This window comes from Schistocerca piceifrons, chromosome 1 (genome assembly GCF_021461385.2).
Source record: "Schistocerca piceifrons isolate TAMUIC-IGC-003096 chromosome 1, iqSchPice1.1, whole genome shotgun sequence".
Taxonomy (NCBI): domain Eukaryota; kingdom Metazoa; phylum Arthropoda; class Insecta; order Orthoptera; family Acrididae; genus Schistocerca; species Schistocerca piceifrons.
In genome coordinates, this window is record NC_060138.1 from 713,820,415 (window position 1) to 713,892,503 (window position 72,089).

Here is a 72,089-nt window from a genome sequence, read left to right on the forward strand (position 1 = left end):
AGTTTCTAACACTTGGGCTGCCCATTTCTCCCAGCTTGTATACTCTCTGCACACATTTAATTTTCATGTAAGCACAGATTCTTAACCAGCAAATTCTTTACGGTGTATAGTGGACCACTCAGAGTGAGGCGGATGGTCCATGAAAATGCTGTACTGATTGAGACGATCAAGGGAAAACAATCTTGTGGGCTTCATCACATTTCTAACATCAGATTATGGAAAAGTTAAGGATAGATCGAAAGTAGGCAATTTATGGTAGATAGTCAGTGTATTTATTTGTGGTGTGTAACGTTTTGCAGGGTCAAATCGAACATAACAATTTTCAGGCGGGATGTCAGGAAGAAGGACGGAATAGACTGGTCGAATGAGTCATGAACAGGAGTCGACAGAGTGGTGTATGTACGTATTTTTTGTCATATGAATAAGGATCAAGCAGAAACGACGTGATGATTAATGAGTGGATAAAGATGGTAGATAGAGAAGCGACGTGATAAATAGTAGTGGATAAAAGTGATATTTAAGGAGAGAAGCGACGTGAAGCAGTGTGATTAATAAAGAGAGATTCGTCGTGATGAAACAGTGGTAAATAAAGGTGAGTAGAACTAATAATGTGGAGATGTCTTAGAGGTATGTTACAGAGAGGCCTGTGTATGCTGCAATCGAGATTGATGCGAATGGCGAAGGAAGACCAGGAAATGATGGAGTAATCGACGGACGGAGAGCCGAAATACGAATGAAGAGATGAGGACAACTGCACAACGTGAAGGGACATAAAGGAAGTATGAGATCCAGATGGTGAATGTTGTGGAATACTGACGTAAGATGTAATATAAGTGTAAATCTAATTATTACCATAACATTTGCAATATGAAAAAAATAACTTTTGTTGTTGTTGATGCCTGGTACCAGTGTAACTAATCAAAACGGTACCAAGCATGTGTACAGTTATTTTGCAGGATGAATAATTTATGTATTTTATGTTCTTAGATGAAATGTCGCAATTCTAAGTTGATATTTAGCAGGATGAATAATCGGTAAAGTGAATGCAGAGGTAAGCCAATGGAGAGAGATGCCAGAGTGAAAGGACGAATTCGAAGACTGGAATGCTATCTCCAAAACAACTTCATGTGTTATGTGGTTGAGTGTAAGGGGGCAAAGGTATGGTATGTTGTCGTGAGTGTGGTGGTGTTATGAGTATAAGGGAGCAAAGGTATGGTACATTGTCGTGAGTGTGGTGGTGTTAAGGTTAGCTGACTTCTAGACCTATTCTGTTAGTGTATTATGGATTGAATGAGAAGGAAAATGTGATGTCTGGTGAGTGAGAGTCGTAGAGTAGTGTGATCAATGCGCACACTCCTGTAAAGGGGATGCTACCGATCCATAACTAAAACATTATTGTGCTTTATCGTTTGATTTGGATGAACCTCGATGGCAGGTCAGGATATGACGTCATGTGGATGGTACATACATGTCCTAGAAATGTTGTTATATATAATAAAAGGTAAAATATGTAAAGAGATACTAATTTCAGTCTGTCACAAGCACAAAGGTGCATTGTATGTTGTAGATTTAGAGTCATCGGTTTCTAAAATGTTTATTGTATTAGGATGTTATAGTAGTTTACTATTTAATAACATGTGGTAGGTAATTGTGAGCTGTGTAGATTATTTCTTTTTTTTTGTTACAACACTTTCAAGGGGTATTAATTTCAGTCTGTTACAAGCACAAAGGTTCACTGTATATTGTAGTTTTAGAATCAACAGTTTCTAATATTTTCACTGTGATAGGATGTTAAAGTAGTCTACTATTTGATATTGTAATTATGAGCTGTATAGATTGTTTCTTATTCCTTTTTTTTTATTTACACTTTCATGTTTAGTATGAGGGACGACAGGTACAATCAGTAGCACAAGTGTGGACTGTATATAGAAAAGGCATAAATGTTGATGTTGTATGTGTAGAAAACTAGGGTGTATGATTTTATGTTTTTTAGAACAAAGATTATTTTATTACCAATGTATCTAATAGATCATACATGTAATCAATGAGTATTTAAATACTGTAAGAATATCCTTTTGTCTGTAATGTTGCGAGATGCACGGAAGGGTCTGACTGATTGGGTGTCGTAGCGCTGAGAGGCTACACAGAACGCGCCCGTACCACATAAGCCAAGCTGACGTCGGCATGGGAGAGGCAACAGAGCCGGTGCGCTCCCCACTCCACTGCCGGTCGGGGTACACTCCACGCACCCGCTACAGCAGGTCAACGGCCTGGGGCGACACGCACGTACCACTGGCCATTCATAAGTTCCGCCACCCTTACGACTGGGGAAAGTATCCCGTGGAGGCAACAGGGGGTGGTTTCTTCTGCTCAATGTCTCGCGCGGCGGCGCCACGGCAGAATGAACGATGCGTGGCAGAGTCCGGTGGGTATTTTTTACCAGCAACTATTAACTAGTACTGGACTGTGGAGCTGTGAAACAAGATGACTGCTTGTATGTCTCCATAAGGTGGAAAGTGAAGGACTGGTGTTCTCACGTTGTGAGTGGTGGAAAAGATTTTGTCTTTAGCAGACTGGACGATTGTTTTGTTTTGTCTTGACCACTGAACGGTGGGATCCATAAACTTTTGGCAGTGACTCGTTAAGTGTGCTTTGTGAATTGCCTGTGGGACGCTTGGTATACTTAAAGAGGACAGTTGTCGTTTGGTGACTAATTATTGTATGAATGCAAGAAACTAGAGTGGGACATTGACATTTGCATTTGTAGTAGGAGACATTTCTTGAATTGGTGCGGGAATAAGTGCTGTTTGTTGGAACTTACGACTTTTAATTACACCATGAACTGAAAGGACAGAACCGTGGGTAATAGTAGTTGTAGGGCCATTTCTGGACGACCAGATTCGTGTGGATGGTACTCTGAGAGTGACTATGACATTTGTGTTTAATGTGAGATACAGTTTACTGTTCAGTGCATATTCAAAACGCCGATTTGAGTGACCTAACAACTTTCGTCCGGGTAACCATGGGAGAGCTTTGACACCAAGACAGTGTTTCTAGGGAACCTGTCAGCAACTTTTTTGACCCCAAGAAAATCACAGGATGAAATGATTCTGTGTGACTCGCGAGATAGGGAATAATGTATTTGTACTTGTAATTGTGTAAATTTTTTTATATGTTTCATTCCAGAAGGGACAGCAAGTGTATTTGTATTTCATTAACATTTGTGTTAAGAATAGTTAGTGTTTTTTTGTTTGTTCTGGGTTATCAAGTTCACGTAGCACCTTTATTAGAATATTTGGTACAATTATGCTTTAATTATTAGCCAGTGGCGTAATACTAACGTAGCGGCTCTTGTTGCATTGGTCAGTAAGGTTGTCACAGGGGACAAGAGTTTGCATTGCACAACGAATATCGGAATTAACTGATGCATTTTAATGTCGTGGATAGTAATGATCTTGTTGGTGTGTTGACTGAAGCCACTTATTTGCATTATCACAGTGGTGATATTTCACATTAACGTGTAATGAAGGCTAGTCGAAATGCAAGTTCTTGTCGTCTAAATGTGTAACAACAGAGAAATGAGCAGTAGAGTAAGATACGAGAGCTACTGGTGGATTCAAGCACTTATTGCTACTCTATTTACTGCATGTATTGATCAAAGTTGATGGACTGACTGGCTCAGCAGCAGGTATTTGTACTGGTGGACAAGGAGAAGGTTAAACTCACAGTCGAGTAGTGGTGGCAATTGCTTAAGGGATGATAGTTAATGAGGTATGTCATGATGTCTTAGGTTGACTATATTACGTAACCAGTATGTAACTTGTGGTATATTTCATTGTTTTTCTTCTCAGTTTTATTGCTCTGTAGGTTTGATGTATAATTTAGAGTACTGATATGGAGCCTGACATTATACATGGAACTAGTGTATGCAATTTTTTCTTTTGTTGATTTTGTTTTTTATTTTGACATTACCGTGTGAAAGATTATTACAACGCAATTTATGAATCTCGGATTACTTGTTCTGTGTTTGGACGGTGAGCTATTTAAAATTTCATGAGTACAATTAGTATTTTTTTTATTTGTCATACAATTAGTGAAGTTTGGATTAGTCATAAAAATAACGAAGATCCCAGTAACTAAGCAAATTTTTATCTCAACAATATTTTTATTTGTATGATGTAATGTTTTATTTGTCATGTGGATTGTTGTAAATTTGTATGTGTACGTTACTGCGGATTGTGGAGAGTACAATAATGCAACAACTGTGTCAATAATTTGGTAAAGTAACAGCATTTGATCGTCTATTGGAGGTCACCAGGGGCTAAGGTCTCCTCCTGGTTATATTGATGACTTGCTACGTTTGTTCTAATACAGCTTTCTTAAAAAACATGTTCGGAACTACCCTTGCATTGCTAGGATAGTATCGTGCCATTTTTTTTCTGCATGGGTAGCCGGTGGTGAAAGGGTACAGTACCGCCCAACATTGAAAATAGGTACAACATACTTCATTATTTTTGTCAGAACAACACATTTTTTTGTAAAATAACTCAATTTCAATTAATACAGCAAAGCCGGATACCAGTGTGGGAAAGAATGACAATTTATTTATTTAATTGACCACATGTGCACTCCCACAAAATAAATCCCTACATCCAGTTTGGTGAGATCTGTGAAGTGAATGAATGTATGGTTGTCTGCTAACCGCAGATAGTGAATGTGAATATATGATCATCTTTGAGACGATACTTTGGCCACCTTTGGTGGGACCAAAGAGATGAAATTTACCTGAGCTTTGAGCGCCTGAAATGTGGCTGACCAATACGGTAGCAAGGTGCTCCCCCACTTCGACGGAGGTGCGAGAGAACCTGAAGAACGGCCATGTTTCAGCACTCTGCCGCTGGATCTTGTGCTGTTAAGACCTGTCTTAGGTGTGCTCCGTAAAGACAAAAGAGTGGAGACATGGTATGCATGTGGAATACTTAAGAGTAGTTTGAAATAATAATTTCTCTATTTCAGGAACTTTTGTGGGGAGAATTAAATGTCAGGCAGGTAATATTAATGGGATCGTAGTAATCTTCGGAAGTGACCAATGGTCACAATGAAACCACGTGTAGTAATAAGTTGAAATACTTCCGTGTGCTTAAGTTAAGCTGAATTACTAGCGTGTGTACAATAAGTTGAAATATTTAAGAAATAGCGTGTGCAGGACTTGAAATTAGAGGCGAGTACTTCCACGTGGTGAGTACTGTGTGAGTCTCAATCTGTGTATGAGACAAAGGATAAAGAGAAGTACTCGTCCATGGTATCAGTTGAGGACTTGTGTGTGTGATGAATATGTTCTTAATATTACTTTGCGTGATATGTTTCCGTGTGACGCTTGATTCAAACTATAATACTATGACAGAGAAGCAAGGTGAGTCAGCCGTCTATCCGGCAACGCCACTTGGCTTGCATTGCACAGGAAGACGTGCATATATCTCCAGAGTTCATAGTAGGAAAGTAGAATTACGAAGTGGGGCAGTGTCATGTGAAACTGGGATAAATATTAATTGAAGTGGGAAAGCTGAAAGTGATAACGTTGTGACTATTCCCTGTGTTGTATTTCATGTTGTAGTGTTGTGTATGTCATGTAATTTAAGTATGTGTGGTTTGCATGGGAGAGTAGCAAGGTAGTTTCAGAGGTAGTGGGTTATGCGTGTTCCTTTTGTACCGCTCGGTCTGGAGAAAAGTTTCGTGATGATGATTGTGAGAGTCGAAGTGTGAGATATAATAAAAGATCCACCATCCTATCCAGAAAGTGCACTGTAGCGTTAAATAATTACGAGACCATAAGGTAGAGAATCAACAATGTAAAGACATGCCCACTGGGTGGAATTTCTCATGTGTTATTGTTGTAGGTTACAGAATTTGTGTGTTTAGGTTATAGAATTTATCGGAATAAATAAGATAGTGAAATGAAAAAGATTGGTGGCCTTTTCCTTCGAATTGTATGTTGTCATGATATCCAGAATTTATAATGTGTGCGCCACTCATATTCAGTGCGATGGGCACGTGTTGATAAAAGCCGTAAAATAAAAAAAAAAAGGAAAATGTGGTATTGCCAGTGCGTAGTGAACAGTCAGAGTTCTGTAAATTACTGATAGTCAGATGTACATTTCCGTTGCGTATTATTCATATAGGAGGATAATTTGTAACTTAATTGTGAGTACGAGAGTTCATGTTACTCGATAAATAAGAATGAATCCACTCGCTTGGCAGATCACTCATCTTGCAGGCCTGACTGCTTGATGCCACAGTATTAGCAAGGCATGTGGGTGCCTCTCAGTGCGACAGACAGCCACTGACATGAAACTACTGAAATTTTCCCTAATTACTCTTTATTTTACATATATCTATTATAAAAATTGCTAAATAGTTTATGGAGATCCCAAAAACCAAACTTCAAACTCGCTAGAGTGCTGAAATATCGAAAAAAGCTAAAACTAGACAAGCAGTTAGTGAAATAACTGTACGTGATGGATTTTTTTACTATTTTGCCCGAAATCAGCGTTGAAAACACTAAAAATCACTTAATAAATTTGAAACAATTTTTATGTGCAGACCTGTGTTAGTGTCTTTGAATAAAAGGAACATTTCGTTTGTCTCACTACGTGTTTCTTCCAGTTACCTTCTCTACCTTACTTTACTATACTGTATCAGTATGTATGGCTCCAGTTCCATCGAACTACGTTACTTGGCAGCGCCACATCCTGTGAAAGTTTTGCACGCCAGTCTTGACGTCAGTCATTATATCTGATCAGCTACTATTTTACATCATAGTGTCTAGGCAGTGAACTTTACATGTTCATAACGGAAGTGTGTGGAAAAAAAAAAGGCTCTGAGCACTATGGGACTTAATTCTAAGGTCATCAGTCCCCTAGAACTTAGAATACTTAAACCCAACTAATGCCAGTCGGAGTGTCCGTGCGGTTCTAGGCGCTACAGTCTGGAGCCGAGCGACCGCTATGGTCGCAGGTTCGAATCCTGTCTCGGGCATGGATGTGTGTGATGTCCTTAGGTTAGTTAGGTTTAATTAGTTCTAAGTTCTAGGCAACTGATGACCTCAGCAGTTAAGTCGCATAGTGCTCAGAGCTATTTGAACCATATTTGAACCTGTCTAACCTAAGGACATCACACACATCCACGCCCGAGGCAGGATTCGAACCTGCGACCATAGCGGTTGCGCGGTTCCAGACTGTAGCGCCTAGAACCGCTTGGCCACCCCGGCCGGCTGTGAATCACGGGCATTGATATTAGTGAGAACGCTCCGGGAGGCGAACTTTGTTATGTTCAAAATGGCGTGCAAATTGTTGAAAACTGATTGTCACTGAATTTCACGTTTTCCACTGTTACCATGATTGTCGTCAGTCAGTCTTCGAGTACCAAGGCCTACACTTCTCTTGAGATTCTCGGTTCTACACAGTGAGATGGTCCGCCACTTCGTTCATCGTCATTCAGTGTTGTTTGACCATCCTGGAAGGGCCTACGCTTGCTAACCACTGTCCAGTATAATGATGTGGTGTTGCTGTGCACTTCCACGGTTTCAGCAGGAACTGCTGCAGCTTTGTCCCCCTTCAAATTCAGAAAACGAATTACCGCATGCTACTCCGATTTATCAACGGGATGAGCCGTTTTGTCTTGGCACCTCTAGCGGCGCGCTACTATACTGTGGCGTAAGAAGCTCAGTGTGTACGGAAACTGTAAACATGTACCTCTAAGTAGACTTTCTTAGTTTAAATTTATGACTACTCCTCGTTTGATGACAATATTCCATTGAAATTAACCAACTGTACAGCGCACCTAAAAATGATTATAGTTCGATTAAACAGTTAATTATACGTGTTTGACCACTGTTGTCAATGGTTATTTATTTTTGAAAATGTAAGCACTGAATAATTTTGTGACGCAGTACTGTATTTAAAAAAAATGGTTCAAATGGCTCTGAGCACTATGGGACTTAACATCTTGGGTCATCAGTCCCCTAGAACTTAGAACTACTTAAACCTAACTAACCTAAGGACATCACACACAACCATGCCCGAGGCAGGATTCGAACCTGCGATCGTAGCAGTCTCGCGGTTCCGAACTGCAGCGCCTAGAACCGCACGGCCACCGAGGCCGGCTACTGTATTTCAGATTATAATTAATACGAGGGCAGTTCAATAAGTAATGCAACACATTTTTTTCTGAAACAGGAGTTGGTTTATTCAGCATTGAAATACACCAGGTTATTCCCCAATCTTTTAGCTACACAACACTATTTTTCAACGTAATCTCCATTCAATGCTACGGCCTTACGCCACCTTGAAATGAGGGCCTGTATGCCTGCACGGTACCATTCCACTGGTCGATGTCGGAGCCAACGTCGTACTGCATCAATAACTTCTTCATCATCCGCGTAGTGCCTCCCAGGGATTGCGTCCTTCATTGGGCCAAACATATGGAAATCCGACGGTGCGAGATCGGGGCTGTAGGGTGCATGAGGAAGAACAGTCCACTGAAGTTTTGTGAGCTCCTCTCGGGTGCGAAGACTTGTGTGAGGTCTTGCGTTGTCATGAAGAAGGAGAAGTTCGTTCAGATTTTTGAGCCTAGGAACACGCTGAAGTCGTTTCTTCAATTTCTGAAGAGTAGCACAACACACTTCAGAGTTGATCGTTTGACCATGGGGAAGGACATCGAACAGAATAACCCCTTCAGCGTCCCAGAAGACTGTAACCATGACTTTACCGGCTGAGGGTATGGCTTTAAACTTTTTCTTGGTAGGGGAGTGGGTGTGGCGCCACTCCATTGATTGCCGTTTTGTTTCAGGTTCGAAGTGATGAACCCATGTTTCATCGCCTGTAACAATCTTTGACAAGAAATTGTCACCCTCAGCCACATGACGAGCAAGCAATTCCGCACAGATGGTTCTCCTTTGCTCTTTATGGTGTTCGGTTAGACAACGAGGGACCCAGCGGGAACAAACCTTTGAATATCCCAACTGGTGAACAATTGTGACAGCACTACCAACAGAGATGTCAAGTTGAGCACTGAGTTGTTTGATGGTGATCCGTCGATCATCTCGAACGAGTGTGTTCGCACGCTCCGCCATTGCAGGAGTCACAGCTGTGCACGGCCCGCCCGCACGCGGGAGATCAGACAGTCTTGCTTGACCTTGCGGCGATGATGACACACGCTTTGCCCAACGACTCACCGTGCTTTTGTCCACTGCCAGATCACCGTAGACATTCTGCAACCGCCTATGAATATCTGAGATGCCCTGGTTTTCCGCCAAAAGAAAATCGATCACTGCCCGTTGTTTGCAACGCACATCCCTTACAGATGCCATTTTAACAGCTCCGTACAGCGCTGCCACCTGTCGGAAGTCAATGAAGCTATACGAGACGAAGCGGGAATGTTTGAAAATATTCCACAAGAAATTTCCGGTTTTTTCAACCAAAATTGGCCGAGAAAAAAAATGTGTTGCATTACTTATTGAACTGCCCTCGTAATGCAGGTGAAGTGCCAGTTAACTAGTCTCTACACCAGAGGCACAATTCAGACAGGCAATGTTACTGAAGTGTCACAATAATATCGTTACTTACGTGCTTCACATGATCACTTCAGGTGACAGCACTTTTCAGTTTTTACTAAATCTAACATCGGTGTATAAACTACACTGACAGAAAAAAATACCAAGAAGGAGATACGCAACATAAACGAAAATTGGTAGCCGTGTTTATACGTCTGAAATTATGGTCTGTTAAAATTTTGCGCCAGTCTCATAACAGTGGTTCTAGTAGCGGCCAGTATAAGGATACAAATCTGGTTTGGTTTATACACACGCTGTCACGGTCGTTAGCATTAGTTACCATTGAGATTGAACGTCGTGAGTTGACGTTACTGAAGAATGCCTAAATGGAGACAAAGGCACCTTCATCAACACCACACTGAGTTTGAAGGAGGGCTACGGGGGCTACGAGAAGCTGAATGTTCCCTCTGTGATAGCGCAGAAAGGCTTGGCAGGAATGTAGCCACTGCACATGAATGTTGGCAGCAATGGTCACGAAAATGTACGGTCGCAAGAAAACCGGGCTCCGGAAGACCATGTGTTACTACCAACAGGAAACACAATCGTGTTTGGCGTATGGCTGTCGCGCATCGTACTGTATCTGCAGCAGCCATTTTAGCCGCAGTTAGCATCACAGTAACACAACGAACTGGTTATTGCAAGGGTAGCTCCGAGTGAGGCGGCCTTTAGGTGCATTCCACTGACGCTAAACCACCCCATTTGGGAGTTCAGTGGTGTCAAGTGAGAGCTGATTGGAGGGCAAGGGTGCAGGTCTCTTCTGTTTTCTGACGAAAGCTCGTTCACCCTCCTCGTGCCAGTGATAGCCGTGTGTTGGTTAGAAGGAGGCTAGCTGAGGACCTGCAACCAACCTGTTCGCGTGTTAGACGCACTGAATCTGCCCCTTGAGTTACGGTCTGGGGTGCAATTTCGTATGACAGCAGGAGCACTTTCGTCGCTATCCCATGCACCCTGACTGAAAATTTCTACAATAATCTGGAGATACGACCTGTTGATTTGCCATTCATCAACAGCTTTCCAAAGCGTGTGTTCCAACAGGATAACGCTCGGCTCACTTACCGCTGTTGTAACATAACGTGCTCTACAGAGTGTCTACATGATGCCTTGTCCTCCTCGGTCACTAGACCTGTCTCCAAAAGAGTACACGTGGGACATCATTGGACGACATCTCCAGCATCATCCACAAACAGCATTAACGGTTCATGTACTGACAGACTAAAAGCATCAGAAACTCCATCCCACAAACTGACATCTGACACCTATAGAACACAATGCATGTACCTTTATTGCTTGCACTTAACATACCTGTGGTTATACCGGTAATTACTGTACCACCATTTCACATTTGCAATGGCTTATCTCGTGCTTACTTAACCATTGTTCATGCAATCTTAATCACTTACATATATTACCGAGACAAATGTATTCCCGAAATTGCATTAGTCTACATTAATTTTTCTTTTTGGTGTTGTGATTTGTCCCGTCAGTGTACTTTCACACGATTCTTCACAGAGCTTAATGCATACAGAAATAAAAATTATAATATAAGCAGAGGGATTACGATATTTTCATGATGTGTTCGATTGGGCACTGTATCGATAGAGGTGCTGGCTGCAACCGACTGATCAACAACTTTGCAAAGAAGACCAGATTGGGCAACAACGCTTCAGTGATGATTACTAGTCCCAGTGCGCTACATTATAAGTTGCAACACTAAGTAAAAATGAATGATATACACAATAGTCTTACCACCAATTAATTAATGACTTATGGTATTATATCACGCTGATTAATGTGAGTGGCCCTCTGATTTTCTTCACTAGAAGATTGCTAAGTATCCATTCCAAGACTGCTACGAGAAGCACAGGAAATAACTTAGCTATCAACTTTTCATTAAACTAGACATACAGACACAAAAGGATAAAATAACTGCAAAAAATTACGCATGGAAATATCTCCTTTCTACGTTCCATTGATTACAACGTAACTCACCCCACACCCCCACTCCTGTTTCGTATCGCTGTTTGTCAGAGCTAAGGCCACATTTATCTTCGCTACCACTGTACTAAAAACGCATTTCCTTCGCTGCTCGCAAATTTCTAGACTGATGCCAAGTACAATAGATTTTCAATTTCTGATACTTATTTCCATTAGAAAATTCTGCAATCAACTAAACTCTTTCCAGTCTGCTTGGCCGGCTGTTCCAGATCACTCGTGTCGCTCTCCACTCAGAGTCCACGTCGTCATCTCGTTCCCATTCCCGCTTCGCAGACTTATCACATGTCCCAAGATTCCCCATTTGTTGCTTCGAAATTTTACTGACGATCCCCAGGTCTACTGCAACTATAGCCACCAACGTAGGTGGCACCGTGCTAAGACAACGGACAAACACGGAGGTGACAAAAGTCACGTAATACCGATGTCGTCACGAGTCCATGAGAGGTGCTGCAGACGCTGTCGTGTTGTTAGCAAACGCACTCGCCTCAGTCGTCTGCTGTCATAGCCCATTAACTCAAAATTTCGCTGCGCTGTCCTAACGGATAACCAAAGGCCTTGCCGCAGTGGTAACACCGGTCCCCGTCAGGTCACCGAAGTTAGGAGCTGTCGGGCTTCGCTAGCATTTGGATGGGTGACCGTCCGATCTGCCAAGCCCTGTTGTCAAGTGGGGTGGACTCAGCCCTTGTGAGGCCAACTGAGGAGCTACTTGATAGGGAAGTAGCGGCTTCGGTAAAGAAAACTGACAACGACCGGCAGAGCCCCTTCAAATCCTCACCCAGTGATGCCTGTGGGCTGTGGATGACACGGCGGTCGGTCAGTGCCGTTGAGCCTTGAAGTCCTGTTCGGACGCAGTTCGTCGTACGTCCCATATTGATTTCTGCGGTTATTTCAAGCAATGTATCTTGTATCATAACACTGCCAACTCTCTTACTCGCTACTGCTCTCGGTCCTTATGTGAAGGCCGTCGGTCACTGGGTTGTCCATGGTGACGGTAATGCCTGAAATTTGGTATTCTTGGCATATGTTGACACTGTGGATCTCGGAATATTAAATTCCCAAACGATTTCCGAAGTGGAATGTTCCATGCGTCTTGCTCCAGCTACCATTCCGCTTTCAAAGTTTGTTAATTCCCACTTTGCGGCCATAATGACGTCGGAAATCTTTTCACATGAGCCACCTGAATACAAGTGACAGCTGCACCAACGCACTGGCTGTTTACACCGTTGTGTATACAGTCGCCTTAATGTCTATCCTGGAGGACAGCCTTTAAAATCTGTTCAGAATTTGCTTTGCGGATGTCGAAATGCCGAGGAGGTACAGTCAGTTCCCTATCCTTCCCCAACTCCAGTCTGTTCTCCACTACAAATAATCTGGTCGAGGACAGCACGTTAAGTCCTAATCGCATTCTTCTTGATTGTAATCCTGCCTACATTATGGCATTAAGTGATAATCTCCTTCTTTGTCCTTACAACTACACCTACATTGTGCCTCGTCTTGGGCTCTATCGTGGAGGTACGCTGCTGGCCAACTAACTGTTTCTTTCGGCCGGATTTTGAGTTCAATCCTCGCCATCTGGTTACCCATCTGCGCTCTTCTCCAGATGTATTTTCTGTATGAGGTCAAGCTTGCTATATGAGTGTCCCCTAAATCACGCGGCTCAGGTAGGTGACACACAAAAGACGGTCTGAGCACCACCAATCGCTGTGGCTGAACATAAGTCCCTGTACACGAGGGCACACACGTTAGTATAGACTCACTATCGGCGTGGTACCTGCAGCTTTTGCTGACTCCTTCAGCTATCGTGTGCCCGTTAATTTCCGGGGCATCAATCGATTTAGCTCGCCTATCGCTCCATTTAATGAGACTTTAAAGAGAATGTCACCATCGACCTGAGCCGTGCCCGTAGTTCTGATGCACTCGCACAGTCCCAACATTTAACACCACTCATCCGGTAGGATAAGTGCACCCCTCTGTCCTCTAACCTTCGATTAGGAATTTACTTAAATGGGGCGGTAACTCATTTATTTCATTATAGAAGATGGCCCTAAATCGTAAGGCTTCTCATATGTTGTTGGAGTTTTTCGCAGCAAGAAAGTTGTCTGTAACTTGCTGCACTGTAGCCAGTCTATTCATTTCTACAGACTGATTTAACAAATGGCAGTCCTTGTCATTCACTTGTTGTTAACAGTAATAACTGATACCCGTGGTGACATTTTCAGATGAACTCTCTCTGTAGAACCTTGAAATATCGGTAAACTTGCGCTAGACGAACACTGTGTGGAAGCACATAACATTTCGATAACACGACGGAGCTTCCTGTGATTTCCGTCCTATCTTTAGCGGGACTGCCACTTATATGGCAAGTAAGGGATATGACGATATTAACATTACCTGTCACGCCCATTAAATTACCTGCCACACTGATTTATTCCACTTTCTAAGCCAGAAGATAACTAGGCTATTTTCTCCACATCTCAGCAGTCGCTAGTCTAATCTGTTATGCATAATGGGATAAGATTGGACTTTTTAACCTTGTGTCGTATCCCGTTAGTGTTGTAACTTTATTCCTCGGACGCCCCCAAAGGATTGAGTAAAATACATGAAGCTGGAATCTCCAAAGCTAAGAGGTAGTTCGCAATTAACATCTAGTGACTCTTATGACTATGAATATGAGAGATATTAGAATGAATATGCCATCTCCTCTGTATTATAGATCCAATTTATTGTGCACCAAATTGATGATAATGTAAGTTACAAGAGGCAAGGTCGAAATTTCCTGTCATTAGCGCACTATGGAAAGCTGCCTCTTACAAATGGAGTACACGCACATTTATAGAGGTAATCCCATAGACTGGCATCCAGAGGCGTCGTCTCCTGTTAAGCAACCACCAGCTGATATGGCAGTCACTACAGCACCTGTTTGTCACAAACTAAAACATTTCGTCCAACTGAAAGCATATTCATGTCAAGTCAGCTGTGTATTGTACGGAAATAATGTATAAACTGACATTAAAGAAGATGGTAAGCACCATGGTTGGGTTTATACGCCTCCATTTACAGTGAGAGATGAAGAAAATTCAAATAAATAGCAATGGAGCAATCTTGTCCCCAAATTTGCCGTAAAGGTGATCCTTCACACAGTCCCCAAGAAACTGTTACCGGCAGTGCGCTCCACTGAGCTAGTGACTGATTCTAAAATGTAGTACACAAAGGAGTCCTTCTGCTAAAGTCTTCCCATATTATGCAAAATGTAATGTAACCCACCCCGTATTTGAGTCCAGGAGCAAGGAAGCTCAGTTCTGTTGGCTGTGCAACAGTTGTTCCCAGAGTGCTGTACTGCGACTCCCTAGCGCCTCAGTTTACCATCTGTTCCCTTATGTTGGAATTCCATTCTAAGGTGCGCTGACGCAACTTCATTGTACACGTTCAATACTTGTGAGCAGTGTGCAATGAGGAACCTTTCAAATTAATAATCAGCGTACAGTTGCAGAATGATGGCTAGGAACGGTATCGTTTCACTTTCGGCTAACGCTGTGGTTCCCAGAGTTTTTGATAACAGTAACCCTGAAGGAGATCCGATGTCATCCAATACCTTGAACAAAGTTTGAGAGAACTAAACATTAGTTTGCAAAAAGTTATCATTACTATATTTAAAGTGATAATTCGTTTACAGTAGTCAACGTTGAAACAACTAAAACTCGCTCGTTTTTCACTACACGAGGCATAATAAATCAATGAGGTTTTAGGCCCTGGTTATTTCTAAAAATCTTTTTTTGTATTTTGGTTTAATGTCCTCGAATGCACGTCGTAAGCCATGTTCCATGTTCACTTTTGTTTCCATTGCTATCATAGTCGAACATCTACCAGTGAGTTGTGGCGAATGGAAACGATATTCTTAAGAGGTCTTCAAATAACTATCGCTATTTTCACTAAATTAATTCGTTCTGTTTCATGAAAATTTACTTATGGTGTGTTGCTTTTCCGGGGGGGGGGGGGGGGGGGAGGGGGGGGTCCAAGGAAACAGGCTTCCACTTTAATTTCACTGCATAAAAATAATTCCTTTATCCACAGAAACTGGTCTTGAAACCCACGTGTTTACTTGGTAGTTTTTCCAATCAGGAAACGAATTACTAATTTATTAGCAATGACCTGCGATAACTACCATCATTGGATGAACAGCAAAAAAAAAGAAAGAATAAAATGGCCTGTAGTATTCTTAGTAAACTACATAAGTTTTCAAAGTGAAGTGAAGCTTTCATTTTGTGTGAAACTGAAAGGCTACAAATAGGTCGCATGACCAGACCTTACACGTGAAGTTTCTACTCACGAAGAGCATGTAAAATTTGAATGTGGTTCACTGACCAACGGAGAGATACATGTTGCAAATTACTGGGGAGAGAGGAACGCAAATAAATTGTTTATGGGACACACTTTAACTATGATAGTAATGAAGAAAGTAATGGAGGTGGGCTGAACAATAGCCAGGAAGATGGATGGTAGGTGCCCAAAGGAAATTATTTTCTGAATTCAAAGAAACAAGAAAAGGGTGAGAAGACAAACTAACTGAAGGTAGGTAAATAAAATCAGGAAATATGCAGGAGGTACAGGAATTTTTATTGCTGAAGGTCACAACGCACGGAAATATCTGGAGGAGGCTTTTTGTCCAACAGAGCTTGTCAAATAGCTGATGATGATTATCTACTGTATGTTACTGGGTGCTGTAAGAGTGATTATTTTCTAAACATGTAAATGAGAGTGCTTACCAAGTCTTCATTGAAAGTATGTTGTTTTTTCCCCTCACAAAGTTTCGTTATACCCCACAGAGACTGAGAACCACAAGGGTATGTTAACTTAGTCATTGTGTTCCACGCGAAATCTTTTAATTTACATACTTTCCTCTTCATGACAATTCAAACTTTTGCGTCATCGTTAACTAACGATGAGATTATTCTCGAATCGGCTGATCACAGGTCGTTTCGTCTTTCTATGTCATGCTGCTACGATGACGTGTTGGAAAGAAATGGCCGGCCATGGTGGCCGAGCGGTTCTAGGCGCTACAGTCTGGAACCGCGCGACCGTTACGGTCGCAGGTTCGAATCCTGCCTCGAGCATGGATGTGTGTGATGTCCTTAGGTTAGTTAGGTTTAAGTAGTTCTAAGTTCTAGGGGACTGATGACCTCAGAAGTTAAGTCCCATAGTGCTCAGAGCCATTTGAACCATTTTGGAAAGTAATGTCTCCGAATTTTTTATGTGATAATTAATAAGGTACTTTCTACGAAACAAACGTAATAAACGTTCTACATTTTTATTCTTTATGTATACATATTTACAGCCTTCAGCCGATAGAGAGCCCCGAATTGTAACTTGTAACATGGTAGTGTGCAACGTAACTATGTCGGTACGTGAGAGACAGTGTGCTGTAATCGAGTTTCGAATTCGAAGAATTCGTCCACACATGGGACACACTCTGCTTCAGCGTGACGTCAGACGACGCAGGAGCGCTGCAACATCTGGAATAACCCGACTCCTTGGGTTCATCGTCACCGATCATCCTCCGTACAGTACCCTCTTCGCCCCATCCGACTTGCATCTGTTTCCAGAACCTGAAGAACACCTTCGAAGGCTTCAATTTGATAGTGATGAAGCGCTGCCAGAAGAGGTGAGGATGTGGCTCTGTCAACAAAGTGAAACATTCTACAGCGACGGTATCAACAAAATGGTCTCTCAAATGGTTCAAAAATGGCTCTGAGCTCTACGGGACTTAACATCTGAGGTCATCAGTCCCCTAGAACTTAGAACTACTTAAACCTAACTAACCTAAGGACATCACACACAGCCACGCCTAAGGTAGGATTCGAACCTGCGACAGTAGCCGTAGCGCGTTTCCAGACTGTAGCGCCTAGAACCGCTCGGTCACCCCGGCCAGCTCTCAAATGGTTCAAATGGCTCTAAGCACCGTGGGACTTAACATCTGAGGTCACCACTCCCCTAGACTTAGAACTTCTTAAACCTAACTAACCTAAGGACATCACACTCATCCATGCCCAAGGCAGGATTCGAACTTGCGACCGTAGCAGCAACGCGGTTCCGGACTGAAGCGCCTAGAACCGCTCGGCCACAGCGGCTGGCAAAATGGTCTCTCGTTGGGAGAAACATGTTCGTCGCTGGGGTGACTATGTTGAGAAATTAATATGTAGGCATGAAGAACAGAGATGTGGAATGTTATTCAAATTTTTCGTATTTAAAAAGCTTCAAGAATTTTCACATAAAATATTCGGAGGCCTAACATTTCAGAACGCCCTTGTAAATAAGTTCACGTCTATTGGACCCTCTCTTAAGATTTCTGTATTTCCCCGTAACATTCAAGCTTGGGACGTTCCGCTCTCCCATCCACAGGTGACAGCTTTTCTGCTTAAGCGTATGGCATCTTAGGTTCATTTTTTCACTGTTATGAGTCCAAGTTTACACACCATCCTTCATATTCCTACTTCTTGCTGCCGAAGAATACAACTATATTTTTGTCCTTTTTAATGTCAGGAAAAAAAGACACTGAAAGTGACGTATGACACACAAAAGACGGAAATACAAATATTGTTTAAGTTTACCCATCTGGAAACAAGCCATACTTGTTTAAACCATTTATGGAACGCCAAACAAAAATAATAACGGCAATGTGACTGGTGCGGTTTTATTCATATAGTAAAAAAAAAAAATGGTTCAAATGGCTCTGAGCACTATGGGACTCAACTTCTGAGGTCATCAGTCCCCTAGAACTTAGAACTACTTATACCTAACTAACCTAAGGACATCACACACATCCATGCCCGAGGCAGTATTCGAACCTGCGACTGTAGCTGTCTCGCGGTTCCAGACTGTAGCGCCTAGAACCGCACGGCCACTCCGGCCGGCTCATATAGTTCACATTAAAATAATAGGCACGACGTTTCATTACGGAAACTGTGAATTTATAGTGTCGTAGGGAATGAGAGCATGAAACAGTGCTGATGGTGACCCGCGAGTCGTATAGAAATATTAAGCTTGGCAGCCATATTGGTACTGCAGGACACGAGCAGACAATGTTCCAGCACCGCGATTCTCACTCTACCTTCCTACAGTTTCTATAATTATCCGTAATGACGCAACCACAACACTACATCTAACAAGCTCTTACCAGTTTCTCAGACGACATAGATAAACACTTAACTAAATCGCAGAGGATCCCCTGTTGAGTATTCCTGTATCACTCCGAAAGATACAGTGAAACTGTCCTCAAGGATTCGACCCAGTGATTACAAATGTACTTCGCCCTTGGGTCATATTTTTCGCACTGCGCTCCCTTCCATCCTCATACCACCCAACTGCGCTACAAAGTAATTTGTTAAGTCCTAGCCCCCTCCTTCCCAAACAGCTCTTCTCCTTCAGTCACCTTCTCTTCATTTTGTATTTAATTCCTTTTGACGCACAGTTCATTAACAGGTCAACGCCTCTGTGTTTGAGTGTTTCACTTTCGTAGCTTCTCACACGGAACTATAGAGTTCCATGCTGTGTAAGCTGTAGTAATTAATAATAATAATAATAATAATAATAATAATAATAAACAATTGAAGAGCGTATCTCATTTAACTTTAAAATCACAAGAATCTATCACCATAATAGTGATTAATCTACAATGAAACAATATTAGAGAAGGAAAGTTGCTACTCACCATATAACGGAGATGCTGACTCGTGATAGGCACAACAAAAAGATTTACACAATTATAGCTTTCAGCCTCAGTTGGTTTCAGTTGTCTGAGACTGCAGACGTGTGTGCAAGTTGCGTTTGCGTGAGTGTGCGTGTGTGTATGTGTGTCTATTGCTGACAAAGGCCTTAATGGCTGAAACCTATAATTGTGTGAATCTTTTTGTTGTGCCTATCACAACTCCAACTTTCCTTGTCTAATATTGTTACATTCCATCCTGATTTTACCATTGTTTGATGTAATCTACAATGAAAATTTTTGCTGCAACAACAAACTGAATTTTGAACTTTACTGCAAAAGAAATTGGTTGTAGTCAAGATAGTGCGAAGAAATAAGAAAGATATACGAGTATATTGTTTCTGACTTTGGTTGCTGCTCCATCGAGGGAAGTTCTTCAAATTTTTCTCGTTTTATTATTTTCTTCAACGAAGGAACCAACATTTGCAGTTGCAAGAATATACAGTTTTACAGAAAATTATTACATTTCACTTTAACTACAAGTTACACCTGATCCTGACATCTGAGAGATGGTATATTAGGTTTTCAAATTTTCTTTTTACGTTACGTGTGGTTGCTGATTTATCGTGTGATGTACAATGCAATTCTGCTTGTCGAATTGACGCTTAGCAGAGAGAATAATTTTTAACGATGTAAACTGCAATTCTATATTCGTTGAAAATTGATTTCGAAGAGTGCCGTGCCAAGTAGTCAACCGTCATTTTTCATACCACACAATCATAATTAAATCTCCACATAGAAGAAAAAACATGGGTATTAAATATTCACTCTGCACTACTTCATGAAGACAAGTTGTTGTTTAACGTTGTTACTGAAAATCTCGGATAATATTTGACCGATTTACTACAAATTTTTCCATGATACTCCAATCAAAGTTCGAAACGATGCGGGCTATATATCTTTTAATGTGTATGGTGTGCGAGGGTGGTTTCAAAAGCTCTCGGAACCACCAAGAGAGATCAGCGCTAGGGCAACGAGTTGTTCACGTGATGTTAATTACACTGTTGCCTGTAAACACGTGCCACGTCAGTGCTCTTGGAAGAGAGCTGTGGCGTTGACGTGGGTTTGTCGTTGAACCCCCGTAGTGATTTGCGAAGATGGGGAAAAAAATCGATATTCGAGCAGTTATTAAATACTTCGTAAAAAAAGGTATGAAAGCAAAGGACATTCACGCCGATTTCCAGAATTCGCCGGGGTACTCTGCTCCTTCATATTCAACTGTTACCAAGAGGATGATGATCCGCGCAGTGGTCGGCGAAGATGTATCACAACTTCAGGAATCATTGGAAAAGTGCATAAAATGGTCGTGGAGTATCGCCGATTGAAAATGCGTGAAATTGCTCACGCTTGCCAGATGTCATCTGAAAGGTTATATCACATTTTAACTATAGAATTGGAAATGAAAACGTTTTCCGCCACCAAGATAATTGGGAAAATATTTCTAGTAGATTTCCCCACCATGATATAGTTCTGGGTGGAGATTTTAATTTGCCGGATATAGACTGGGAGACTGAAACGTTCATAACGGGTGGCAGGGACAAAGAATCCAGTGAAATTTTTTTAAGTGCTTTATCTGAAAACTACCTTGAGCAGTTAAACAGAGAACCGACTCGTGGCGATAACATATTAGACCTTCTGGTGACAAACAGACCCGAACTATTTGAAACAGTTAACGCAGAACAGGGAATCAGCGATCATAAAGCGGTTACGGCATCGATGATTTCAGCCGTAAATAGAAATATTAAAAAAGGTAGGAAGATTTTTCTGTTTAGCAAAAGTGACAAAAAGCACATTACAGAGTACCTGACGGCTCAACACAAAAGTTTTGTCTCAAGTACAGATAGTGTTGAGGATCAGTCGACAAAGTTCAACACCATCGTACAATATGCGTTGGATGAGTATGTGCCAAGCAAGATCGTAAGAGATGGAAAAGAGCCACCGTGGTACAACAACCGAGTTAGAAAAATGCTGCGGAAGCAAAGGGAACTTCACAGCAAACATAAACATAGCCAAAGCCTTGCAGACAAACAAGAATTACGCGAAGCGAAATGTAGTGTGAGGAGGGCTATGCGAAAGGCGTTCAATGAATTCGAAAGTAAAGTTCTATGTACTGGCTTGGCAGAAAATCCTAAGAAATTTTGGTCTTATGTCAAAGTAGGTGGATCAAAACAAAATGACCAGACACTCTGTGACCAAAATGGTACTGAAACAGAGGATGACAGACTAAAGGCCGAAATACTAAATGTCTTTTTCGAAAGCTGTTTCACAGAGAAAGACTGCACTGTAGTGCCTTCTCTAGATTGTCGCACAGATGACAAAATGGTAGATATCGAAATAGACGATAGAGGGATAGAATAACAATTAAAATCGCTCAAAAGAGGAAAGGCCGCTGGACCTGATGGGATACCAGTTCGATTTTACACAGAGTACGCGAAGGAACTAGCCCCCCTTCTTGCAGCGGTGTACCGTAGGTCTCTAGAAGAGCGTAGCGTTCCAAAGGATTGGAAAAGGGCACAGGTTATCCCCGTTTTCAAGAAGGCACGTCGAACAGATGTGCAGAACGATAGACCTATATCTCTAACGTCGATCAGTTGTAGAATTTTGGAACACGTATTATGTTAGAGTATAATGACTTTTCTGGAGACTAGAAATCTACTCTGTAGGAATCAGCATGGGTTTCGAAAAAGACCGTTGTGTGAAACCCAGCTCGCGCTATTCGTCCACGACACTCAGAGGGCCATAGACACAAGTTCACAGGTAGATGCCGTGTTTCTTGACTTCCGCAAGGCGTTCGATACAGTTCCCTACAGTCATTTAATGAACAAAGTAAGAGCATATGGACTATCAGACCAATTGTGTGATTGGATTGAGGAGTTCCTAGATAACAGAACGCAGCATGTCATTCTCAATGGAGAGAAGTAAGAGTGATTTCAGGTGTGCTGCAGGGGAGTGTCATAGGACCGTTGCTATTCACAATATACATAAATGACCTTGTGGATGACATCGGAAGTTCACTGAGGCTTTTTGCAGATGATGCTGTGGTATATCGAGAGGTTGTAACAATGGAAAATTGTACTGAAATGCAGGAGGATCTGCCGCGAATTGACGCATGGTGCAGGGAATGGCAATTGAATCTCAGTGTAGACAAGTGTAATGTGCTGCGAATACATAGAAAGATAGTTCCCTTATCATTTATCTACAAAATAGCAAGTCAGCAACTGGAAGCAGTTAATTCCATAAATTATGTGGGAGTACGCATTAGGAGTGATTTAAAATGGAATGATCATATAAAGTTGATCGTCGGTAAAGCAGATGCCAGACTGAGATTCACTGGAAGAATCCTAAGGAAATGCAATCCGAAAACAAAGGAAGTAGGTTACAGTACGCTTGTTCGCCCACTGCTTGAATACTGGTCAGCAGTGTGGGATCCGTACCAGATAGGGTTGATAGAAGAGATAGATAAGATCCAACGGAGAGCAGCGCGCTTCTTTACAGGAAAGCGTTACGGAGATGATAGATAAACCCCAGTGGAAGACTCTGCAGGAGAGACGCTCAGTAGCTCGGTACGGGCTTTTGTTAAAGTTTCGAGAACATACCTTCACCGAAGAGTCAAGCAGTATATTGCTCCCTCCTACGTACATCTCGCGAAGAGACCATGAGGATAAAATCAGAGAGATTAGAGCCCACACAGAAGCATACCGACAATCCTTCTTTCCACGAACAATACGAGACTGGAATAGAAGGGAGAACCGATAGAGGTACTCAGGGTACCCTCCGCCACACACCGTCAGGTGGCTTGCGGAGTATGGATGTAGATGTAGATGAATATTTATTATAGTATCGTGATAAAATTTGAAGTAGATCGATAAATACCTTTTCGAGATTTTTGGTAACAACGTGAACATCGTCCTCCTTTGGTAGCACTAAAGATTTTAATATATATTTATGTACCAAATATATATAAATATTTGTAGGCTATTTTCGTCTGAGTGTTTACTAGTGCATTGTGTAAAAATCTGAAGTAAATTGGTCGAGAACTTTCCGAGATTTTTGCTGAAAACGTTGCCCCTTTATATAGTATATATATATACTTATACGAGGGTGGTTTCAAAAGTTCTCGGAAAGGAATAGAAGAAAGTACTTACATCTCTCAAACTTTTTTCATTTTTCAATGTAGTCTCCTTTTAGATTAATGAACTGGTCCAACGATGTTCCAGTGCCTTGACCCCATCTCAAAAATGAGATTCCTCTCGGCCTGCAAAATAGTTGTCAAGTCTGGTTATCAATTCTTCTTTTGAAGTTGTAACGTCCCTTTAGAAGAATTAATGAATTACTGTGCTGATAAATCCCGTTCGTTATTTGTTTTTCAAACAGCTGAGCAGAACTGAACGTACTCAGACATTTCTCTCTTTACTTATTCTGATCATCGCTAAACTGACACACAATATTTTTAGCGCAACACAGTCTGACTTTCAATAATCCCTGCAAAATAATGGCCCTGACTAACAATAACCTATACCTTTCATGAATCACTTACCTCACAAAAATCTTCGTTACTCGAACTACTGCAATACAGCGAGCGCTAATACGATCTTGCTTGGCACATACTCATCCAACGCATATTGTACGATGGTGTTGAACTTTGTAAACTGATCCTCAACACTATCTGTACTTGAGACAAAACTTCTGTGTTGAGCCGTCAGGTACTCTGCAATGTACTTTTTGTCACTTTTGCTAAACAGAAAAATCTTCCTACCTTTTTTAATATTTCTATTTACGGCTGAAATCATCGATGCCGTAACCACTTTATGATCGCTGATTCCCTGTTCTGCGTTAACTGTTTCAAATAGTTCGGGTATGTTTGTCACCAGAAGGTCTAATATGTTATCGCCACGAGTCGGTTCTCTGTTTAACTGCTCAAATTAGTTTTCAGATAAAGCACTTAAAAAAATTTCATTGGATTCTTTGTCCCTGCCACCCGTTATGAACGTTTCAGTCTCCCAGTCTATATCCGGCAAATTAAAATCTCCACCCAGAACTATAACATGGTGGGGAAATCTACTCGAAATATTTTCCACATTATCCTTCAGGTGCTCAGCCACAACAGCTGCTGAGCCCGGGGGCCTATAGAGACATCCAACTACCATGTCTGAGCCTGCTTTAACCGTGACCTTCACCCAAATCACATTTCGGATCTCCGATTTTTCGGATGGACATGAGCTGTAAATTTTTCAGTGTGTCTGGTGTATAAAAATATACAACTACATAAAGACAAGTCGATGTTTAAGGTTTTACAGAAAACCCCGAAACGTTATTGAGCATTTTGTTTCAGATTTTTACTCGATTCTCTGATGAAGATTCGGTCGGACAAAGGCTACACGATTTTTTTAATACATATAATACAGAAATATATACGTGATGTACAAAGGGGAAAGATGTTACTAGAAGTCTCGAATAGTACGTCACCAATGCACTCGTACTTCAAATTTTTACATGATACTCGAATGAACGTTTAGTCGGACATGGGAGATATATTTTTAATATATATATAATGTTTATATGTACACCAATATATAACATAGAAACTTTATTCCTGATGAACATTCGAACAGACGTAAGCTACATTTTTCGGGATGTTCTTGATAGATTTAGTTTCAGTTTTTGCGTAACACTCCACTACCATTCGGAATGGCATAGGCTACATATTTCTTTTAAACGAAAACATATAGGTTTTCTGTTAAATCAGACTACGAGGAAGAAAATGATGCGCGGTGTGGTGAAAATGTGCGGTTTCAATTTCTTTCTCGCAGTCAGTTTCAGTTACATTAGGAAGAGACAAACTGATTCTCACATATTATTCTGTCTCCTTATATGTGTATGTTCGAACAAAAATTGTATACGCAACAAATGTTGTTTTCTTCCTCGCCATCAGTTATACAGAAAATAGGAAAGTTATATTTATGGCTTATCGGCTTATGATTAGAATACTGCTGTCGAATCTGAATCGTTCGTAACTTTGTAATCCACCCCGTTCGAAGATTAAAACTACGTAAAATACGGTCGTTGAAAGTCCTATCCCCAACAGATATTCCGTATACCTATGATCGCAACTGTTTTACCCACTCCTTTTAAACATGGGGGCGGGGGAGGGAGGGGGGGGGGAGAGGAGTTTAGGATGTTTGTCCAATTCCCATACATACATAGTAATCGCGAAGTATTGCCGTACTCGCTAGTACAGAATAAAACAAGGTAAGTATTTGCTTTTCTCATCAATTCTTTTCGCGTTTTATTTAGTTTAGACACATATATGTAACGATGTCTGATGCGAATGTTCCTACAAAATTTCGATATAGTAAATTGCCAATTTAGTACTGGAGGGCAGCGTGGAGGGTACAAATCGTAGAGGGAGACCAAGAGATGAATACACTAAGCAGATTCAGAAGGATGTAGGTTGCAGTAGGTACTGGGAGATAAAAAAGCTTGCACAGGATAGAGTAGCATGGAGAGCTGCATCAAACCAGTCTCAGGACTGAAGACCGCAACAACAACAAATTGCTCAAGATGGCTGACTCAGCCGCGTTAGATCAACTTCGTCCAATCTACATCAGCTTCCTAACGATAATGACTATGGATTTTTACAAAAACGCCGGCCGGAGTGGCCGTGCGGTTCTGGGCGCTACAGTCCGGAGCCGCGTGACCGCTACGGTCGCAGGTTCGAATCCTGCTTCGGGCATGGATGTGTGTGATGTCCTTAGGTTAGTTAGGTTTAAGTAGTTCTAAGTTCTAGGGGACTTATGACCTCAGCAGTTGAGTCCCATAGTGCTCAGAGCCATTTGAACCTAGAACCGCCTAGAACCGCTCGGCCACCCCGGCCGGCGCATTTTTACAGATAAATCATTCACGAAAAGGAAGCCGCCAAACAATGAAGGGCGGCAGCGATTATAATTGTGTGCGTTAGCTTCTTTGAATGGACACGTCTAAATTACCAAGACTCGCTACTCGGCGATCAAAGTACGAGTTATTACGACTCGAAGACTACCTCAGATTCTCCTGTGATGGTGGCGGAATCTCGCGTGACCAACGGCGAAACCGTTTTAATAAATAAACCGTTGCATTCGCACGCAAGCCTTAGGAGTGGTGTCAAAGACCGGACCTTCCGTATTTGACGGATAAATTGCCCAATCCTTTGACGTGGTGAGTCGACAGCGAGAATGGGAATGTCCGGCGACTGCGGTGCGTGAGGTGGTCAGTGAGGTGGTCAGTGAGGTGAGGTGAGGAGGGAGGGCCGCCCTTGGGGCTGACCTCGGCGGCGGCGCGCCACGCGCACAGGGCATGGCCCTCCCTGGCGCTGCTCCCTGCTGACCGCTGCTGGTGGCCGGCAGGCCTTCAGCGCCACGTGTGGCCATCCTCATACGCATGCCACGCAGCACCGCCCTCGGCAGCAGATACGCCCAGACATCCCGCAGAACCAGGGGCAGAGGTCGCAGTACCCGCACGCGTCTGCTCGAGAAAGTACCCACTGAATCTTCTACAGCAGTTCACACATCTGGTAGAGTATTTGGGGTAGGCAATGTTACATTAATGAAGGAGGCGATCGATAGCTTTTGATATAAACTGATGGAAAAAAAATAGCAACACCAACAAATGATTAATCTAGAATAACGAAATTTCTGGAGCGCTTTCGTCTAGGTAACATATTAATGCGATTATCATTGCAAGATCACAATGTATGGGCGAGATAAGCCACTGCAAATGTGAGATGTTGGTCCACTAATAAGCGCTGTAACCGCCAGAATGTTGTCCACCCTCGGCAGCTGAGTGGTCAGCCGGCACGAAAGGTCAGCGTGTTCGGCCAGAGAGCTGTTTGGCCTCCGTAGCAAAGAAACTGAGTGGAAGAATCAACGCCGCGCGGGATTAGCCAAGCGGTCTATGGCGATGCAGTCATGGACTGTGCGGCTGGTCCCGGCGAAGGTTCGAGTCCTCCCTCGGGCATGGGTGTGTGTGTTTGTCCTTAGGATAATTTAGGTTAAGTAGTGTGTAAGCTTAGGGACTGATGACCTTAGCAGTTAAGTCCCACAAGATTTCACACACATTTGAACATTTTTTTTTTTTGAAGAATCAACAAACGAACTTTAACGGATGCCATGTGACGTCCACAATGACCAAACACAACGATCAACAATGAACAAAATGAAAAAAAAAGAAAGTTGTCAGCGCGACAGTATGTCAATCCTGAGGGCCCGGGTTCGATACCCGGCTTGGTCGGACACTTTCTCCGCTCAGGAACTGCGTGTTGTGTTGTCCTTATCATCATCATTTCATCCCCATCGACGCGCAAGTCACCGAAATGGTGTCAAATCGAAAGACTTGCACCCGGCGAACGGTCTACCCGACGGGAAGCCCTAGTTCAAATGCCTGTGAAATCTTATGGGACTTAACTACTAAGGTCATCAGTCCCTAAGCTTACACACTACTTAACCTAAATTCTTCTAAGGACAAACGAACACACCCATGCCCGAGGGAGGACTCGAACCTCCGCCGGGATCAGCCGCTAAGTCCATGAATGCAGCGTCCCAGACCGCACGGCTAATCACGCGCTGCGAGGCCCTAGTTACAAGACATTTACATTTTACCAGAATAGTGAATGAAAGCACGCAAACGTGCATTCCTTATGTTGTGCAGGTGCCGGATGTCAGTTTGTGGGGTAGAGTTCCAGGCCTGATGCACTTAGTCGGTCAGTACAGGGACGGTTAATGCTGTTTGTGGATGACGCTGGAATTGTCGTCCGATGATGTCACATATGTGCTCGACTGGAGACAGATCTGGTGGTCGAGCAGACCAAAGTAACATGTTGACGCTCTCTACAGCACGTTAGGTTACATCAGTGGTATGTAGGCGAGCGTTAACCTGTTGGAAAACCCCTCGGAATGCTGTTCATGAATGGCAGCACAACAGGTCGAATTAGCAGATTGACGTATACATTTGCATTCAGACTGCATGGGATAACCACGAGAGTGCTCTTGCAGTAATACGAAATCGCACACCAGACCATAGCACCAGGTGTAGGTTCAGTGTGTTTAGCACGCAGACAGAATGGTTGCAGACCATCAAATGGCCTCTTCCTAACCAACACACGGCCATCACTGGCAGAAGAGGCAGAACGAGCTTTCATCAGGAAACACAACAGACCTCCACCCTGTTCTGCAGTGAGCTCCCGCTTGATGCCACTAGAGTCGTAAATGGTGGTGGTTTGGGGTCGGTGGAATGCTGACTCGGAGCTGTCCTTGAAGTAACCGATTTTTAACAGAGTCATACGCCGATTATGAAAGTCTTCCCTCTCGCTGGTGTCACGTGACCGTCCGGATCCCGGTCTTCTTGCGACTGTTCTTTCTGCAATATCACAGAAGGAACGTCCAGATTCTCTTAGCACTATTAAACGACCTCGTTCAAAAACATTGAGGTGTTGATGATGGCGTCGTTATAGCCTTAAAGGTATGTCTACTAACATCAACTCACCACGTCCAATCTCAAAGATAACGCTCATGACAGTGACAGCATGTATTTAAAGCAAACCTGATTTGCATCCTCAGTGTGGCGTTACTGGCGCCACTCTTACGCGATTGGAGCGAAATATGAAGGGACACACCTACCAGATTTCGTTTATGTCACTTAACTCCTTCTCGGCGTTGCAATTTTTTCCGTCAGTATATCTCACGATACAGTTTGTAGTGATATGCTTATAGTGACTGTATTAATTTACTTTACTAACCGGTCCATCGGTCTATTTGTCTTTGGATGTTTAACGTAGAGGCAGACGAGAAGACAACCACGGCCCATTATAGGAGTAATCTCTATGTCTAATCGAAGTAAAATAACAAAAAGAAAAAAATTAAAAGCTGCAGAAAGAGTGGGGAAAGGTCCTAAGAAGGCCCATCTCATAGCGCTAAACTTCAACACGCGTTACACGCCATACGGTTGGTCTGACGAACAAATTCACTGAGATCCGTTTTGCGGGAAATTTTATCCTTATTTTTTATTATTTATTTCATAGCTAGACAGCTTCGTCGAAAATTGCGTTGTTTCCTAGTTATAAGAGAAAATCCCACCAAAAAGTTCCACTTCTTCATTTTTTTCTCTTTTTGACCCATTTCTGGGCATAAATTTGGTGGGACTTTGAAAATTCGGATTAGCAGCGTCAAAAACATATAGAAAGCTTATCGAAAAGACTTCTACAAAACTTTCCTCCGTCATTTGGCTGGACTAGTTAGAGAAGTGTTTAGGTGAATTGATGGGACGAGTTCTTGCTTGTGTGAAGGCAGAACTGGTCTGGGATATTTTTAATAGGGCATTGAAAGCCTTCTTCTTTACGTGAAAATGACAAACGTTTATTCCATGGAAGACTGTTATTAGGTGGTTTTGTCAACTTTTGACAATAGCGACTATAGAACAACAACAGCCACTATCGTCCTACGAACCCGAGTACGTAATTAAATTTTAATAAATTCTGGACTTAATTTGCTGTTATTAGGTGCACGTTATGCAAGGGGATTTGCCCAGACACTTTGTAGTGTGGTATTTCCCTAGGCTGTAACTCGTACCCAGTGCGTCTAGGTCCTGATTTCCAACAAGCGTTCGCCACCCTACCACTTATTGTGGAATAAGGAAAGCAGTTTCAAACACAAGTACGAGATATTCATTCAATTAAAACCTGCATTTTTCTTTTATACATTCTGTTACATATGTAACTGTGAACCTGCAAATTTCTGAAATTATGAATTTTTTTAAATATTAGGGCCATTCAAAAAGAAATGAGGCACAGACTATAAAATGAAAACCGCTGAAGAGATCGTAATGCCATTGCCTACGGAAAAAGATGTGGACCCTGAAAGGCCGCCGAGCCCCAGACTCGCCGCTAGAGGGACGTCTGCTCGCTTTCACGTGACGACAGAGCGAGCACGTGCTCGCGCCGATCATCCAGTGCACCCAGTCGTGGTGAAAGTCGAGAAATGAGGGATTAAAAAGAAAGGCAAAAGTGCGTAGTGCGTTTCCTGACAGCGGAAGGAATGCGGCGAACGGCAATCCATCAAAGAATCGCTCAGGCGTGCGAAGAGCACTGTACAGTAGGAGCCAAACGAATCAGGCAGTGGAGTTGTTAAGGCACTTACTTCATATTCGGGAGAATGGAGTCTGCTTGTTCCATATATCCTGATCAAGGTTTCGTAAATCGTTTCACGCAAATGCCTGGATGGTTCCTTCAGAAATGCCACGACCGATCGAATGTCATACCCTCACATACATACTTACATATTATATATATACATATACATATATATATATATATATATATATATATATATATATATATATATATATATATATATATTGAGGCTATTTATTTTCATTTTACTATGATGATCAGTCTTATTGTGAAATGACTCCTCGATGAATGAATAAATAAATGAATTTGCCAGGAACCTGTAACTATAAATTCTCATGATGTTGTTGTTGCTGTGGTCTTCACTCCAGAGACTGGTTTGATGCAGTTCTCTACGCTACTCTGTCCTGTGCAAGCTTCTTCATCTCCCAGTACCTACTGCAAACTACATCCTTCTGAATCTGTTTAGTGTATTCATCTCTTGGTCTCCATCTACGATTTTTACCCTTCACCCTGCCCTTCAATACTAAATTGGTGATCCCTTGACGCCTCAGAATATGCCCTACCAACCAATCCCTTCTTCTAGTCAAATTGTGCCACAAATTACTCTCCAATTCTATTCAATACCTCCTCATTAGTTATGTGACCTGCCCATCTAATCTTCAGAATTCTTCTATAGCACCACATTTCGAAAGCTTCTATTCTCTTCTTGTCTAAACTGTTTATCGTCCACGTTTCACTTCCATACATGGCTACACTCCATACAAATACTTTCAGAAACGACTTCCTGACACTTAAATCTATACTCGGTGTTAATAAATTTCTCTTCTTCAGAAACGCTTTCCTTGCCATTGCCAGTCTACATTTTATATCCTCTCTACTTCGACCATCATCAGTTATTTTCCTCCCCAAACAGCAAAACTCATTTACTCGTTTAAGCGTCTGATTTCCTAATCTAATTCCCGCAGCATCACCCGATTTAATTCTACTACGTTCCATTATCCTCGTTTTGATTTTGTTGATATTCATCTTGTATCCTCCTTTCAAGACACTGTCCATTCCGTTCACCTGCTTTTCCAGGTCCTTTGCTGTCTCTGACAGAATTACAATGTCATCGGCGAACCTCAAAGTTTTTGTTTCTTCTCCATGGATTTTAATTCCTACTCCGAATTTTTCTTTTGTTTCCTTTACTGCTTGCTCAATATACAGATTGAATAACATCTGGGATACGCTACAACCCTGTCTCACCCCCTTCTCAACCACTGCTTCCCTTTCATACCCCTCGACTCTGGTTTCTGTACAAATTGTAAATAGCCTTTCGCTCCCTGTATTTTACCCCTGCCAACTTTAGAATTTGAAAGAGAGTATTCCAGTCAACATTGTCAAAAGCTTTCTCTAAATCTACAAATGCTAGAAACGTAGGTTTGCCTTTCCTTAATCTATTTTCTAAGATACGTGCAGGGTCGGTATTGCCTCACGTGTTCCAACATTTCTACGGAATCCAAACTGATCTTCCTCGAGGTCGGATTCTACCAGTTTTTCCATTCGTCTGTAAAGAATTTGCGTTTGTAATTTGCAGCCGTGGCTTATTAAACTGATAGTTTGGTAATTTTCACATCTGTCAGCACCTGCTTTCTTTGGGATTGGAATTATTATATTCTTCTTGAAATCTGAGGGTATTTCGACTGTCGCATACACGTTGCTCAGTAGATGGTAGAGTTTTGTTAGGCCTGGCTCTCCCAAGGCTATCAGTAGTTCTAATGGAATGTTGTCTACTCTCGGGGCCTTGTTTTGATTTAGGTCTTTCAGTGCCCTGTCAAACTCTTCACGCAGTATCATATCTCCTATTTCATCTTCATCTACATTCTCTTCCATTTCTATAATATTGTCCTCAAGAACATCGCCCTTGTTTAGACCGTCTATATACTCCTTCCATATTTCTGCTTCCCTTCTTTGCTTAGAATTGTGGTTCCATCTGAGCTCTTGATATTCAAGCAAGTGGTTCTCTTTTCTCCAAAGGTCTCTTTAATCTTCCTGTAGGCTGTATCTATCTTACTCCTAGTGATATGAGCCTCTACATCATTGCATTTGTCCTCTAGGCATCTTTGCTCAGCCATTTTGCACTTCCTGTCTATCTTATTTTTGAGACGTTTGTATTCCTTTTTCCCTGCTTCATTTAATGCATTTTTATATTTTCTCCTTTCATCAGTTAAATTTAATATCTCTTCTGTTACCCAAAGATTTCTATTAGCCCTCGTCTTTTTACCTACTTGGTCCTCTGCCACCTTCATTATTTCATCTCTAAAAGCTACCAATTCTTCTTCTACTGTATTTCTTTCCCCCATTATTGTCAACCGTTCCCTAATGCTCTCCGTGAAGCTCTCTACAACCTCTGATTCTTTCAGTTTATCCAGGTCCCATCTCCTCAAATTCTCACCTTTTTGCAGTTTCTTCAGTTTTAATCTACAGTTCATAACCAATAGATTGTGGTCATAGTCCACATCTGCCCCTGGAAATGTCTTACAATTTTAAACCCGGTTCCTGAATCTCTGCCTTACCATTATATAACACAGCTCTACAAAATAATTTTTTTTTTTTCGTTGCCAGGGAAGTTTGAACGAAAATGGGATATTGTTATGATACTCATTCCGAGTATATTTGTACTTTTTCCAAATTGGCTCTGGTTTTTGAGATATAGGTTATTTGTGGAAATGAGAGTTTCATGTGGATAATATCGACTGCAGGGTCCATATATGGTGTAATGTATTTGCTACCTGTTTTTTAATTAGTGATATTGTACTATCTTTATTAAACAATTGTGCTCAGGGAGTGCATCTGTGTGGTTGAGGATTACATCATGCAAACATCACACTGTCAGCATGTGTTCAGTCCTGTTGTGCGGTGCGTGTGTTGAAGATATTGAGGGTTGTGCAGATTTGAATTCGGCGGTACTCGACATTCATTTGTTGGCCGAGGTAATCCCCGCAACAGCCGATAGGTAGCGTTCAGTGTAAACAAGAAAAATGGCGATGGTCGAAAGTCACACACATGTGCAGTGCAGCTTCAAGGGGATAGAACCTTTTCATCGTGACGTAGCAAATAAGAGGTGAGTATTCATTTCACACAAAACAATTAATGATGTTTGTTGGATGTGATTGACATGCAAATACAAGAAAGTTCTGCATAATATGTAGTATTTGTGCAATTTTGTTTTAGGAAAACATGAGTTCTTCACGCCGTCTTTGCGTGAACCATCCAGATGAGTTCTGCTACATTTGTGGTGAATACGTTCTTCAAAAGAACAGGAAGAATATCACTCCTTTTGTGAAGGAAGCGTATCTGGCATATTTCGGAATTAAACTTGGAGATCAAGACAAGGCGTGGGCACCCCATAAAGTTTGTAAATGCTGTGTGGAGTGCTTACGGCAGTGGACAAAACGAAAAAGGAAAAGCTTAAACTTCGGAGTGCCTATGGTATGGCGAGAGCAGAAGAACCATACAGATGATTGCTATTTTTGCATTGTTAATGTGAAAGGTTTTAATAGGTTCAAAAAACGAAAGTGGGAATATCCCGAGTTGGAGTCAGCAAGAAGACCAGTGGTGCACAGCAACGATGTTCCTGTACCAACCTTCACAACATTACCCATGCTAACATCATCAGATGACGATGTGCACGGCGAGGAATGTACAAGTAGTGGTTCGGAATACGAAGGACGTGAGACACAACCCCAGCAGTTCGACCAGAAGGAGCTCAGTGACTTGATACGAGAACTCAATCTTTCAAAGCAAGCATCAGAACTCTTAGCATCCAGGCTTAAGGAAAAGAACTGTCTTCATCCAAGTGTTAAGATAACAGCTTACCGGACGAGAGAAGAAAACCTTCTTCCATACTTCAACCAAGAAGAGGTTATAGTGTATTGCAGCAATATACCTGGACTTTTACTTGAATTGGGGCTGCCGGAATATAGACCAGAGGACTGGCGTCTCTTCATAGACAGTTCCACTAGAAGTTTAAAATGTGTTCTCCTACACAATGGCAATCGTTACGCATCTATTCCAATTGCCCACTCAACAAAACTTTGTGAAGCATATGCTAACATCAAGGTGGTTCTGCAGAAAATTCAGTATATGCAGCACCAGTGGTTGATTTGTGTTGATTTGAAAATGGTGAACTTCTTGCTTGGACAACAAAGTGGATACACAAAGCACCCATGTGGGATAGTAGGGCAAAGCACGAACATTGGAAGCAGAAAACATGGCCTCCAAGGGAACATATGGCTGTTGGTGAAGCAAACATCATTAATGAACCTCTGGTTAGTAGGGACAAGATTGTTCTTCCACCATTACATATTAAGTTAGGACTAATGAAGCAATTCACCAAAGCTTTAGATAGAAATGGTAATTGCTTCACATACATCTGCAATACGTTCACTGGACTCAGTAGTGAAAAACTTAAGGCAGGAATATTTGATGGTCCTCAAATTCGCAGGCTCATCAATGATACCAATTTTACAAGTGTCATGACTGTCACTGAAGCATCGGCCTGGAACAGTTTTGTCGCTGTTGTAAAATGTTTTTTGGGCAATCATAAAGCTCCCAATTACGAGGAACTGGTCAAAAACATGCTCACTAACTTTCAAAACTTAGGAGCTAACATGAGCATAAAATTGCACTTCCTTCACAGCCACTTGGATCGATTTCCTCGTAATCTAGGTGATTTCAGTGAGGAACAAGGAGAGCGGTTCCATCAAGATATGAAAGGAATAGAGGAAAGATATAAAGGAAGATGGGACAGGCATATGATGGCAGATTATTGCTGGAATCTGCAACGTGACTGTTCTGAAGAGACCTATAAAAGGAAAGCGTGCAGGAAGCGGTTCGTCATGGACGGAAAATGATATACTTATAGAGAAACTTTTCAATTATGTTTTATACGTGGACAAATGCCTATCAGGTTTTCATAGAAGCTGTTTATAAAGATTATTTTCTTTTTTCATTGTAGTTTGTAGCGCTCGAGTTCAGTATTAGCAATTTTTTCTAATTTTTTGAATAAATCATGCATTATCTCAAAAACTAGAGCCAAACTGCATAAATGGTTGCTATATTCGTCCTCAGCACCACTAACCCATCCTAATGCCACTCAAATATCCTTGGCAAGAAAATGAGTGTTGACCAGTGTAATCTATCTGAGACCTTCCACTATCTCCAGGCCTCTTCCATGTACACAACCTTCTTTTATGAGTCATGAATCAAGTGTTATCTATGATTAAGTCATGCGTTTTGCAAAATTCTACCACGCGGCTTCCTCTTTCATTCCTTACTCCCATTCCTTTTTCACCTACTACTTTTACTTCTCTTCCTTTTCCTACTTTCGAGTTCCAGTCACCCATGACTATTAAATTTTCGTCTCCCTTCACTATCTGAATAATTTATTTTATCTCATCATACATTTCTTCAATCTCTTCGTCATCTGCGGAGCTAGTTGGCATATAAACTTGTACTACTGTGGTAGGCGTGGGCTTCGTATCTATCTTGGCCACAATAATGCGTTCACTACGCTGTTTGTAGTAGCTTACCCGCATTCCTATTTTCCTATTCATTATTAAACCTACTCCTGCATTACCCCTATTCAGGTCCGAAGAGGGTCATGAAGCCATTACAATCTCTCTAGAGCCAATCTGCCCCGAACTATTGTAAATTATCCTTGATATCCGGGATCCTGGCAATAGGACGAAGTTAACATCCGTGGTGGACCCATAGATGTTCTGTTAGGGTAAGACCTGAGGATCTTGCTGAGCATGGGAGTACTTCAGCACCACACAGATAGTTCATAGAGAAATGTGTCAAGTGTGGACGAGCATTGTCCTGTAGAAAAATGGCACCAGAATACTCTCACATGAAAGGTAACCAATGAGGATGTAGGATGACTGTGACGTACGCTTGTGCCATAAGAATTCCTTCAATCACAACCAGCCAAGACCTGAAGTAATAACGCTCCCTACACCATGACGCCAAGAGTAACACGGCTGTTCCTCTCCAGAAGACTTGAGGAATGGGATGTCTCCCAAGATCGCTGTCTTAGTCCATGCTTCCCATCATGGCAACACTAGAACTTTGTGATGTATAATCCACTCTGCTGGCTGTTCTACCTGTCACAGAAAACGTTTGTGCTTCTCCATTGAATTTAATGAAAAACAACAACCATGATACGAGTAAGTGCGCCTTAGATATTCATGCCAGTGCAGTACGAGTTCATCAAGAGAATAAGCTTACGTTTGAGCTTCAACATTTGCGTTCTACCTCTGCAAGGCGCCAGAGAGCAGAAACGCCTGTTTGAGGTCAGGATGGCTGCTGGGAACCTGTGAAGCGTCTTCGGCGGTAGTACAGCATTATTAAAGTTCGGTCATTTACTCATTGTGTTTACAATTCGTTGTCCCCCTTGTAGCAGCATTGGCTGATGCTTCATTCAGATGTGTGTTGGAATCTAGCTGACACCTGTTTAGACAGAGGCTGAGGCCGGCACTAAATTTTGGCCTTGTGCTGGTTTTTTGAATGTCCCTGGTTCTACTCTGATTTCTAGTATGACTTTTGATGAGCCGTCAGCATTCAGTCAGGTGTCGGCTGATTACCTCCTCCCCTAACGTCATGGTAGTTTTCAGCACCTGGGGATGCCTGGATATTGACAGGAACGTGGACCCCAAGAAGCACCTTTGTTGGCTTCCACGTTGATGTTCCATACTGGCAGCGCTCTGCGATGTGGTGTTCTCGGAAGACAGTCAATTTCTCCATCAGTAGATGGTAGGCGGCGAGCAGTGTGAAGTTCGTAAGGTGAAGACCATCATCTCCAGTACATCTTCGGCTAATTCATAGAATGTGCTGCCGGCAAATGTGGCCGAGCGGTTCTAGGCGCTTCAATCTGGAACCGCGCGACCGCTACGGCAGCAGGTTCGAATCCTGCCTCGGGCATGGATGTGTGCGATATTCTTAGGTTAGTTAGGTTTAAGTAGTTCTAAGTCTAGGGGACTGATGGCCTCATATTTTAAGTCCCATAGTGCTTGGAGCTATTTGAACCGTAGAATGTGCTGGAGCATCTAGGACATAGGTTCAGTACAGTATCGTAATCACAGAATCAAGTGCTATTACTGTGACTGCCCAATGATCAACTGACGAGAGATGGAAAACGGTAGTATTTAAAGGGAGCTAGACTGAGGGTGTGCTGTGAACCTCGGTTTGTTATGACCGCATGTGTCCTCCTTATGCTGCTGTATTCACTTAACCGGCTGTTAACTGCTACATCAGGTCCTTACTATGTGTTCTTGTGTAAAATATAAAGTTTCTTGCATCATATCTTACGAGCTAACAAATAAGCACGTCGCCCTTTCCTTAATTTTCTGTCGCAGACTTCCTACTGCTCAATCTGTATTTCTCACTGGACTCATCTGCCTGCAACATACTGCTTTATGCTTCAGTTTCTGTATCTGGCTTACCTTGATATTGCCTGTGGCAATGTGAACCGGTTGTAATAAAGTTTCTAATTTCCTATGTTTTATGATTCTGTGTCGTAACATCTCTAAAGGTTCCTACTTTTGAGGAACGATACTGAAAAATTTTGTCATCTATCCACTCTGGAGCTCTCGGCAAACATACTCAGGCATATGCTACATGTGCATGCTTCAGCAGTTCTGGTACTATCGTTGAGAGACTTTTGAAACCTATTACTTTCGAATTCTGGAATACAGTTAGATAGGGTAGGCTGGAAAGTAATGCACACATGCTTGTAGAACACGAACAAAAACAATTAGGTAGATAGAGCGAAACGTACTTTAAAGCAGATTTCTTAAGTTTCAAAATCACTTGTTTATTTTTCAACGCAGTCACTGTTAAGATCAAAGCATTTCTCCCAACGTGTTACAAGTTTCATTCTGTCAGCGAAACGTTCTTCGGACTTCTCTCGAATTCAGGACTTGACAGCTGCCTTCACCTCATGGGTCGAGCTGTAATCTTGGGTAGAGGAAAAAATAAAAACCTTAAAGTGAAATGAAATGAGCGTTTGGCATCATTGGCCGGGAGGCCCCTTACGGAGCAGGTCCGGCCGCCCTGGTGCAGGTCTCACTACATTCGACGCCACATTGGACGACCTGCGCGCCGGATGGGGATGAAATGTGAAATGATGACGAAGACAACACAACACGCGGTCCCTGAGCGGAGAAAATCGTCGGCCCAGCCGGGAATCGAATCCGGGCCCCTTAGGATGGCAGTTCGTCATGCCGACCTTTTTTTTTGCATTTTGTTCGTTGTTGATCGTTGTGTTTGGTCGTTGCGGACGTCACATGACATCCGTTCAAGGTAGCTGTTGATCCTTACACTCAGTTTTTTATTACAGAGGCCAACGAGCTCTCTGACCGAACACGCTGAGCTACCGTACCGGCGTTTTTTTTTTTTCAGTATTGTTAGTTGCGTTTGGTCTGGGCGGACGTCACAAGACATTCGTTCAAGTTGATCGTTGATTTCTTTACTCAGTTTTTTTTTTAATTACGAGTAGCCCTCTGACCGAACCCGCTGAGCTAAACCATTCAGCTATCGGGGCGCACATCTTAAAGTGAAAGATCGGGGGAGTAACGAGGGTGTCGAATCAGTTCAAACTTGAGGTTTCGCAGAACTTCTCTTGTGAGGTATGTGGACTAACGTTCTCATGTTGCATGATTATTGCTGTCTGACTGCCTCTAACGCAACAAACTTGACGTGTTTTAGGTTGTCTGTATACTGAGAAGAATTTACCATTGCCCATCGTACCAGATAATCGCTCACATAAACTCGGCGAGCATTCCAAAAGACAGCGAAAAGAACTATTTTGCGGATGGTAGTATTTTGAACTTCTTTGCCTGAAGAGAAGAGAGATGCCGATGTTCTGCGCTCCGTCCTTTCTCTTCTGGGTCATAATGATGGCCCATAACTCGTCCCGCGGCCTAATAATCAAAAGAAAGTTGTCTTCTTCGTCACGGTAGCGCTGGAAAAGTTGCTCGCAGCATTCGTTAGTGAGACGGCGTGGTAACCATCATGCACAGATTTTACGGTAATCTAATTGTTCAGTAATGAAGCCGACACGTTCTTTCGATATTCCAATATGTTTTCCAATTTGGCTTTGAATGAATCGCCAATCATTTTGGATCAAATTGTCGACGAGTTTGAGATGTTTATCGTCTGTCGCAGTGATCGGACGTCCGCTGCATTTTTCATCAACGGCTATGGCTTTTCCAGGCTCGCAAAAACGAAATTTTGCTACCCATCTATTTACAGTCACCATAAACAGCCTATAAACGACGATGAATTTCATTAGGAGTCATTTTATTTAACAGCTAAAAATTCTATAATAGCACGCTGTTTAACTTGCGTGACATAGCACTAGAACACGTCTCCATACACTACTTGAAATGCACTGTATTAAAGCAACGTATTCAAACTGCGCAAACGTATGGAGGGGGAAGTTACCTTCCATATGCCACATGGCGCGTTGCTCAATGTCAATTGAGCCGCGTTCTAGAAACATTATTTCTCAGGCTAACCCCGTGTTTGTTATTTTGACTTTCTAGATGCGGCGACCAAAGGGCACTGAATTTCGGTGTTAGGTGTTAGTGATTACTTTGCAACATGAAACATCCCCTTAGAAAAATTTATGAATGACTGTGCCGCCCGCATCTCGTGGTCGTGCGGTAGCGTTCTCGCTTCCCACGCCCGGGTTCCCGGGTTCGATTCCCGGCGGGGTCAGGGATTTTCTCTGCCTCGTGATGGCTGGGTGTTGTGTGCTGTCCTTAGGTTAGTTAGGTTTAAGTAGTTCTAAGTTCTAGGGGACTGATGACCATAGATGTTAAGTCCCATAGTGCTCAGAGCCATTTGAACCATTTGACTGTGCTGATAAACCTCTTACGTCATTTGATTTTCAAACAGCTGAGCAGAACTGAATGTACTCAGACATTTCGCTCTTTACTTATTCTGATCAACAGTAAACTGACACACAATATTTTTAGCGCAACGCAATCTGACTTTCAATAATCCCTACAAAAGAATGGCTCTGACTAACAATAACCTATACCTTTCATGAATCACTTACCTCACAAAAATCTTCGTTACTCGAACTACTGCAATACAGCGAGCGCCAGTACTGCCAGCTAAATAAAAGATTCTAACTACTGAAGGCACTAACTACTGAAAGGCATAGTTAGCAAATGAAAGATTTTGATAGAGAACAAACAGCGTATTTACCTTAATAATGTTCAGAAGTTATCATATGTATATCAGTTCATGATATCCAGTATTAAAAATTTACTCTTTCTGTTGGACACACGTCCAGATCGTCCGCTCTCAAAATTCTGCCATCTCTCTCCCCACATCCAGCGCTGCTGGCGGCTCACCCCCAACTGCGCAACGCTACGCGCTGTTCACATTCAACTTCCCAACACTACAATAGCGAATATTCCAACAATGCCAACCAGCCACAGACAGGACACAGCACAGCCAGTGATTTTCATACAGAGCGCTACGTGGCGTTACCAATATAAAAACCTAAACAGCCTACTTACAAAAAACATACAAGAACAAACTCAGTTTAAATGTTGTTTGAAACCTTAACTTACAAGTAACAAAAATTGCAAACTTTTCAACTATGTACTGCAAAATGAATGTATAAATGAAGGCCGTGTAATATAGATTTCGTTCTAAATACAACCTAATCGTAAGGCTTGTAGTGCACCGAAAACAGACATAATGTTGTATAGAAACTCATCTGCGGAAACGTTTAGTCCTTTCTGATTTCAGCATAACGTGAGTGGTAATGACTACATTTGTAATCAACTAACTGATTTGGTTACAGTCCTCTGTATCAGTCACTCATATAGTAGTGAAACAGCATGTTCTTCTTCATCGGAGTAAGACACGCTGTGTGTTACATCAGTGCAGTACATACAGTTTGTCCCTAAGGAGTGGGGAGTGATACTCCGTTAGTCAGTCTGTTAGAAGTGTAGTACTAGCTAGAGTGAATTACTGATGCTCTTTCGCTCAACCGACGTGATACTATTTGAAGCGATACCGTATTGGCCCCAACAAGGAGTAGCAAGGAATAAAATTGGTAAGTCAGTCCACCGCACCTCAGTCTGTAGGTCCTCTGCTTGCTTCGTGGGCGTTACCAAGGACGTCGTGAAGAAATCTGGAAACTTCGTCCCTTTCAGTTTAGAATGCAGCGTTTGTCTGCACACTTTTCTCCTATTCTCTGGCTGCAGAGGGAAATCATCTGCTTCTAGGGTGCGTTGCCATGCTCAGTGTTGATTTTTGCTGCGTGCCTACCCGCTGCAGCCCCGTCTCTCCGATTCCTTGGTTGCCCATACGTGTATTTCAGCGGCGAAGCTGCTCCAGTCGCCGATGGGGAGTGTGTTGGTTCACAATAACGATGTGGTTCCCACGCTCATTTAGACATTGCACAGGCAGTGTTGTCGAGGATCTGCCAGGTTGACCCATCGTGCAGGATCTCATTCACATTTCGTATGCCTCACTGACGTGAGCCAGTTGCTGCCACTACCCACGTCTGCACACAGAGCGCATCCGCAGATAGGGTACTCTGGAGTGCCTTCTTCTCTGCGGTCACATTCGTTTGTTTCCTTCCTTCTTATGGTGTTCAAGTAGGTGGCAGATGGACAGGTCCCGCTAGAAAGTGGGTCACCCATCTTCAGGGGTCCAGGCGTTGAAATCTGAATCTTTGTTTGACGTTTGGGAAGAAGTTGTATTTTCACTTTTCTTTCTCTGGGCCATTCCTGACAAGAAGATCAAGTTTCTTTCCCATATTCAGTCTGAGGCCTGCACTCCTATGAGATTCTAAATTTGGTGGTAGTCATTCGTCTTCAACCAGTACGTAGCTGCGCTCTTTCGTATTTGTGGGTACACATATTATTTGTGGGTCAGGTGCACGTACGCCGAATATGACATGATGTGCCACCACATATATATATATATAGTACCGGAGGCTCCTCACAGCTTGAGCTGAAGATCTCGTTGCAGGCTATTTATAGCTCATGTTGGTGCTACCAGTAGCAGCCTGCGAACACAGACACTTGCACAATAAAACAGAATAACAATTAAAATTGTTTGGTGATACAGTCGTATTGTTTGTTTCACACACCACAGGAAACCTAATACGAAATGACCAGAAGGGCTTTTGAACCTCACTCCCTCCGATTGGGAGTCGTGTACCTTAATAATTGCTCTCACTATACTAACAGTTTAGAAAAACCTTGTAATTTGTATTTGTGAGAAAAAGGTTGCCTTTAATTGATGTGGAAGTGAGTTAGTGCACAAGAGCCATTTGTTTGCACACAACGTTCCTTGTTTTTGTGAAAAAAAAAGTACACGTATTATACATTCATAGACTGAAGAGCCAAAGAAACTGGTATAGCTGCCTAATATCGTATAGGGCCCCGCGAGCACGCTGAAGTATCACAACACGACGTGGAACCTACATCTACACCTACATCATACTCCAAAAAAATATTCAGATGTCTGTGAAATCTTAAGGGAATTAACTGCTAAGGTTATCAGTCCCTAAGCGTACACACTGCTTAACCTAAATTATCCTAAGGACAAACACACTCACCCATGCCCGAGGGAGAGCTCGAACCTCCGCCGGGACCAGCCGCACAGTCCATGACTGCAGCGCCCACGACCGCTCGGCTAATCCCGCGCGGCGCATCATACTCCGCAAGCTACCTTTTGGTGCGTGGCGGAGGGTAGATTCGGTAGTACTTTCTGACCCCTCCAGCATGGCTCGACTAACATTTACAGTAGTGCTGGAGAGAATTGGCACCACGAATCCAGCAGGATTGTTCATAACTTCGTTAGAGTATGAGGGGAAAGAGATCTCTTCTGAGCAGCACGTTGCAAGGCATCTCAGATATGCTCAATAATGTTCATGTCTGGGGAGTTTGGTGGCCAGTGGAAGTGTTTAATCTCAGAAGAGAGTTCTGGAACCTCTCTGTAGAAATTCTGAACGTGTGGGATCTCGCATTGTCCTCATAGAATTGCCCAAGTCCGTCGGAATGCACAATGGACATGAATGGATGCAGGTGATCAGACAGGATGCTTACGTACGTGTCACCTGTCAGAGTCGTATCTACATGTATCAGCGGTCCCATATCACTCCAACTGCACGCGCCCCACACAATTACAAAGCCTCCACTGCTGACATGCAGGGTCCATGGATTCATGAGATTGTCTCCATACCCGTACACGTTCATCCGCTCGATACAATTTGCAACGAGACTCGTCCGACCAGTTAACATGTTTCCAGTCACCAACAGTCCAAAGTCGGTGTTGACGGGTCCAGGCGAGGCGTAAAGCTTTGTGTTGTGCAGTCATCAAGGGTAGACGAGTGGGCCTTTGGCTTCGAAAGCCCATATCGATGATATGTCGTTGAATGGTTCGCACGCTGACACCCGTTGACAGCCCGGTATTGAAATCGGCAGCAATTTGCGGAAGGGTTGCCCATCTCTCACGTTGAACGATTCTCTTCAGTCGTCGTTGGTCCCGTTCTTGCAGGATCTTTTTCCGGCCGCAGCGATGTCGGAAATTTTATGTTTTAACGGATTCCTGATATTCACGGCGCACTCGTGAATTGGTCGTACAGGAAAATCCCCACTTCGTCGCTACCTCGGAGACTCTGTGTTCCATCGCTCGTGCTCCGACTGTACCAGTTTCTTGGCGCTTCAGTGTACAACTGATTCGCCTCGATGGGCAATGGATCCACTACCTTCAGTGCGGATGCACTCTTAAGTTCGACCTCCTGTAGGAATCTCAAAATAGCGAGCATGGAGGACATGGATGGGGACTGCAGATAAGTGGCGCTAGGTGGGAATGAGGGTCAGCCGAAAGCCACAAGTGCGATAACCACTCTGTCCGGGTGGCGCAATGATTAACGCCACTGCCTAGTAAACAGGCAATCGCATCTTCGAATCCCGGTCCGGCACACATTTTCAGTTGTCGCTCCTGATTCCATATAAAGTCCCGATGCAGCTGACATCAATAGTTCCTTCCCTTCTCTTTTATTTTCGGGCCCCCTTTGGAAAATTTCAATCACTGAAAACTCTACTGTGAAGCAGAGTGTACGCTGTACAAATTCGACTGCAGGGTTTAACCCGCTAAAAGTGAAGGTCTGGGCTTCAAGTTCTTTTCCAGTAACGTCAACAAGTTCATTGAGCGGAACGATGTGAGGGTATGAGACATTGTCGATGGTGAGCAGTCTGTCTGATGAGAACCTTCAGCTGGGCGGTCCTCTTGGCGCTCCTCGGGTGGAGAAGGCTATGTGCTGGGTCTTACAATCTCCGTTCTCTCATCATCGTGCAGTTCAAGCATGACAACACACTGTACACAAATCCATTACACTGCCCTATACTCAACAGAAAAATGTAAGACAACACGCACCCACTGCCCCAAAATGAGCCCGTGTAAGCGAAGGAAGAAAATTCTTTGCGATTAGTCGCTGAACCTTTCCTGGGGAGTCTTCTATACATTTTCCTGTGGTCAAAAAAGTATTAAGAAAGAAAATTCCGACAAAGAAACACACAGTACCTACGTCCTCTTGTAACATTCCAGGCTTATGTTTACCACCCCTGTATTATGTATTACTAGATCAATACTCTTACATCTCCAGCTATAATTAAATTCAATTACTTTTCGATAATAGGAAAAAGTCTTTTAGAAGAATAATAGCAATACCGAACAATAGTAGTTACAATGCCCTTTGTACCTTAAACAACCAAAACCTGATTCAGGAGATTAATATATGGCAAATGTTTAGATAAAAGAATAATGTATTTCGTCCTCATCATCTGTAAATGTTAGGAACTAAATTTCGAGCCTAATTAACAAAATATAGATAATTGATCGTTTAGCATTGTTAGAATGCTTATTTCTGCAGTTTCAATATTAATGTGATTTTTATGTCTTTAGAAAATGTCTTAAACTTATTCTAGCAAAGTACGGAATATTATAGAGTGTTTGATAATGTTGTTAAACTATTACATATTATAAATTATGTTTTGCATTATTATAACCAGTAGAACATTGTAGGAAGAGTGTAAATACTCGGCCTCGAGTATTGTTACGGCAGATGAGTGTTGGACCCACTAGAGGACAGATCTGTGCATACAGCTGAGATAGGTTCTTGTTGCATCTTCAGGCGGCTGGAGGCCAGCTGCCTATTGCGGGTTCCCTTAGCCGCTCCCTCGGCCGGCCACGGTCAACTCTAAATACTTCCCTGGGGTAAACTAGCGTCCAGTTCAAAAATGGTTCAAATGGCTCTGAGCACTATGGGACTCAACATCTTAGGTCATAAGTCCCCTAGAACTTAGAACTACTTAAACCTAACTAACCTAAGGACATCACACACACCCATGCCCGAGGCAGGATTCGAACCTGCGACCGTATCAGTCCCGCGGTTCCGGACTGCAGTGCCAGAACCGCTAGACCACCGCGGCCGGCCTAGCGTCCAGTAAATCGACTCATCTCCACAAAGTTTTCATGTCGTGCGAATTACTTTAAAACCATCACCCGACATTAATTATTCCACTACGTCCATACTACACCCTCTACAAGATGCATTGTGCCTTGTCAGTCATTTTGTTCAGCCCTACTGTTCGCTCAACGTGAGTTAGGTGATCTTTAATGACTTCATGTAAGGGGCATAGTTCTTGCCATCTTACAATGTGAATCAATTGATGGTATTTGTGTAAGATCAGCTGTACATCTTGGGCTACTACTCGTCTCAGTCCACTGGCATTTGAAGGGCTTGTTTCAATAGTGGTACAAGTCCATTTTTGACCATTGTGAGATACAGAGTCCTAAAGTTAAATGAGCGCTGAAAAACATGCAGTTGAGATACCAGAAATATTCAAGCATATAGCTTCTTGCTAGAGATGAGCCTTTCTTTCTGTTTGTTTAGATCATTAATTTCAGAAGCATTATAGGCAGAAAAGTGGAGGTAACGGACTTGTACCACTATTGAAATAAGCCCTTCATTTGTGCATAGATGAATTTCCGTTTTTTCATTTTCGATGAAAAATACTTGCAGAAATTTATGGTCTTAAAGTTGTGATAGATTCGTCATTGGATGGCCTGTTTGTGTTGATCGACATGACACCGAATTGGAAGCAAGCGTTGTACGCTTTTATATATTGCAGAAGGTGTTTTAATTCTGGAGTTTCCCTGGCCATGGAACTAAAAATTCCTGTAAAGGTGCTGCCGGTGGTGCTCGAGCTTTTCCACTCATGCAACAGAGTCCTGGTGTTTCTTTACTGAATTTTTTCGCGTTGCGAAACTGGCAGATATTATCCATTTTTCCGGTTACGACGTGTTTGTCGGGTCGTTGTGAAATGCTTAATTTGTTAGTTTGTAAGTTTACTTGTCCGCGCTTAGGTTAATATTTTCATGGCTGGCTTGAGTTAACAGTCTTTTATTATAACATTTGTCGCAATTCTTGATTCTTCAGTCCGTTCATTTCGTTGTTCTTCGGTTTCTCTGCTTCTCATGGTGCTCATTGTCGTTCGTTGGGCACTTACACGTCCTTCGCGCTCTTCACCTGTTTCGTTTCTCCGCTTTTTGTTTTCATCGCTTCAGAACTGGCAAGGTCACCTCCTCTTTTACGTTTGGGCATTGTCTAAAATATAAATCAAATCAAATTTATATTAACAAATACACTAAGTACAATTTACACAGATTTCAGACTTTTTTTTCAACGGCTGAAAGCAAGGGGAAACTACAGCTGTAATTTTTCCGAGGGCATGCAGGTTTACTGTATGATTAAATGGTGATAGCGTCCTCTTGGGTAACACATTCCGGAGGTGAAATAGTCCCCCATCTCCGCACAGGGACTACTCAGCAGGACATCGTTATCAGGGAAACAAAACTGGCGTTCTACGGATCGGAGTGTGGAATGTCAGATCTGTTAATCGGGCAGGTAGGTTAGAAAATTTAAAAAGGGAAAAGGATAGGTTAAAGTTAGATATTGTGGGAATTATTGAAGTTCGGTGGCAGGAGGAACTGAACTTCTGGTGAGGTGAGTATAGGGCAATAAATACAAAATCAAATATGGGTAACGCAGGAGTACGTTTAACAATGAGTAAAAAAAATAGGAACTCGGATAAGCTACTACGAACAGCACAGTGAACGCATTATTGTAGCGAAGAGAGAAACGTAGCCTACGCCTACCACAGTAGTAGATGGTTATATGCCGACTAGCTTAGCAGGTGATGAAGAGACTGAAGAAATAAGTGATGCGATAAAAGTTAAGGGAGACGAAAATTTAATAGCCATGGGGGACTGAAAATCGTTAGTAAGAAAAGGAAGACAAGGAAAAAAGATTAATATGGAATGGCGTAAGGAATGAAAGAGGAAGCCGCGTGGTACAATTTTACACATAGCATAACTTAATAATAGCTTGGTTTAAGAATCATGAAAGAAGGCTGCTGTACACATGGAAAAGGCCTAGAGACACCGGAAGGTTTCAGATAGATTATGTAATGGTAAGACAAAGGCTTAGGAGGCGCGTTTTAAGTTGTAAGACATTTCCAGGGACAAATGTAGACTCCGACTACATTTTACTGGTTATGAGCTGTAGAATAAAACTGGAGAAACAGCAAAAAAGGTAGAAATTTGAGAAGATGGAACCAGTATAATCTGAAGGAACCAGAGGTTGTAGAGAGTCTCAGAAGGAGCATTAGGGAACGATTGACAAGAACGAGGAAAAACAATACAACAGAAGGAGAAGAGATGAAATAGTGAGAGCAGCAGACGATCAAGTAGGTAAAAAGACGAGGGCTAGTAGAAATCCTTGGGTAACAGAAGAGATATTGAATTTAACTGATGAAAGGAGGATATATAAAAATACAGTAAATGAAGCCGGTGAAAGGGAATACAAACGACTAAATGAGATCGATAGGAAGTGTAAAACGGCTAAGCAGGAATGGCTAGAAAAAAATGTAAGGCTTAGAAGCATATATCGCCAGGGGTAAGATAGATGCCACCTACAGGAAAGTTAAAGGGAGCTTTGGAGTAAAGAGAACCATCTATATGAATATCAAGAGCTCAGCTAAAGAACAGTCCTAAGCAAGGAAGGGAAAGCAGAAAGGTGGAAGGAGTATATAGAGGGTCTATTCGAGGGGGATGTACTTGAGAGCAATATTATGGAAATGGAAGAGGACGTAGGTGTAGATGATATGAAATATACTGAGTAAAGAATTTGTCAGAGCGCTGGAAGACCTAAGTCGAAGGCTCCGGGAATAGACAACATTCCGTTAGAACTACTGATAGCCTTGGGAGACCCAGCCATGACTAAACTGTTCCAACTGGTGAGCAAGATGTTTGAGACTGGCAAAATACCTCCAGACTTCATGAAAAATATAATAATCCCAATTCCAAAGAAAACAGGTGCTGACAGGTGTAAAAATTATCGAATTACTAGTTTAATAAGTGACGGTTGCAAAATACTAACACGAATTCCTTACAGACGAATGGAAAAATTGAGAGAAGCCGACCTCGAGGAAGATCAATTTTGATTCCGCAGACAATGGTGGAACACGCGAGACGGCACTGACCCTACGACTTCTCGTAGAAGATGGGTTAAGGAAAGGCAAACCTACGTGTCTAGCATTTGTAGGCATAGAGAAACCTTTTGACAATGTTGATTGGAATACTCTCTTTCAGATTCTGAAGATGGCAGGGGTAAAATACAGTGAGCGAAAGGCTCTTTACAATTTGCACAGAAACCAGATGGTAGTTATAAGAGTCGAGGAGAACGAAAGGGAAGCAGTGTTTGAGAAGGGAGTGAGACAGAGTTGTAACCTATCCCCGATGTTATTCAGTCTGTATATTGAGCGAGAAGTAAAGGAAACAAACGAAAAAATTGGAGTAGGGATTAAAATACAGGGATAAGAAATAGAAACCTTGTGGTCTGCCGATGACATTTTAAATACGTCAGAGATATCAAAGGACTTAAGAGCAGTTGAACGGAACGGACAGTGTCTTGAAAGGAAGGCATAAGCTGAACATCAAAAAAAGCAAAACGAGGAAATGGAGTGTAGTCAAATTAAATCAGATGATGCTGAGGGAATTAGATTAGGAAATGAGACACTTAAAGTAGTAGATGAGTTTTGCTATTTGGGCAGCAAAATAACTGATGATGGTCGAAGTAGAGAGGATATAAAATGAAGACTGGCGAAGGCAAGGAAAGCATTTCTGAAGAAGAGAAAATTATTAATATCGATTATAGATTTAAGTGTCGGGAAGTCTTTTATGAAAGTATTTGTGTGGGGTGTAGCTATGTATGGAAGTGAAACATGAACGATAAACAGTTTAGACAAGAGGAGAACAGAAGCTTTTGGAATGTGGTGCTACAGAAGAATGCTGAAGATTAGGTGGGTAGATCACGTACCTAATGAGGAGGTACTGAATAGAATTAGCAAGAAGAGGAATCTGTGGCACACTTGACTAGAAGAAGAGATCGGTTGATTGGACGCGTTCTGAAGCATCAAGGGACCACCAATTTAGTACTGAAGGAAAGTGTGGAGGATAAATGGTTCAAATTGCTCTGAGCACTATGGGACTTAACATCTGATGTCATCAGTCCCCTAGAACTTAGAACTACTTAAACCTAACTAACTTAAGGACATCAGAAATATCCATGCCCGAGGCAGTTTCGAACCTGCGACCGTAGCGGTCGTGCGGTTCCAGGCTGAAGCGCCTAGAACCGCTCGGCCACACCGGCCGGCTGTGGAGGATAAAGATCGGAGACGGAGACCAAGAGATGAATACACTAAGCAGATTCAGAAGGATGATGTTTGCAGTGGATTTTCAGATAAGAAGGGGCTTGCACGGAGAGTGTAGTATGGAGAGCTCCATCAAACCAGTCTTTCGACTGAAGACAACAACATCAACAATCACTCACTGTATCACTTTGTCCGCTCACACTTCACTGTTTGTTTTTATTCCCTCATTGCACTACTTTTTCGCAATTCTTGATTCTTCAATCCATTCATTTCGTCGTTCTCCCGTTTAGTCTGCTTCTGACGGTGCTCATTGTCGTTTGTTGGAAACTTAAACTTGTTTCGTGCTCTTTGTCTGTTTCGGTTTTTCGCTATTACTTTTATTCTCGCCGTGTTGCTTCAGAATTGGCAGGATCTCCTCCTCTTTTACGTCTGGTCACTATCTAAAATATAAATGAAGTCAACGTTTTATTAACAAATGCACTAAGCACACTTTACACACTTTTGACATCTTATTTTGAATTTGTTTTCAGTCACTGTATGATACTGTTTGTGTCTGTTCATTCATTACACTACATTTTCGGTTCCTCCCTTCGTCACTGACAAGAAACTGACGTTCTAGCCCACGGCAGGTTTTTACCAATGGGTCGCCGCACCAATGGCGAATTCCAGAAGAGATAAAGAAGGCTTCGAATGGTCCACAATTCTCCAAAGCATTCCACAATTTTTGAGAGTGTTCTACAGCGTTCCACAATGATCTGGGATGTTCCAGAAAAGTCTGTAATTTTCCCGAATTTTCCACACTATTCCCGAACATAGAATATGCTGGATCATTGTGGAACATGCCGAAACATTCTGGCGTGTTGAGGAATGCTGTAAAATATTCTCCAGTGTTTTGGAGTGTTCTCGAATGTTATGGAATGTTCTAGAAATTTCTAGAGTAATAAACTTCCCAGCCCTTCAATAACACGCCTTTCAGGCAAAAACTGGAACTTTCTTCATGTATGGGGGATACAGGGCAACCACAACATACAAATCCCTTGAACGTACCGGGAGTCGTTTCTGAGTTTTAGCGGCACGCAAATTGTACAATTACTTTTATAACATACATTGATATTGTTATTAAAAAGAATAACAGGCATAAAGAAATCACTATATGTAAGTACATTTCGAGACTTAAAAAGAGAAACCATTTGCATTAGTATTTGTTTATGCCAAAATTTGATGAAGGGAAAATGTTGAGGAAGTGCTGATGGATCTATAACATTCAAAAATGCATAAACATTAACAAAATGATGATATAAAATGTAATCTAGATTATGTTTACATAGTCATACATATATTATTTATGAATGCTAGGTATCTCAGTTAGAAGTAAAGATAAATAGGAGGGGGATGGGGACGGGTGAAATTTTTATTTAGAAAAAAGAGCAAGAGGAGGGGACGACACAGATGGAAAACGGAAAGTAATATAGGGGCAAGACTGAAAGAGGCAGGAGCACTGCATATTGAGGAATGAACCTATGCAAGAAAAATAGTAAACAGGGAATGTATTGCAACCTAGAAATTTTCTATGTGAGGAACAGGCCACCAAAGACATAAAAACCATTGGCGACCTGAACCACTTCGTTCATTAGCCACTTTTGAAGGACTACTAGAAAAAAAAAATGAATTTCAAGCTCCTGAAGAATGTCGAAATCCTGTCTTTAGGCTCGGAGCGCAATATTTGCATGTTGTCATTAATCTAAGACAGAAGATGGCCTTCATTTTTTTAAATGTGAATCGAAGGCACTGACAGATAAATAAAAATACAAAGCACGTGGCGTATACAAAATTAAATATGGTTCGTGTGACAGCGCGCACATAGGGCACACTCGAAGGAATTTTGCCCCATGATTTATGGAAAATACTTATAAAACAACAATGCCCTACCACTGACATAAGGTGTGTGGATTCAGTTCCGAACCCTATTCCGGACCTCTCCTGAGCAGTGGGAGCCCTGCAAGAAACTGACATATGCATACACAAGAACAATGAAATTGGGCTGTGTATGTTTGCAATATTTATTTATTTATTTATTTACACATTTATTTTACCTGACAAGGTTAGGGCCTTCAGGCCCTCTCTTACACCTAACCAGGCATACTCAGATTGAACGAATTTAAGTTTGTACAGAACATTAAGGACATATAACGTGTTATACAGTACTAATGTTAAAGAAAAAAATAGAGATTATAACAGTAGTACATTGATAATTATAAAAATCATAAAAATAATTATAACAATCAAGAATAATAATAATAATAATAATAATAGTAATGACTATGTATATGAAAGTAAACATATTTTTCTTTTATGAATATGTCCTATTGCTAGTTGGGAATTTTCTCGTTATGTTCTTGCAGCTTGTGAGTTATTCTCATTGAGCAGAGACATAAGGCGATAGAATAGGGTGAAAGAGATATAGAAGAGGTAGCTAGGTTAGAGGAAGAGAAATAGAATGGTAAAAGGGGAGATAGAAAGAGATGAGAGGGGCACAACAATGTGGCTATACCGTCCCTAATACGTAAGTTTTGAGTTCCCTCTTGAATGTTGAGTGGTTCTGGATAAGACGCAGATCACAGGGGAGCGCGTTCCATAGTCGTATGGCTGAGATGGAGAATGACACGGAGAAAGATTTTGTGTTATGTAAAGGTACAGCCAAGATGCTAGACGTATCCGATCTGGTATTGCGGTTGTGGAATGATGATAGGTGTTTAATGTGAGAAGATAAGTATTGGGTGCACCAGCGGCTAAGAAATCGATGAAGTAAGCACATCGTGTGGAGATCGCGTGCCCTATGTGGGCGTATCCAACCTAGCTGGGAGTATGAAGGACTGATATGATCGTGATGGCTGGGTGTTGTGTGCTGTCCTTAGGTTAGTTAGGTTTAAGTAGTTCTAAGTTCTAGGGGACTGATGACCATAGATGTTAAGTCCCATAGCGCTCAGAGCCATTGACTGATATGATCATACAACCGTATATTGCACACGTATCTAACGCAAGCATTCATTACTAGCGCCAGGCGTCTCGAATTTTCACTATCTGTGCCGTGTTGAACTACATCACAGTAGTAAAGATTAGGCAAGACTAGTGTCTGGACTAATTTTTGTTTAACATGGGTTAGAAATATTTTTCAAAATTTTTGAATTGCATGTAGGGAGGAGAGCGATTTCCGGCAAGCTGTGACTGTTTGTTCTTCCCAGTTTAGGTGTTCATCCAAGATTATTCCAAGGTCTTTTACTGTTTTTTGGTATGGTAGTTCGGTACCATTGAGGAGTATTTGAGGGGCTGTTTCGCGAAAGTACCGGCTGATTAACTTTGGATGAGATATAAGTATGACCTGGGATTTCTTGGGGTTTAGTTTCAGACCTAGGTTCTGTGCCCATCGACAAACAGAGCAAAGATCTGCGTTCATACTCGCTACTGCGTCAGCAATGTTCTTGGGGCTTGCACTTATGTACAGTTGGATGTCGTCGGCATATAGATGGTAGTTGCAGGAGTGAATCACTGAAGAAATATCATTAATGTACAATGAGAATAGTAATGGACCAAGGACGGAGCCTTGGGGAACTCCAGAGCGCACGTTGTTCCATGACGACTTTTCCGACCCACAAATGACTTTTTGACTTCTGTTTTTGAGGTAGCTGTCGTACCAGCGTATTGCGCTGTTTGAGAAATTCAGCTGTTTCATTTTAATTAGTAATATATCAAAGTCAACTGTATCAAAAGCCTTGCTAAAGTCAAACAGTGTTAGCATGGTAGCTTCATGTCTGTCCATAGCATGTTTAATGTCATCAGTTACTTTGATTAACGCAGTTGCTGTACTATGGTGCTTTCGAAAGCCTGACTGATATTTGTCACGGGTGTTATGAGTTTTGAGGTGATCCGTCAGCTGTTCATGGACGATGTATTCTAGGGCTTTAGATATTGCAGGTAGTATGCTGATTGGCCTGTAGTCACGTGGCAACTTAGGGTTGTCAGTCTTGGGTATAGGTTGAATTAAACTTTGCTTCCACTCAGTAGGATATGTACTACTGACAAGAGACAGGTTTAAGATGTCTGTGAGGGAAATGTCGATGTCTTGAACATTATTATTTCCATTTCTTACGTACATATATCCACATAAGCATGATAGCTGCAGTTGATCAGTATTCCGAACATCATATCCACCTGTTACATACCTCTTGTAGCTTTAGACTAAGAAAAATGCTTTGCCAGCTGTTGTTGGATAATATTCTGTGTTACAAACATACGAGAAAGCACAAATGTTAGTCATCCCAGGCAGGTGGTCATGTTGTGATGTTTTCCAAGAATTAGTAGGCATAAAGCTGTATTTAAGATATTAAAGTCAATACTCCACCTCCAGCATACACCATGTGTTTTAGCGTATGTAAGGGTTGGTTCTGGCAGTTAGCATTCTCTGTTACTAGAAGTTTTTTTCTGGGATGAAATCTGGAAAAAGAAGCGGAACAAATGATCTTGCAGACACTTTTGTAGATTATCTCTGGGCTGGTAGGGGAATCCAAACCACTGTTGGGTGCCAAAGAAACTTGTACAGTAAGCAATAAGAGTACGAACATTCGGGTACAGTTACACAATGAATATAGAAAAATATGTAAGAATATAGAAAAATATGGCAAATATTGAAAACACGAAAAAATATGGTTGACTAGTGAGAAACGAACCATGTTGCTGATAACCACATTGTAGTCTCTTTCCTCTTAAGCTGCTGTGAACAAATAAAACACATCCATAAGAGTTATAAGATGTGCGGAAGTTATAGCTCAGCTAGTACAGTGCTAGGTTATAAAGCAAAAAATACGTTACCTTCTTTACAGTACCACAGCTGATGGTAATAGATTGAAATTAATTCATACAAAAATAGATTACCATCCCCCAAACTAGCTGGACTGTATTGAATGTACACATTTTGTCGTCATTCATCACCATGACATAGATTAACAATTAGTAAGACTACCAGAGATGCGGTACGGCGATTACCAACCATATCATATCACTGTGGTAGTTCAAACTACCTCAGAGAACATTGTCACTCTGAAATGAGTGACTTTGGCGAGTGGGCGAACAGCCAGTAAGAGCTTGTCCATGTCCCGCAGTTTATTGTTTAACAATTAGCATGGTGCAACAAATATTTCACTAATGTTGTTCTGCAGTAATGAGAACACATGAAAGTCCAGACAATCATGACCGAAGAAAGGTTATGAACAATGCTCTGTCCATCTATAGTTTTTGGTTGTTTGTATGTAAACTATGTGAAAATCTATGCTGCGTATCTGATTCCATGCTGTACCACTAGATATTCTTCACACACAAACTGCATCCCAAAATCTGCAGCAAGGGTACATGCAGTAGAAGGCCGTATTATTTTAATGAAACATTTTTGGTAACGGTGGTAGACGCTACCACTCAGAGATATTCTATTAAAAAAGAGGACTGACAGGTGTATTTCAGAGTACCTCTCATGGAAAACTATGTTATGCATCTGATTCAATTCCTCTGCTGCAGTAGAATGCTCTATCAAACAGCAATACTCTACTAAGAAAAGCAAACTGACAGCTGTACGTAACATATTGTAGGATATTCTGCTGAGAAGGAAGCCGAGATCCCTGGTGAAGACCCCAACACAGATGACATAAGCGAACTGTTAAAGCTGAGGGAAACATATTTTTTCTCCTTTGAGGACCCAGTTAATGTGATACATCATGCACTGAAATTCTGTATTTAGGCAGATAATACCTAAAGCAAACAATGTATCGAGCCGACTTAAACCATTCCCCGTTAAAGATCTTGTTCTGCCGTTTATTTACGAGTATTCCCCTCTAAAGATCTTGTTCTGCCGTTTATTTACCAGTGTGGTAATAAGGACACATGAAAGTTGAATGTGCAGAGGCACATCTTTCTGTCAATCAAGACTGAATATACCTCCTCCTCTTGTGATTCTTGAACAAAGTATTCGCTATTACTAGCTGATATTTATTGCAGAACTCAACTGGTCTTTCTCCTCTCTCATTCCTTGGCCCATGGCCATATTCTCCTGAAACCGTTTCCTTTATCCCTTCACCTACAGCTGCGTTCCAGTCCCCCATGACGATTAGATTACGTACTGTATTACCCTTTCAATATCCTCATATACTTTCTCTATCTCTTCATTTCCAGCTTGCGACGTCGGCATGTATACCCGTACCATCGTTACCGGTGGTGGATTTCCGTCGATTCTGATGAGAACAACCCTATCACTGAACTGTTCGCAGTAACACACTCTACCCCTGCCTTCCTATTCATAACGAATCCTACTACAGTTTTACCGTTTTCTGCTGCTGTTGATATACCATAGACTCATCTGACAAGAAATTTATGTCTTCTTTTCTTTTCATTTCACTGACCCCTACTACATCTAGACTCAGCTTCTGCATTTCCCGTTTCAGATTTTGTAGCTTCCCTATGACGTTCAAGCGTCTGACATTCCACGACCCGGCTCGCAGAACGTTATCCTTTCGTTGGGTATTCAATCTTTCTCTCATGGTCACCTCCCCCTTGGCACTCCCCTTCTGGAGGTCCGGACTGGGGACTATTCCGAAATCTTTTTCCAATGGTGAGATCATGATGATACTTTTTCAATTACAGTCCACATGTCCTGTGGATACACGTTATGTGTCTTTAACGCAATGGTTTCTATTGCCGTCTGCATCCTCTGGCCGTTGATCGCTCTTGGTTCTTCCGCCTTTGGGGCAGTTTCTCACCCCAAGGGCAAGAGAGTGCCCTGAACTTCTGTCCGCTCCTCCTCCCTCTTTGTGAAGGCCGTTGGCAGAATGAGGCTGACTTTTTATGCCGGAAGTCTTCGGCCGCCAATGTAGATTATTAACCAAAATTAAAGACGCTACCTTAGACCACGAGTGTGTGTATAAGTTGAAAATTTGAGTCTGACGGGAGGCGTCTGTGTAGTTATGATGGCCATTGTGTCAGTCCGGCACAAATTTTCGACTTTCCTCACTGATTTAAATCAATGCCGTCTGGCATTCCTTTGTGTCTTGTTTCCAGCCATTGTTACGAAGTGCATTGGTTACGAACTGAACAAACGAAATAAATGTTATCAATTGTTACCCTTTTCACATGAAAATGAAGAGCTTTAATATTAGTAAAGAAAAATAAACACTTATAATTTTTTTATAGATCATTCATTTTTCAGTTTCAGTTCTAGACTATTTTCGAGCTCCTGGGATCATCTTGGGATCTGTGTAGTTGCGTCGGCAGCCCATCGTGCCTATATCGGGACTACGCATCGGAATACTGATTCCGATGTGTGGATGCTATACAGACACGACGGGCTGCTGACGCAGCTGCATAGAAATGAAGAAACTAGTAATGACTAGTCATGACATAAAAAATTGTGCTAGTGAGAGCGAAAAACAAACGAAATATAAATGTTTATATCGGCACTGTTGCTGAATTCTTCGAAAATTGTGGTAAGTTTCTATGGGCCCAAACTGCTGAGGTCATCGGTCCCTAGGCTTACACACTACTTAATCTAACTCAAACTAACTTACACTAAGGACAACAGGACTCGAGCCTCCGCCGGGGCTGAATTCTTTCATGACGAATATGTCGGCTATAGTATAAAGAGACACGTTTTCGTTTTAGGCAACATGATCATATTTGGTACGTTTTGTGTTCTCTCTGGTAACCTTCCCTTAAAAATTCTCATCGTCACAGAGTCAGTTAAAAGTCAGTGAAATATAGCGGGAGATTAAACAGACACCATTGTACTGAAGCGTCAGTTCAGAATGCAATGAGGCTTACGGGACCTCATGCCGTCATTATTTATTGGGGAATACTATTGCTACAATGTATTGCGCGGAAGTGCGCCGGTGCGCGCTCAAGAACGACACAATATTTTTGCGCAGTATTTATCCCCGGGAGGCGTCAGTTGGAACTCTGCCTTCACAGCAAACATGTCGGCGCTTGATGACGTAGGACTCGCGTGTGTTGCGACTGCAATCGCAACGTGCTGTAAAAAGAAAAACAAACGGAAGCGCTGATGGGTGTGCGTTCAACACACGGCCACACCGCGACGACGTACTGGAAACCAGTTCCTCAGAATTTTTTACGTCAAAACTCTTAAAGCTTTTTAAACAAAACAAACGTTATTACCATTCTACGTCTCTGTTCTGCATGCTTGCATATTTCTTTCTACATAGTCACACTCGCGGCGAATACATTTCTCTCAACGAAAGACAGGTTTATTGATACCATCGCTGCAGAATGTTGGATACTGTTGACAGAGCCACAGCCTCACCTCTGCTTGCACCGTAACGTCACTCTAAAAGTGAAGGCCTCGGAGTTCTTTAAGTTTTGGAAACGGGCGAACATTGGACGGAGCCAGATCCGAACTGTATGGAGGATGACCGTGAACCCAAGGCGTCTGATTGTTGCAGATGTCTGTGTGGTCTGGCATCGTCCGTCGTCATGCTGAAGAAGGGGATGCTCCATGTGTGGATGAACTCTTCGAATTCCTGATTTCAGTTTTCTGAAGGTCTCGCAGTACCTTGCAGAGTTTATGGTGGTGTCCATAGCGTAGTTGACCAATGATGGCCTGTATACTCTCTCGTGATATGCCACACTTACTGAGAACTGTGTATTTCTTAGCCTACGATTTTCTCTGATGAGTTCATCAACCCGATTCCGATGAGTCTCATGGGTTGCCGTACAAGGTTGTCCACCCTCAGGTCTGCCACATACGTACCACCGTTTTCTTCATCACGAGGACGAACAACCCAATGTCGCATGTACTGATGTCTATACAATCATCACCGTAGAGAGCTTCCATTCTTCTACAGATTTAAATTGGATGCACGTTTATAGTGGTTAAAAACTCGACTGCAGCACGCTGTTTCTCGTATAACGACATAGTTGCGTTACACTTCGCCATGATACACTCCACAATTCGGAGCCCACTAGGGGCATAGGGTTACATGCGTCAGCGAAGCGTATATGTCGACCGAGTAATATCCGTCACATGTGATATCTCAACTTACACTGAGAACAGAATAAAAAATTCAGAGGCATTAATTTTCAATACGCCCTTGTAACATGCTAAGAGAACTTACAGCAGAGTCAGATGACTATTGGAATTTGTTAGGGATGAACAAGAAATCTTCTTACGAACTGGTGAATCGAGTTACATCTTATGTACACAGAAAGATATACTGTTCATTTTCACTTGCCACAATGCTGGAAGTGATCTATAAACGTGAAAATGGTAAGATACATTGTTGTAGACGATTGATATGTAATGCTGTGATGTATTATTCTAGTTTTTGAAACGAACAAATGAGCAGTTGCAGTGTTATTGGCCGGAACGTAAACACTTGTTTCTATAGTTAATTACTAAATAAGTATCATGTGTCTCATTAGACTACCACCTCAATGTACATCGGTAGATGATTCATTTCATCTGTCTTTTCTGACGTATTCATATACATATGGCGTCGCTGTATCAGTTGTTTACAGGTCTGTAAATCATAAAGTCTAGCCATGAACTGTCACATATCTCACAACATCTTCCTTACACGGTGCAATATATTATCCAATAAATTGAGCGAGCGTCATTATTTTTAAAGCTCTGCAGTCTCCATAAACGTATTGCGCAAATCGTCAATGCCGTTCTCAACACTCAGTGTTGCGCAATAAATAATGAGCGTATGAGGGCCCCTTGAATCCAAATGTCACCAAGTGACTGTACACTAGTTTTACCACATAACTTCTTCAGTATCATTCACTCATTGCCTTTTGATCATAGTGATTCAGTCTGTGTTTGTCAATCGTAGGCCAACTTTTCAGCGTAATGCATCTATTTTCACAGTAAGGAGTGGTGGGTGCCTTTTGCATGACACTTGTAAATGTACTGTATAAATTAAATAATTGTACTTGGTATGTCTGTTTCTATTCTATTGTTCGTGTGTTACTGCTGTACTAACTGTAGCGAATAAAACAATTAAATTGTTATGCTGCTTTTGCCATTTGTTTACTATATTTTATCGACAAGGACATCATGTATCACTAAAACGTCATAGTATATTTTGTACCAGCTGTCAAGCAGTTACACTAATCATGTGCCTAAATTCATAATAATGTCAGATTATATGCATGGCATAGTCAGTGTAACAGGGAAAAACTTACCAACATTTTGCGAACCTTGTTCTTGTGACAGCCTCACAGCAACAAGCTAGTTATGACGGCTCCAAATTTAGGAAATCAAGAAACAGGCCCTGATAGCGTAACCACCCAAATGTTACTTATCATAGATCAAGAAACAACTTATTCAGGTTTTAGTTTATTTTTGATTACGTACATGTTCTGTAGACCATTTGAACTATTTCTGTACTGAAATGATGTGCGACAAGTAAGTTTACAGGATGTGTATATATGAGTAGTGTTAACATTAATGAACACATTATTTCTTTATTCCTCCTCATGTAACTATACTTAGACACAATCTTTTTTACTGGCTATCATTTTTAAATAAAAATTCGTCAATCGACTAGAAGGAACTGTCCAAGAGAAATGATTTTAAGTTACATTTACAAATTGCTTTGCTACCTATCAGACATTTTATGGTGTTGAGCAAATGGTGAAAACCTTTTGTTTTTACATATTCAACACCTTTCTGAGCCACTGACAGAATTAATAATGGAGACAAAATGTCATTTTCCATCTGATGTTTTACATATGGACATCATGTTCTTCTCAAATTGTGATGGAATATTTATCACGATTCCTTTACCGAGTATATATATTGTGACGATGTGGTTAAAATGCCTAGCTCCTTCAAGAGGTACCTATATGACGTCCGTGGATGAACATCACATATTCTTACTGCTCACTTTTGTGCCATCAGTACTTTCTTTCTAAGTGATGAGATACCCCAGAAAATTATTCCATCAGATATTACTGAGTGACAATATGCAAAATATGTCAGGAAATTAATTCATTTATTCCCAAGATAAGCAATTGTAAGAAGAGCAAAAGCTACTGAACTTAGTTGTCTGAGAAGCTCAGTAGTGTACATTTTCCGGGACAAGTTTTCATCAGTGTGTACATCGAAAAATTTGGAGCGTTCTGCCCTATTTACTGAATCCTACATCAATTGTTGGTACCAGTATGATTCTATTTGTTGCACAGAACAGATTATAGCACGTTTTTCAAAATTTACGGAGAGTCCATTTTCTGGGGACTAATTCATAATTCTATGGAAAAATTATTTAAAATCTCTTCTGCTGCTTGCTCTCTAATGGGATTTATTATAACTTTAGCATAGTCTGTAAAAAGTACCAATTCCTGTTGTTGAATGTTACATGGAAGTCATTTACATACATAAGGAATAGGATTGGACCCAAAATTGAACCCAGTGGGACTCCATTTGTAATTTGATGACAGTCACTAAAATGTTCTACCCTTCCAACATTGTCTGATTTATCCAGTCCAACTTCTTGCATTTCATTTGTTAAGTATGATTCAAACCACCACTTCCATAAAACTTGAGTTTTTCTACGAGAGTACCATGGTCTACACAATCAAATGCCTTTGAAAGATTACAAAAAATACCATCTATTGATATTTTGTTATTTAAAGCCTGTACTACTTGGGAGTGAATGTATAAAAAGGAATTCAAGTCGACTGACCCTTCTGAAATCCAAACTGTTATATGCTAAGAAAATTTCATCTACTTAACTGTGAGACTACTCTTGAATATATTAATTTTTGGAACTTTTGAAAAAAGAAGTCAGTAAGGAAACTGGAAGATAATTGTTAGACTGTCTTGTCACCTTTCCTATGAAGAGGTTTAACAGCTGTTAACACTTCCTGGAAAAATTCCCAGTACCAATTATGCATTGCATGTATCACTAAAGACATTACTTATTAAGTTGGCACAACTTTTGGGAATTCTGTTTGAGGTTCCATCAACACAATATAAGCTATTTTTTAGAATTTTTATAGTTCTATCAAATTCAATGAATGATGTTTGTGTTACTTCTAGTTAATGAGAAAGTTTCGTGGAGTGACATTTTAACAAGAGATTGCTTCTTCAACTGAACGATTTAATCATATTTTTGCTGCTACATTTAGAAAGTTATTGCTACAAGTACTTACAGCTTGTGAATCATCAGTCACAACATTCCCATTTAGTTTAAATTGTCATGTTATCTTGTGCAACGACTGGCTGTCCAGTCCCCCATTTGACAACAAACCATGTAGTTTTTGTCTTATTAACTACATTATTTGTTTCTGTCAGGATGTGCATACTTCTGAGCGTTTTAATAACTTTCTTTAAAGCACTACAATATTTCTTGAAGTATGCAAGTAATGTCAGATCCTGACTTACTCTGACCTTTGTATAAATTTCTCTCTTTCTCTTAGGTGAGACTTTAATTCCCTTACTTATCCATGGGCAACTTGGTTTTTAATAGACATTATGGATTACTTCTTAGGAAAACAGCTTTCAAATATTGATATAAATATACTGTGGAATAAAACGAATTTGACATTAGCATATATTTTTGTGTATATCTCATCTCATACTACCTCTTTCAACTTATTGTTAAAACATTCTGTCCCATTTTCATTAATAAGCCTAAAATCTATGTATGGACCTGCCTCGGGGCTCTGAAGTGCCATTTTGTTTATTTCAGTTAGCTGTACATCATTACTGGGTAGTCTATTAACAACAGAGTAAACATCATTTCAGCCTGAGCACTGTCTATAAAAATGTTATCCATCAGTGATCTACTATCTTGCTGCAAAGGAGTTGCGAAATCGATAACTGAAATTGGATTGAACACCTAAACAATGATTCTAGGTCATTTTCCTATATGTATCTTCTGATAAATCTGCATTGACATCTCCACAAGCTGTTGACTGTTTCTGTTTGGCTACATCTCAATTACGCACACAGATTTCTCATAAATTGCTGAAAGTTTCCTAAAGGGGACCTGTAGATTGTTACAGTTATCAGAGAAGTATTCTGCAGTAACAAATTACAAGCAAATGCTTCTAGTTTCTGATCTATTTGCTTCAATATTTTTGACCTTGTGTCCAACATTTACATATGTTGCAACTCTCCTTTTCCCGTATAGCTCTAGATGAAAGTAATGATACTCTACAATCCATGACATTTCACTTCTCGATCCCAGTTGTTAGTGGTGTTTAGAAAGGCAACAGAACATCTGTCACTTCAGAATTTCGCCTATATTTTAGCTACACAATAAGATCATCTATCTTGTTTTTCAACCCTCTAATGTTCCGATGAAACGAAATGATTTTATCTTTCTGGAAATTGTTACATATATCATGGTCCAGTTGTGCTCTAATTTCTTTCAATGCTGTCAGTCTTAACCTGACTCTAAGCTAAAAAACTTACCCCTTTGATTCCAGTAGCTATAGGGATTTTGTCTTGCGTGTTGTCGACCACCTTATACTTTATACAAGATGCTGGGATAATCTTTCCTTCCTCTTCCTATTTAGGTGCAGACCATGATTTGCGTGCAACCACTTCCGAATTGCGGCAGCAGGCACGGCACAGATATGGGACTTTTTTTCAGTCAAAAACAATCCGTTTACCTCTTTGTTAACACGGATAACAGCAGTGTTATCTCAGGGCTGGTAATCGCGCTGCAAAATCTCTACAAACCCAACACGAGTGTGTACTGTAGCTGCTCGCATTTGCTCCAGGTCACGTTTAATGCTATATTGTAAGTTGTTAGCCAGGACATTTCCTGCTTCTTCTACAACAAATACCTTATCCTCTCCATCAAAGTCTTTGCACAAGTCTCCTACGTTCTCTGTCGCCTGGCTAAGCTTGGTATTAGGTTCCACGACCATTGTCATCTGTTAAGTCAGTGAATCCAATGTCAATGTGAGGAATTCCGAAGACGGAGTATTGTGAGCAGTGGTTTGTAAAACAAGAAAAATGACTCGGTCTCGCGCTTGCAGAATGGTGAGACACGTTTTTCTTTGTCTCTCATTGATGGATGAAACTAATTTGAGATCAGAGAATCAGACACACTGCATTACTTTTAGAGAAAACGCGTTTTTTCTCATTTCTGATTGCCTAAATAAGAAAGAAAAGAAGACTTTTCTAAGGCGACGAAAAAGAAAACATACCATATTTGGCGGTCATAACATACTGGGCGCACACGTTGTGTTGTCCACAGAGAACTGGTGAACATAGAAATATTTGCTTTTTATATAACAATACTTTACAACTTTCTAAGAATTTGCCAATTACTCACGTGAAATAAGCCACCGCGATAAATGAGAATGATTTTATTCGATTTGCTAACTATCTGGGTCGTTGCGGCTTTCAAAAAGAGTCGTTAGTAAAAAATCATTGCTGGTTACCATGTAACACATTTCTTCGTAGCAGTCAGTGGAATAAACAAATGGAGGAAGTGATCGAAAAGTTTGAGCAATTCTAGGTGATACCAAAGCGGGCCTTGTGCCATTCTCTGATGAACTTCCGTTCCCCACACTCCTTCCGCTGTCAGGAAACGCACTACAGCCCTTTGATCTCCTTTTGAAGCTCCATTTCTCTGATTTCAGCACGACTGACAAGGGGACTACGGCTAGCCCTCTTCGATGATTTCGTCCAAATTTACGGTATATGCAGGACTTGGCCGGAAATGAAAATGACAGAAATGTGAACTCCAGTTGACCAAGCCTTCGGCGTTTTCGGCGCGGGTCGGGTGAGGCATGAGTTATTTATATTGGCGCAGCGGACAGATTACAGAACGCTAATCCAAGGGTCTTGGGATTTAGTCTAATTGCGGATCTTTTTCTATTTCCAGTTTTTACGCTACTTACACTGCAAACAAACCGAAATAATGCTCAATACATTGTGATTATTAATTTTTTCTTTTCGCAAAGGCATGACAGGGGAAGGCAAAAGAAAATTCTGGATTGCAAATAAATTTACAAGAGAAGATTATATTTACAGCATCCACGAGTGCTCTGCAAGTAACATTTCAAGAATGGATTGTAATCAGGGCTATGCATTCAATTAGTTTTATTTTGATCTCGGAGAAGACTTGATTAAAATACATTCCATTGTACATAACCAGCTATCGTTGCCGATATTTAGCGAAATGTTGCGTTTTGAGTAGTTGGCTGCCAAACTGTGGGATCAGACAGGCACCTTTTGTGAATAAAACCAGGTTCGTTTTTATATAGAAACTTTCAAACAATCATGTAATTGCAAAAAGGCTGGGTTTATAGCGTATGTAAGATGCCAAGAAAATTACTACTTCCTCTTTTCTTGCGATGAATGACATCCCAGTCTATGTAAATCATTAACTGTAAAATAAACAATGTACCTGATTTTATTTACGAAATTCTCACGTACACATTACAATCCCTTCCTGGATATTTATTTGCAATCCCCAATTTTCCTTCTCCATTTTGTGCCTTTTATAAATGTATTAATATATGCAATATATGGAACATTATTTCGGTTTATCTGAATCATTTTAGTTTAACCCTTTATTTGGCAATGTTGCTCTCAAACAACGTCGAGCCGCGCGGAGTGGCCGCGCGATTAGAGGCGCCATGTCACGGATTGCGCAGCCCCTCCCGCCGGAGGTTCGAGTCCTCCCTCGGGCATGGCTGTGTGTGTTCTTCTTAGCGTAAGTTAGTTTAAGTAGTGTGTAAGTCTAGGGACCGATGACCTCAGCAGTTTGGTCCCTTAGAAATTCACACACATTTGAACATTTTTTTGAAACAACTTCGAAATTGCACACCATTTTCCACAACACGTTCAAGTTTCGTCCTTACGCCACCGGTGAAAATTAGTGCCCTTCTCGATTCGGTAAAAGACGATCTGGGTCTGCGGAAGGCAGGGGTCTATAAAATTCCTTGTCAGTGTGGCAAAGCTTGCATCAGTCAGACGACACAAACATTACATGAAAGGTGCGTTGAACATGAGCGCCACACTCGACTTTCGCAGCCCAGTAAGTCGGCCGTAGCTGAGCATTGTATTACCCCAGGACACGCTATGGATTTTTCGGCCAGGAAAATCTTGGCCCCAGAGAGAACTTTTTGGGATTCAGTGTTTAAAGAATCTGCGGAAATACGCCTAGCACAAAATCTTATACATCGTGACTGCAGTTTTCAACTGGACAAGGCTTGGAACCCGATGGTCTCTCTAATTTCTTCTGAGAGAAGACAGTTTATTCATAATGAGACGTCTGGTGACATCTGACTTTTGGTTTTTAGCGACGCCGTACGTTTCCGACGCCGGGAACTTGCAGTCCCCAGCGACGGACACTCACCTGAAGATGGCTGGATGATTGCCAGCCGAAATATCGTGGCAAGAAGTCAACACGATCCGGCTGTAATACCGAAACCTCATCGAAGATTCAGTACGCCGGTAAAACTGCAAGAATCACAATTTTAAGTTCTCTATGCAGCGATATTCTGTTGCCACTGGTGAAAAGTTTCTGAATAGCGTGCTTCTTCAGCAGACATCTTGCAAGGTTATTTGTGTTATTTGTGTATCAGTTACCGGTGTAGGAGTCTGATTCGATTTTGTGACGATGCTTTTATCGTGCAATGAAAGTGCTTATAAACACTAAGATGAAGTCCTGAAATGAGTTATTATACAAATGTGTTAGCGAATTCGTACCTGGGACATTGCAAATGGTCTTACCTTTTCTGGGAAGACGAAGCCTAGCTTGGTTATTGGATGGATAGCAAGACTAGAAGAAGAAGTAAACAGGAGCTCCTGCGGGTAGTGAGCAATATGTGACAGTTTTGGCCGTTGGCCAGGGAACCGGCCAAAAGTGAAGACCAAGACTTTGCTCCCAGGGACAGTCGACTGTAAAATGAGGAAAATGTGAAATTTTTCTGTGCTTTGTAGCAAAAAGGACTTGTTTTTAAGACATTTCACACGCGATAGTGCCAAATGCAGCCATTTTCTCAGTCACAGGTACAGCTTTGAAGTACTCTTATTGTAGAACCCATGCGCATTTTATGGGCAATGATACTTGCAGATAATCTACTGTAGCTTGAACCAATGTATGTGAAATTCTTCACAGAACCATATACATCTAATTCAAGTAACTTAACACTTTTTCCATGCAATTTTTTTGTGGCTGACGAATAAAGGGTTAATTGCAAGTCGTGTGTGGGGCCATTAAGGTATATTTATCACAGGGGCTTGCCTTTAAGAATAGGTGCAGACGTAAGCATAACTATCCTAATCCCAGGATGTGCTACAATATCTTACATTAAATTCTCCAGTGAGTGAGAGCGTGTGACACTATAGACAGTGACGTGTCACAAGGGGTCGTTACGCTACGTGGACTGCTTCGTGCTACTCGGAAGTAGCAGCGTAAGTGTAGCCAACAGATTTGGCTGTTTGTTTCCCCTCCCATCATCAAATCACAAACGTTACGCAGCACTGCACGCGAGTAGTTGTTAAAAGAGAGACGAGCCCAATGGAGCATCACCAAGCTTAACGTAAAAGAAGAGCACACTACTCGACACCCACTTGTTTACTGCACAATGTATTCGGTTATCCTCCCCCTTCTACTGCAGTAGTTAAGCCCTCTCGTACTTGTCTTCCTGCTCAGTAGATCGCTTGTTTGCGCTCCATCCAGAACCAATCAAGAGACCTAGTCTTCGACCGACTGAGGAAACAAAGAGATGCTTTGTTTGGTCTCAAGTGTGTGGGGAAGAGGTGAAGAAGCAGCTTTGTTGGTCAGTCATTTCATACAGTTTCTGAAATTTAAGCATAACACCAACAGCACATTAAAAATAGTAATTTAGACAAATTGGCTGTTACTGAGCTCATCCTTCCGAATAAATATAAAGCAATATTTGATGAAATAAAATATTGTTCCTTGTACCAAGCTATTTGGACTTCCATCAAAGAAGCTTCAGAGATCAGAACGCTCAAGGAAAACTTTAATTTTGGCAGCCGCTACAATCCTAGTGATGCTTGATGTGGGCTCTCCAGCCTGAGAGATTACAGAGAAATTCACCGAGTTATTGACAGTCCCACGGAAGCCACTAGCGTCGTAGGCACCGACATCGTTTTTGGCAGCTTGAGGACAGTCAGTCGTTTCTGATCAAGGTGACGGGGTTATCATTGAAAACTCGAATTATTATTCCTATTGTAATTTGACACAGCAAGAATAACTACAATAGTTTATGCAAGACTCTGACTTTTTTTAAATCTGTGAAGAAGTTCTCAAACAATGGAAACTTCAGGGGACAGCTTCTCTTTGCCTCAGCAGAAACTTTTCAACACCACAACTGAATTATGACAGGTCTTCTCCACTTCTCTCAATACCTTGCTCAAGGTAGAGCAACGCCCTTGAATTTTATCCATAGACACTCCACAGATGAATGTTTCGAGTCTATGTATCTTTACGAACACTTTTCACCCTTTACACGCAAAACGCTTGCCTTTCCTGGCCAACAACCAATATTTGCATCACTCACGTTCAAAACTAGGGCCGAACCACGCTGTTTAGCTATGAACGTAGTATCACTTTCTGTTTAATAAATATCGAGCAAATGATAAGATTAGAGAAAATAGGACAAGTTCGAAAGCTTATAGACTGCTTTTTTTCCTGCTCCGAACCTGTGAATGTAGAGCGAAATTGGATGAATGTGTCAGGTACTGTCAGGAATATATAGTACAGTGGGAGTCTTATTATGTACGAGAACGAAAACGGAATTATTTTACCCTTTGGCAGACTATCTTCAATGGGGTTTCAAGTTAAAACTGCGTACTGCACCTGTAGTCAAACTCATGCGACAGAACTTCACGGAGGAAACCTCACTAATTCCAATTACTTGGGGCGACTTCCAGGCAGATTAACTGAAAGACCGAATCGTAGAAATGTTTTCTGAATCACTTACCTGAAGTTAAAGTTAGTAATTTAACGTAAAGTGCATTTAGTGGTGTTAAAACTAGGTGTTCCGTAACATAATGTGAAATAACAGTTAACATAATGATAAAACAGTAATGCTTCAATACATATTCAAAATTTACATTAAATTAGATTGATTATAAACGCTACTGCGCAAATACATTACTATATGGATTCAAAAATGTAAGTCTGCTCATTACCGGATAGGTGTATGCTGTACGATGGCACGTAATTTACCAATAAATTGCTGCTGTCATCTTGACCTACTATAATATGGTCCACGGCAGCCAAAAAGGCACAACTATCTGGTGATGAGGCCATGACAGTATTTTCATATTAGCTTAGGGGAATTATTTTTGGTTGAGACTCTGTTATGCATTGTTTTTTTATCACTTATTATCACTTCTTTTTTAGTAAAAGGTAATACTTTCGTCGATCCAGATTAGTATCATTAAAGTTGGTAAGTGTGTCCTAGGGTTCCCACACGTTTGGAAGTTTAAACACTGATCTAGCAGTTGATGTCATAGCGGGTTTAGAGAGATACCTGCATCGCTATTAAGGGACTGAAGTTCAAGAAATTTATATCTGACATCAGTAAATTCTGTTAATTATATTCCCCATTGACTTTCTTTAACATGGAAGTTATAAGACGTATTTCCAGATTTTTGAGGTCAACGCCGTTCCCTGCTACTGTATGAACAACTTTCGAGGATTATTTCAACAGTTCAAAATGCCACCGTTTTTTTCCACACCTTGCAAATTCCAAGGAGCTCTTGTATGCTGCTGTGTGAGCAGTACCAGCAGAATAGAGATGGCGGGTAGTCTGCAATAATTACAGCTTCTGAAGTGTAACTAGGGCTGAAAGCCCTGTAAACTTGGCCAAATATGCACGTTCTTGTAAACGGAGTTGAGTCAGTGGCACTTTCTAGTCGGTCTTTGAGCGACAGTCTGCCTGACTAGTGCGGAGGGAGACGGGTCCCCAAATCTACAGTGAATCACAATCAAGTGGTGACTTTATTTCCACTTTTATGGCGAGCATTAATTTTGAACATTTATTGCGAACTTTCATTTGAGTAATTTTAGTCAGGGCGAAAGACAGTCTGGTAGGAACGTACCGTAGAGGTCACCTCTGAACTGCTAAATATTCTATTAGAATAGAAAGACGATAGTGAATTTCCAAGTGTTGTATGTGAGAAACTTTACGTAATATAAATTTTGACTGGAACTTTACACTTTTATTTAAAAAAACATAGTCCTGGTCCCGAAAAGAAATAGGAGAATAGAAACTTTTCTTTCAGTGGGCTGGACCAGAATGTGCCCGTGCAGACTGGAAACTAAGGTCAGTATGTTTCCCTTTGTTTTCTGGCTGACCACTAAATTAGTTGCCAGACTCGCGTGAGTAAGACGGCATATTAATATTAATAACTTTTACCCGTCGCCCCACATTCCAAATGATAGACCGGGAACGTAAATTAATGTGTGGGTGATATATAGGGTAGTGGTTCGAGCGATGATGACGAGTGATCGGAAGGTTGGTCCGGTGTGCCAGTATAATGACCTTGCTCACAGCAAGTAAAAATGATGACCACTGGGTTTGCCACGGAGAGTAACCAATGCAGTCCTATCCTATGGAAGATTTCCGTTTTAATCGCCTCGCTGCTGCTCGATACTGCGTTGGCAGATAAAAGACTGTGGCCAGTTGCTAATGTCACAGATTCAATACCTGGCTGTAGTTGCTGCTCGATTCGCCATGCGATACCACAGTCAATACTGACACTGACAATTGGAAACAGAATATTCAAAAAATTTCTTGTACTAAAGCAGATCGAAAATACTCCACAATTTTCAATATTTACGTGTTCTGACTGACAAGGAAGCAGATTTCCCTTGAAGTTCATCTGATGGTTCACTATTCCACGAGGAACAGAATTAACAATGTGGTCTGAATCACTGTCATCTAGGGAAAAGACTTCTTTAATTTCTCTGTTTATGTAGACTTATCGACGAACGTGGTCAGCAGTCTGGTCCTCATAATTTTTGACTGTATTTCACTCTTAGAGACTAACATCAAACTGCTTCCTACATCGTCATGTCCGACCACGTGAGATGACACGTCGTTGAAACATTAGACTCGCCGGCATGAATGGGGTTCAAATGCCGCTCAAGCACCCACATATTGGTTATCTGTAGTTTCGCAGATGACATAACAAGAAATGTCGCATAATTCCTTCTCTCATTCAGAATTTTAGCTCGGTCGCTAATGACTTTCCGATGACATTCCTCATAGCCTTTCACCGGCATATTTAACGGTAGCAAGTATACAGTCTGAGGCAAAAGCCTCTTTTGACACACACTATCTGAAAGCGGGACCTTTCGCTGAAAAAATGATGGAGTGAATAGCAGAAACACATGATATAGTTAAGTCCGTCCTACACTTCTGAGAATCCATTTCGGTCGTGCTCGTTCGTTGCTGTAGGTTATCAGAGTTCAGGACACGTATCTGTTTGTGCAACTGATGCAGAAATGGGATTGTAGAAAAAAAATTTTCGGGATAATAACTGACATCTCCTGTCACAGGTATCACAATAGGCTATAGGCTCTTTGTGCCACATTTGGTGAGCCTGATCAGAGAAATGATTTCTGCATGGTATTAGCCTTAGATCGAATCGTGTACTTCTTAATCAGCCTAGATGCTCATTTTTAACAAAGAATAATTGTTTCGACGCACTTGCTGCGTGTAGTAGGCTTCCATCCGTTTACCCCCGCGGGAAATCGTAACGAT